Genomic DNA, 72,089 nt, shown 5'->3' with positions numbered 1-72,089 from the left:
TCTTTAAGAAAATCTATTTTAAAAAAAATCTGCAATTGTAAAATATTTTGCTACATGAAAAAGACATTAAAGTACATAAAAAGTTGCTTTAAAATGTAAAATAATTAATAGAACTCTGTAGTTTTTTTCTCCAAACTCGCCAAGTTACCACGCTTTGTTATCCAATCGATTTGCGAGCGAAGCGAACTCCGGTCGATTAGCGATATAACCTTTCTTACGAAAGCGTTTAAAGGATAATCCCGCTCTCTCGCCTTCCTCGCAGAGAAGGTAAATAAAAACACATTGTATCTAGAACCAAAGGAAAATCTCGCTTATCCATCCCCCGTAGAAGAAAAAAGAATTTAGCTCAAATATACGCAACGTAAATTATATAAATGAATTCCGCATCCTCAAGAAGAAAAAGTTTTGAATTAAAACTTCGCATTGCAAATACAGCAAGACGAAGAGAAAACCAACTAAAATACATGCAATCAATTCAACCTTAAAATAAATGCAGTAAAACATTCGTGAAAACGTTCGAAAAAAAAGAATTAAAATAAATACTATGACAGTAAGAACAACCTTTCCTAAATGTAAGGAAAATATGCTTAATTTTCTAGATTGCTTTCTCTTCCGAAATATTGATTCAAAAAAATTTGGACTGTTTTACAAAGGAAAAAACAATGCTAAGAGAAAATTAAAATAAATATAATGACATTTATGTATAAAGTATTAATAAGGACATGTTGTAGGGGAAGTTTGACAAAAAGCGGCATTAAAGAAATGTCTTTAAATAATATTAACAACACAACTATTTTCGCTTTTTATTTGTTTTAATGAGCCCTTATTATGGAGGCTTTCCAAAATAATTTAAAATTTTTTGAAGCGATATTTTTTGGTACAATGTGATCCAGGATCTTTAAAATTAAGTCTACGGAGCAGAAAAAGACTGTCGATCGTCCGTAATTTCATATACCTTTGCATTCGCACACTTTACACAACGCATTTATTTAAGATATAATTCGCTCACTTGAAGGGCGCAAATGTACTTCTTTACGCAATCACGTCGTTACATCATGTGATTTCACTGAATAATATCTATTATGGCTTAAATACGAAAAGAATAACACGAGATATTTTTATGCATTTCAAGCTTTTCAACAAAGAGGTATCAGATATATTTGAACTCGTTTTTGAAGCAAATGTATTTTAGAAAAAAATAGTACATCGAAGTACTCATTTCAAAATACTTCATTTTTTAAATTGTGGAAAACAGTCTGCTCCTCATTTCTTTTTTCGTACTTTGGCCGATCGTCCATAGCCACTTCGCGAATTGGCCGGCCAAAGCCCGAAATGAAGAAAATTTCGGGCTTTGGCCGGTAAGTTTTCAGCAATGTTGGCCAGTTCGCGAATTGGCTGGCCAATTCGCGAACTGGCCGATTTCGGACTTTGGCCGTAACATATATACAGTCCTAACTTTGTTCAGAACTTCAACATATACACTGTTAGAGAATATCAGTTGGAAAAATGAAGTAGGAAGAATGTTGTAAGGAAAGGTTGACTTACCTTTTCTTATCTCGATAGGCAGCGGTGTGATAGCTGAGTTTTCTGAACGCATGAAGAACAGTCAATAGACGAGTAGACGAACAACACGTAAAGATTTAATTAGGAATGACTAAAAATTAAAAATGTACACATATTATAAAATATATTCCATACGGCACAAAAACAGATACACACACACTATATCAAGAGAACAAAGAACAAACTATTGAAGGGGGAAGAAGGGAATTGTGGGAAGGATAAGTATGACGTCAGAGTGGCCTTGGCCTTTCGAGATTGTATCGCTATGCAGAAATGATTTACCTATTTGAATATATGATTAGAGTACAACACTCAGAGCAACAGTAAGACATCTATCTCAGTAATAACACTGAGCTACACTACCGTTGCTCTGAGGCGACGATAGAAAACTTGAAGGAAGATGAGTAGGGGTGGCAGTTTTAAGATTTGCCCCACCTAGGAAAAATCTTGAGTATCAGATAGGTCAGGTAAAATGTCAGACCAAAAGATCTTAGATGAAACAATGCAAATTATTCAGTCAGGTAGTTATGTTATTGTTATGTAGTCTCGATCTTTTACCCTAAATTTTGTTAACAGAAGAAATATGCTTCAGAATCGTGAAAAAGGATTTCGAAATTAAAAAATATAACTACAGATGCATAATTTAAAAGGCTTCCTATCTGATATTCTCAAAGTATGAATCATTGCAATCACCATTTTATACACAATTTCAACAATTTTATGATTTCACGCTGTGACGTCGCCAGTGCGAAAAGTAGTTATTTATAAACTTCCTTTCCACGCTTAAAGGCAACCGGGTAAAAATTCTGCGAAACATATCGTGCCTTTTAGCTACGCCTTAAACTTGAAGTGATTAAATTCCCACAAGTATGTTGGTATGTGCATTCCGAAACTAAAATACATATATTTTCGAGGCTGGATTACTTAAAAGTGACAAGTGAGTGTTAAGGAAACGTGTCAGTATTCCTTCACGGCTTCAGGGTAGCCATATTTGGCTCAGTTATCTTCATTTTTTCGAGTAGCTGTTTCGTACTAACATTGAGTTGAAAATAAAAACTGAAATTTCAATATTCTTTGATATAAGTAGCATATATAATTATTACAAAAACAATTATTAAAGAGTTCACAGATACTTCGAAACCGTATTACGCATGCTTATGCCAGCATGTCACTTTTCATGTTGCAGAATGAAGCGCAGTCCCGTGTCTAGATATGTATTTGTTCTGAAATTAACCACTTTGACTATTACAGGCAGAGCCGTCGAGAGGGGGGGCAAGCCTATGCATTGCACAGGGGCCCGTGAGACGATGGGGGGGGGGGGGGGCTCGCGAAGCGGGACCAAAAAAAAGTTAAAAATTAATTTTTGAGTTGGCTATTCTGAAGTTAACATGGCAAGAGTACGCTTAAGTTTCAACATTCCAAGCGAGAAATTCTACTTATCCCTTTTTCAGGACCCACTGTCGGCGCATCTCTTCAGGGTTCGACTATCTATTAGTGAGGCCCAAGGCCCACTACGCTTTGGAGGCCCCCTTCTGTATTCTATCACAACTTCCCGGGGGTCCCTAATCTGGGCAAGTCACTAATGGCATAGGAACAGGGGACCCTCGGGTGTGATGCGATGTATTCTATCACATTAAGCCAACCTAAAATAATGTTAAAATAACGTTTAACATTTATTTTAAAAAAACTTTTTATTTTTTCACAAAAATACATGATTTTTTTAATGCTATGCATAAGTTTAAAAAAAAAAATGGGGCCCCAGGCCCAGGCCTGGTTGGCATGTGTGTTAATCAGGCCCTGCATCTCTTATGTATTGGAGCTTTAATTTAAACGGGAGAGAAAAGGGGGAAAAGTCGACCTTATGTCACAATCTTTCATTAGTTTACAATAGTAGCGCACAGGGCCTGACTAAAGTCAGTTGGGGCCCCGATGCAACTCTGGGGGCCCCCTCCCCTACAGTTTCCATTTCTCTGATAGCCCCGCATCACGCATCCGTAAACTTTGTGTTTCAGTGAACGTTTTTTTTATAATTGTTGGATTTATCTTTTTTTTCCGGGGGGGGGGGAGGCTGTTCAGAATCTCAGGCACAACTCAGGCATTTCCAACTGCCGCCGCCGGGCCGCATATGGCCCGCGTGCCTTGCTTCTGTGGCTCGAGAAGCCCGTTTGGAAAACTATTTGCTGCATTTAATTTCATGTTTGTATGCAAGAAAAAGTTTTTTTTAGAAAATCCTCATCGAGTCCAAATGCTGTTCATTAATGAATACCGTAGGTTATGCTGCATTAACTTATGCTCTATATGACGCACTTTCTAAATTCAAATGTGTATCACACCTTAAGTAGTTCAGACTCTCCCATGACACAGCTTAAGCTGGACATCGTTTTTGGTGGTTGCAAGCCAACAAACTGAGTTTTTCTATTGAACATTTTATATATACTTTTGGAACAGTTTATTTATTTACATTCCATTTATTTTTCTTTTTTTAACTTTCATTACGATGCGATAATCCCCTACCCCCAACAAAAACGTATTTTCGTCCTTGTTATGGTTATGTTGCGGTCCGTCACCGAACCTTTATGGTTTGCGGCTGCAGCTGTAACCCTCAAAAAAAAAAAAAAAAAAAAAAAAAAAAACTAAGTTGGAAACCTCTTGAAAAACAAGACGTATTACTAATCAATTTTTATTCACACGAAAACATTCTGTAAAAGATTATTTTCTTTTATATCTACAGAGAATATTTCGCTATTTATGTGAAAACAAAGCATAATAGCGGAAAGTTGAATCAAAGGTTGGGGGGGGGGGGCAAAAAAAGTTGCTGAGGTGCCCATAGGGGGGGCCCAAAAGAAAGTTGCATAGGGGCCCATAAATCCTGTCGACGGCCCTGATTACAGGTAGATTATGCTCATTCCCAACGAGTGCAGTTTTGGTCAACCATTCTGTTTTCATTATTACTGTTGGCAACATCTCTTTTCTTTCTTAATTTGATGAAGCTGAATAAATTTGTAAATTGATTTTTTTTCCATCTCTCGTACTGTTTTTGAGATAACAACGCTAACTCCGAGACTTGCAGCTAGGTGGTGCTGTAAGTAACTTCATTGTGCAGCGCATGGTAATTTCAAAAAACCTAAATCCCATTTTTATGACTCTTTCTGTTCAGAAATTATTGGTTTGTCAATGGACTTTAGCAGGCACTCTCTGTAAGCAAACTAACGTATTTAAAGCATAATTAAAAAAAAAAAAAACTGGCGTACGTGTGTTTTGAGCTATATGGAACGAATTCATCAATTCTATTAGATTTATCAAAGGTATGATCTTTGGGAGGTAAATAATTCGAAGGAAATAAACTAAAATTTCCGTCTAAGTTCAGTTGTTAAGTTAAGGGACTTCACATTTATTACACCCTGAAGCACAGAACTATATTAAAAGATAGATGCTTCTTACAACCCTGAAGAACACACACACACACACACACACACACACACACACATATATATATATATATATATATATATATATATATATATATATATGTGTGTTTTTTTTTTTGCGATTTGTGGAAAAATTGAAAAATTGCTTAGTTTTAACTTTTAATCATGACGATTTAGTATAAAATCTCACACTTAATATTCAATGTAACTGATTCAGAATCTGGTGTGGTCAAACTTTTATCTATTAGGCAACGGATAAAGTACATACGACAATTATGTTTGCATTTTTAATTTTAGGATAAGTTACAAAGGAGTTACGAGCATTAAAATTTCCTTAAGTGTTTTTTGGTTCGCCGCCAAGCGAGGGCATGTCTGGCAGCCCTGTGGAAGTCTTAAACTGAGAGCTACGAGATCAACTGAAACAGATGTGGTGTAGAGATTCCTTCCTTTGATAAGATCTAAGATAACGTTCGCGATACACGCTGCAGTAATTTTTCCTCTTTAAATAAAACGCACGGAAGTTAGAATTATGTGCTCTAAAACTACTGTTGTCCAGATACTAATGGATTACCCTATTGGTTTCGCTTCCTCGGTTAAAATACTCGGAAGCATCACCGAAATCTCTCCTGAACCCCCTTTAATTACTTTCCGTCGGGGTAATGTGAGTTAAAAAAGATTTATAAAAAATACCTGGTATCATTATTCATAGTATTTAATGGTTATATATATTATGCTTAAGCAGTTTTTTATTATTCAAAAATATTTTTGAGCTATTTTCTTAATTGAAATATTTGAAAATGTATAATATTGACTCTAAACGTTCATGCGCTTCATGTTTTTCAAAAGACGATATTGAAAACTGACACTGACAGTAAAATTCATAGTTTATATGAATGATTTTCATTATAAATTGATTATTTTACTCTGCAATGGATAGCGAATTTTATGTATGTTGAAATTTTAAAGTAGATTACCATTTTTTAAATTATCATAAATACTTTTTTTCTCAAAAGTGTTTTTTGTGCTAACGCCATTAATACTTTATTAAAATTCATATACAAGGTATCATTTTCAAGACTTTTTACCGCTTTCGGCGAAAAATGGAGAGACAATTCGCATTTTGGTTGTTTTGCCAAAAAAAAAATTGTTTTTTACTACGCGCTGCTTCAATTCATACCGTCCCAAAATGAAGACCCATCAGTTCAGTTAGTTAGAGCGTCGAGCTAAAAATGTGAAGATCTTGAGTTCAAATTCCCATAAGCAGAAAAATAGCTTTTAAATAAATTCTTTAACAAAACTCAGATCCAAATTTCCTTGAATATTTAACTTAAACTCATAACTAGATTCTGAGCTGCAGTTCTATGCTTGTTCAAGAAACAATGCACTCATCTTAGCATGGTAAATCTCAGTAAAAGATTTTAAAAAATATTTTAACAAAATTGAGGCATTGATTTCAATTTAGTTTGTTGCGTCAAAGATAAGACATAATTTTGTTTATTTATTGTTCTATTTATTTTTCCACTATCAGCAAACAATAAACAAATACATCTCATTTTTGCTGTTATTCAAAAACCTACTTTGAAAACATGGTTTTTGAATTCCTACTGTCGTGCTCAGATGTTTCACACGGATCAGCTAGTATATTTTGTTAGTTGCTTATTATTATCTGGTGTTACAATTGTAAACACAGTGGAAATATTAAAGCAAAGTATTTTAATAAGATTGTGATTTGCAAATAAATTAAAGTTCATGTGATCTTAATGAATACAATTTAAACTAAGTTCCACCCAGAACTCATTGAGCCTACTTTCCTGTTTCCTAACTTCAATTTTCTAGCATCAGCTAAATATCTCCCTTAGTTAGATCATTTCAAATACACCTTTTCTAGAATTAGAATATTTAAAAAGAATTGAAATATATCTCTTACTCGTATGTATCTAAAAAGAATGCATTAATATAAAAACGATGTGAAATGCAGTGTTCTAAACTGATGGAATATTTGCATTTTGGGGAGGGTGGCCAAAAGTTGGTAGGATAACGAAGAGCGATCGAAAATGATAGTTTTTGGCTTTTTATCGTAACAATTTTGGTTTTATTTCCTAGAAGGCATCGTGAACTTAAAAATAAAAACTGATTCTTGCAATGTTTCAATCCTAATACTTATTTGTTATCAAACGTTACAAACACTCGAAAAACCCGCTTTGCTCACCAGGGGGTTAAAGCGGGTAAGCCGTTCGGGTAAAGCGGATAAGTCATTCAGGTAAAGCGAGTAAGCTTAACTAATAATGATTTGATACATTTGTCAGTGAAGTATGAAGGGAAATGATTAAATCAATCGACGACATAGGTAACTGCCATTATATATTTCTTTAAATTTAGATTTTCAATTTAAATTGGATTAATATAATTCATCACATTTGTTTATAAAACAGAGAAATAATTGATTAATAGACTAGCAAATTTCCATCATAATTTTTTTTAAAGGTTTACTTATCCTGTTTAAATAGGAAATCTATGTCACTATATTTGCCAACAAAACATAAAAAAGCGGGTATACCCGCTTTGGTCGAAAGCACGTTTTTTATTTTAATAGTTATAGCTTTAAATTATTTTTAAAAAAAACCCCACACAAACAGAATGACCATCGTAGCTTATAGGTGGATGGTGTCAGAATAACGTAATATTATTGAGAATAAAAAAAAATACTAAAATATGAAGGTTCTTCTGATTAATTGAAGACCTGTTTTTTTTTTTTTTTTTTTTTTTAAGTATGGATAGGTCATGCCGCTAAACCGCTGCTTCAATGGGACTAATTGAAACTCGGGGGTGTTCGAGTAAGCACGTCATACGTATGCACGTCGCTTGAACAACTTGCGGCGGCATACGAATGCCTTCCCGCTTTGAATCACCCTCCTTAAATTTTAACGAATTATATCTACTTTACTATATAGAACTTTAGTGGATTTGAGAGCTATATTTTAGTTCTTTCGGACTGTTAGAAGAGCCCTGGGCTTGCTAATAAACGATGGACTCCTCGAAGTTCTACACAAATTAGGAATTCTTCACAAAATTACTCTCATGCACACCTTTCTAAAGTGAACCGAGCAAATGCCGAGAAGCTTCAAGAAAAAGTCCTAATTCCAACACAATTTAGAAATATCTCGAACGAAGCTTTTTGAACTTTCTTCAAATAAACAAAATTATATCCAAACTAGGGTAACATCACCAGCGACAGACGAGGATCCAGTAACACAGTCATAAGTTTTGATTTAAATGATAAGAGTTTTAGACGGGTAAAACCGACGTTGCTGTGGCCCATGAATGCGGAGAAACCATCTAGTGTTAACAAAGTGAATTTCATGAGCCAGCTGGTATTTACAAGGCAATGGTGCAAAGTTATGAACAGCCACCATGAGGTAAGGACAGGAGAGAAAAAGTATATCCATGCACGAGCCGGGATTCAAACCCGGACCACCCCATCGCAGTCTCCTCTGACCACTAGACAAGGTGGCGGCTATCAGCACTCATGGTAATTTTTTATAAACTGTTCAAAATTAAACGAAAAACTTTACAAAGCAAAAAATGAAATATGAGGATGAGGTGTCATTGCTGAGATCCTTCAAACGAAAAAAAAGTTTGAAGCAGGTTGTTCCATCAAAGCTACGTGGGTGAGAGACAGACAACTAGACCGTCAGACACGTTTTCCAATAAAAACCTAAACAGTGGAACAGTCGTATAATAAAGTATGAAGGGGGTATCGATATAAAGTGATGCAAAGCTAGTGATTTACATTTTTGTATTCAATCAATGTTTCATTTAAATTTAACCGTAGTATAAGGGAATGTGGAGCAAAGTGAAATAGTTTAGATAACTTATCTTTTTCAAAAGGGACAAATTGAAATTTCGTTTCTAAAATTACAGTATATAAGGAAAGAGAAATGCAATTTTTTAATGAACTTGCAAACAAGCATTTCTTTTTATTTTTGGCAGTAAATTTGTGTTTTCAAAAAAATGGAAGTTTTTTACTTTTTTTTAGGGGGCAAAATTAAAATTAGAATACTTTTCTAATCAGGTATCTTATGTTTGAGTATCCTTATATATTATTTCTGTAGCCTGTTTTTGGTTTCTACGCGAGAATTTCCTAAATTCTTGATCGATTTCTTTGATTTACACCTTACTTTAAAGCTAATCGTGCAGGATACTAACGAAAAATAGACCCACGGTATAAAAACTTTTTTCTGTCAAAAAAACCTGTTTTAAAGAACCAGAAAGAAGTTTTCTGTTAAATTTATAACTTTAACTTGCACTGTGACCGACAGAGCTGAATAGCTTGATCGGCAGAGCGTTCGACTGGAAGGCAGGTGAATAAGTGTTCGGGCCCATGTCCGGACAATCTGCATCAAAAGATCAGAGAAGTATCGTGCATTACATGAACACTTAATAACGATGAATAACAAATATGAAGGAATAGATGAGATGGAAACGCTCCTTGCTGTTATGAAAACTTGATGCAACATGGAGCTAAATCGATTCTTAACTGTATGACTTTTTTTTTCCTTTAAAGCTTTGGCTCCGGTAAGAAAATTAAAGCATAATGTAAGCGAAAATATAAGTATCAGGTTTAAGATTCAGACAGAAAAAAATAATAAATCGTACATTGAAATATAGATTCTTCAATGAGTTTTTGAATCTTTGTACAAATAAAAAAATTACTACCTCAATTTAAAGGGTAAAATATATATTTTTTCTTCTTTTTGCAAAAAAAAAAAAAAAAAAAACAAATAGCCTATCACATTTTTACTACATTCGAAAAGCTACGCTGAAAAAAGAACTTAGTTTAAATTATTTTGTATTTTAACTGTGCAGTTAAATGATGAACACGTGCTGCCATCCAAGCCATAACGGTTTAAGCAGCCTCCGATAACAAATTGTAAAAATTTTCAAAAATAAAAACACTTCTCTTCAATATCTTATCTTATATATTATTTCTGTGGATTATTTTTCTGTCAGTATACGAGATCTTTCTTATTTCTTGAATAAATTTCCCCATTTCAAATAAATTAATATTTGAATAAATTATTTTAAAACTTACCAAGCCTGCTAATGAAGAAAAATAGACTTACGGTTTAAAAATCAAGCTTTCGGAAACGCCCCTTGCTGTTGCAAAATCTTGATGCAGTCAGTAGTTCTTATGCAAATTTTTTTTTAAAGCTAAGTTTTAAAACAATTTTCCAATTTTTTGCGTCGCTTTCGGCAAGAAAAAAAAATTACAATTAACTTGTGGTTTTTTTCTTTCTTTCTTTCTTTTTGCTTTCAATAAAGCTTAAAAGCACTGTACTTAGTTGTTCGGTTAAATTGATAAATTTTTTCGGTAGAGCGTTCGGCTATAAACTATCTGAACTTCGGGCAAGCTCGGACTGTCGACATAATAGCAAATTTACATTAATATTACGCATTACACGTACTCAAAACATACAACAGATAACACACGTAATGAAATAAATACTGTGGGAATTCTACTTGGTGTTTCGACTCCTTTATGCAGGCTACAGTTATCATTCAGATAAGTTGACTGTTAATCGAAGGGTGTTCTTCCCCCTTTTTTTTAAAGCTTTGACTCCGTCTAGACCACTAATTATAATGTAAGCATAAAAAAGTATTAGATTTACCTCAAGGGAATCCTTTTTGTGCAGAAAAACATTTTCATTGTATGCTGAAATGTAGATTTTTCATATAGCAGTGTTCGACATTTGTACAAATGAAAAAATACTACGCCAAATTGAAATTACGAGTTTCACCCAGTAAACTTTAATTATTAATTCGAATATGATATAAAACATTAAAATTATTATCAACTTCATTAGTAAGAAATCATTTTCTACTCCTATGATTTCGGCTGAAAAAAAAAAAAAAAAACATTTTGTCCACGTTCGAAAAATTACACTTAAAAAGCGGACTCAGTTCAACTGGTTTTGGGTTTGAATTTCAAGTGTTCGATTAAAAGAAAATCATGTGCGGGCATTTAAGCCGTAACAGTTAAAGCAGCCTGCTATGGGAAATTATTCAATATTCAAAAATAAAAACGCTTATTTTCAATCTAATTTATTACTTTTCTAGAATGTTTGTTTCAATGGCTACGTGAGATCTTCCTCATTATTTAATTAAATTCCGTGTTTTACAAATAATTTTAAATTGTATCATGCTGGCTAATGACGAAACATAAAAGCATGATCTTATTTTTTTTCGCCAAAATGCATTTTTGCTGTTTTTTATTACGCATCCTTCAATGAATAGCGTTCGAAAAGGTAGGCGCAATTGCTAGGTTTTTTTTGGAGTGTAGTGCTGTTAATCAGAATGACGCCAGTTCGAATCCGTGCCAATAAATATCTCTTTAATGTTTCTTTTTTTCCCGTCAGATGCTCACATGGGCAGGTCTGTATTTGCCACAACCTGTTTTTTCACATGCACAATTCCCGCTTTTTCACGAGTCACTTAGCCATACTTTTAATGGCATTTATGTTTGCATTGAAAATACGTACAGCCAAAAGGTGAGCGATGATCAAATTATCACATCGTTGTATTTAACGAGGTTTTGTTACTGATGTCTTTAAATTACATGCCTTGTCTTGTGCGCTTACTTTGCTCCGTTTACTTTTTTCGGTTCTTCTCCATAATGTTCTTTCTTTGACATTTTTAAGGAGCGAAATGCCTTATGAAACGATTCGAAGCACAGTGCGGAGTTCCGCACGGGTCGACTAGTCAAAAATATTTTTTTCAAGTGAATAAGTTACACCATTTCACTTTTCCAGCTATTTTACTTTGCCTCACATTCACCTACTATCGATCATAAAATGCCGATAAAACGCAATATCCAAAACTATAGAAAAAGTCACAGTCCTATCAGTAATGTGATAATGCAAATTGTACTAATATAGAAATTTGAGTCCACAGATCAATTTCATTAAAAATGTTAATCATTCCTTTCGATGACTGGTTTAGGTTATAGTGTTAGCCCCGCTTTGTTATACTTGTATTTTGAGACTAAAAAAATGTTTCAGCAATTTCAAACAACCAGTAAAAAAAGGAATCCATTTGCTCTATCGAAAACTACTTTTTTTTTTCAATATTCAAATTACTTGACTGGACATTTTTGACAGAATAAATAAACTTATGCAATGGATTTCAAAACGTAATGCTGCTAGAAGATTTAAAAGCAGCAACAAACATAAAACTTTTCAGTTCGCATGAAATTCCTCAAATAATTAAACAGAACAGAGAAGAAAAAAAAATCGAAAGGACTCCTTGGGAAGAATTAAGTTCGCTAAATAGGGAGGGCTCTTTACAAAATTAAATCCAAATTAACAGAGAAAATGAATTTTTCCTAAAGATGCAATTAACAGTCGCAATCAAAATCATATAACTCGGCCACTTAGACATAAAAGCGCAAATATCCCCTTCCCTCTTAAAGTAAAAGAAAAAGGCACTCGGATAAACACCATTCCCGTTTCTTAACTGAGCTTGATTAGATAAAACCGATAAAACAGAAAAACAGCCCGAAATCCCTTTCCATGCTTTAAAGGCCCTTTTAAGAGATGTATCATTACCGTAAGAACCTTCGCTTCGTAAAAATTTACGCCTCCAGAGCGTAATAGGTTTCAATTGAAGGGCAGGCACAAAGTAGCCACTAGGGTTTCCCAATCCGATCGTTTCGGCCTTCTCTTTTTTATCTTAGCCCCTTCAATTTGTTCACCCCCCTTCTTTTGGCAAAGGACAAGCACATTGCGAGTATTACGGTCTTATTTACGGCAATTAGGTTAAGGCCTGCAAACAAGGGACGCAATGCATTGAGGGTGTATAGCTCTCTCTCTTTATATAAGCCCCCCTAGGCGAGTGATCCCCGCCCTATACAGGGGCTTATCGACCTAAAAGGGGCGGAAGTTGGTTAAAGGGCAAATTGAAGCAAGTGTTTGCGGCGTGGGGGGACTGAAGTTGCCGCAGGTGGCCGGCATTTCCGAATGGGCTACGACTTGGCTCACTGTTATAGGCCATTGAGAGGGGTGGCTCAGTGGGGAAAAAACGGCCATCGGAGAATGAAGCGGAACTTTTTCCTGTCGGCCGGGGCTCAAATATCTGGCATGGGACGCTGGAAATTTGTTGTCACACTGTATCCAGAAATTGGGATGCTCGGAAAAAAAGGTAAAGATAAAATTTCCCCAGATGAAAACTATCGTACGAATAGAGAGCGAGTGGTATTGTGCAACCCTGAATTGCACAACTTTATATATATATATATATATATATATATATATATATATATATATATATATATATATATATATATATATATATATGCATATGTATATATATATATATATATATATATATATATATATATATATATATATATATATATATATATATATATATATATATATATATATATATATATATATATATATATATATATATATATATATATATATATATATATATATATATATATATATATATATATATATATATATATATATATATATATATATATATATATATATATATATATATATATATATATATATATATATATATATATATATATATATACAAGAAGAGATTAGAATGTAATGCTTCCATTGTTCTAAGTTTTACTTCTTTTATGCAACATAGATTCTCAATGCACGATATTATAGAGGTAACCTTACCCTAATCGTACGTACGATTTTTTTCTGATTAGTTGGTTAGAATCACGGATCTGAAGCATAAAGAAAGAGTTATCTCTGAAAAGTCTCCCGAAAGAAGGTTGTACAGGCAAGGACAGTCATAATCTCTTGAAGAATGTTTATAACGATGCTGTAATGGACATCATCAATGTGCGGAGTTGAATTAAGAAGTTTGGAAACAGAGAAAAATAAATATCAAACTAACCGAGAAACTGCCGTCCATCAACATTAGTCACAGATGCAAATCGAGAACCTGATGAGGAATTGATTCCGGGAGACAGACGCATTACAGTTCGGAATGTTGCTGATGCATTCAACATCTCATATGGAGTTTTCCCAAAGAATAATTGCTGATTTGAGATATCATAAAGTTTGCTAAGTCGGGTGGGTCCCAAGCACTTTTTTGCTGATAATCGGAAGAGGCAAGTGGACGTTTGTCAAGAGCTCCTGGACACGTTTGATTGTGTTTCGGAGAAACAGGACTCCTTCAAAAAGATAATCACTGGAGATGAGACCTGAAAACTTTTCACCTGTTTGAACCTATGAAAGACAAACCACGAGGTCAAAAATTTGATGAGTTATACGACGTTAAAAAAACTTTAAAATTTTGTTTCAACAAGCAAAACCCTCAAATCTTCGAAATGGATTCGATGTCTGAGTTTAATGATGGCACAAATGTGTAAAAGTTCATGGTGACTATGTTTAGCGGTAGTTTTGAGTTGTGGAAAGTTCAGGCTACAATATTTAATAACTTCTTTTGTTATAAGTTAATTAGTAGAACTTTTATGATACAAGAGGCATTACTTATTACTCTTTGATTCCCATTTATATATGAATGTGTGTGCGTGTGCGTGTGTGTGTAACGTTAGGGTAAATGCGATAAATTACACTGCAGGGCAAAAAACAAAAGAAAATCAAACTGCTTCCAATTATTTGATAGTTATGATGTAAAAATGATCTCTTGAATCCAAATATGACCACTCTTTTTTCCTCTCACCTCCCACTTTTTTGAATTTTCTCTCCACCCTATTTTTTCGGCGTTTGACCGTTTCATAGCCATTCTTTTTATTTGGAGGAGAAGGGAACATTATAAACATTATTTTGATGGGCTAAAGATTGGAGAAGTTCAAGAGCAAAAACATTTGTTGCAAGTTGGGAGACTCGGTGGTATTCCCCTTTAAAATATTTAAGAAAAAAAAAAAAACGCTATTTTTTCTAGGGGGTTGCTTTACATTTTTCACTTATTTTTCTGTGTAAAACCAGAGTTTCGAATTCGCTCCTATGAGCCCCATGTCCGAAAAAATCTTTCCATTGTAAAAAAGAAAAAACAATTAAAAAATCTTGGAAATACATGTTGCTAACGAATCGCACAGCAGATCTTCTGTGAAGAATCTTCTCGTATTATTTATATTTATTCAAGTGACATTCACAGATGTAAATAAGGTTAAAAGTGAAATACAGTAGGATTTAACATAGCTTCAGCGTATGGTTATGTTTGTGGGGATGCATAACCCCCATTGTTTATCACTGTATCGAGAAGTGATAAGTTCATAGTTTTACCAGAAATCATTTCACAGTTAGGGAAGAAAAATTATTTTGCTAGACGATGCTACAGATCTATCAATAATATCACTTCATGAATGTTGCTACCAAATCTGAAAACTTTTAAATTTCTGGAAAAATTAAAAAAATTTCAAACTTCAGTTGAAATTATATTTATTAAGCATTGCATGCAATTTAAATTGAATCAAACCTGTGTAGACTGAAAGCACATCGAATTAAGAGTTGTAAGAAATAATTAGTTGTAAGAAATATTAGGGAATAGGGATCGTTTTGGACAATAAAAGGAAAGCACGGGTATTCACTTCTAAATTGCTTCAAAAGCAGTAACAAGTATTGCTTTCGCATGAAATTTATTTACTCTTCCGTCATTGAGCATCCATGCTTTGTTATATCATTTATAACTCTTAATCAGGGAATCCTCTCCCTCCACTCCCCCTCCTCCACTACCCGTTTGTTACACTTATAAACCTCATAACAATTTCATATCCTTTTGAATTTTCTTAGAGCTGAATATCAATTCATGGAGCAAAACAAGCCGTTGTTGCTTGAAATAAACTCTTCAGATAATATTTTGCAACAAACGAGCATATACGCATATACTACGAATTCCAAATTTGTCTTGTTCGGTAGTCAGAAATGATTTCTAAATTTATATTTTTTGGGAGTAAATTTACTTTTCCTATCCACCAACCAGGATGTAATACCCTAAGAACTCTGAAATGTATTTCTCGTTTGAAAATTCCTTTAAGAAATATGATGGTGTCCCCCTCCCCCCAAAAAATAGTCATCTTTGAGATGCAACTATTCAAGTTGATTTTTGTTGATCTCAACAGTACCTGATGCACTTGTAATCACGTTCGCATGAATTGAAACATATATGGCAATGTGAAAATTACTCTCATCGGTGGAACTCTACACATATTTAAGATTGTTTGAACATTTTAACATAATTATTAACATTTTAAAGCATGATGTTAACCAAGCTGATTCAACTTCATCTTCCTCTGGCTTTTTTTTCTGATTCGAGCATGATTTCAAAAAAAAAAAAAAAAAAAAAATCCAAGTAGCGATCCAGAGAAATATTTTGTTCATCTTTTATTCAAAAAGGACACATGCTCCTTTCATAGCCCTGTGGTTACTGAAGTTGTATCAAACAGTCTTTGTCACCAGTTTATAGTCAGGCTCTGATAAGTTGTTTAAAGGTCTGCTGTAGCTTAAGGAAAAAAAAGACTTGAGTTGCGATAAGGATATTGGCATTTTGCCGTTCTAAGAATTTCTCCACCTTTAACACAAACATAAATGAGCTCGTCTAAAGTCAAGCAAGTTACCAGAGCCACACTGTACCAGGATTCTAATTATTTCGTAAACTGCTGAAGCTGTTGTATCTTCCGTTTCTGATTGTATTTTTGGTACATATTTCTATAAATTAGTGTCCGAACAAACAAAACTTTTGCCTGAAATTCCATCAATTTTTCCATGCGTAACGATATTTTTTTTTATTTTTTCCTGCAAACCAAAGCTTTGAAAAAATAATGCTGTTGGGGAATACTACATGCTGTAATATACTATCAAAACATAACAGTTAATCCCGTATTTAATGAATAGTTACTTGAATAAAATGAAAAACTTAGCGTTACGGACGGGACATTTTTTCAAGAATCGCATAATAGATAAAACACAATACAAATATACAGAACGAACAATCTACAAATTCCTATCTGACCGTGAAAAATACGTTCATAAAAGAATGCCCCCTGAAACCCAGGCGCATAAATTCAAAGAACTTGTCTAGGGGAGTGATCCGAGAGCTTTCCCAAGAGGAGGTAAGCATCGGAGTCGGTTTTAAGGCCATTTATAAGCATCGGCGCTCGTATTAGGAGGGCCACAGCTGTCCGACCGCCGATTAGAAGTGCTTGGTTGACCGTTCATGTCCAATTTTATCTCGAGGGAATCAAGCATCTAATAGGCGCCACGCGCAGCCTACCTCCTCCCGTCTGATACTTTCCCAAACACTTTTTTTTTTCTCTTTGGTATCAAGAGGTAATTGTCCCGCGTTCGGTTTTTGGCTTCAAATTGTTAGTTTGGTGCCTTTTAAATGACCGGGATCTTGAAAGATTAAGTTTTGTCTGGCATTTCACTCTGTTTTTCTTTAGAGCGTTAGAAAAGTCGCTGTGAGTTTAAACGTATGTGTGTGGCATAGTTTATTCATAAGTTCAAACTTTAAGTATACGTACTAGTATAAATGAACCGGTTGGAATACACATTGAAAAATTTGTTTCGACACTTGTAGTATGGCTCCCGAAGCGTTAGCCTGTAAAACGAGTTTTATTCCGCAAAGACCGTTATCGAGAAAAAAAACAACATACAGGACTTTCAGCTGATTCACGGAATGATTTTGGGTAAAGCTGGTGGAAAGTAGCTTTGAGGGGAAAATACAATTAACTTAAAGAAACATGACCTCAAGAACTTTCAATAACTCATATTCTCGGCAATAATTACTCATCTGTTAGTATTTTTCGTTTTTTAACTTGCATCTGCAGGTTATTTATTTCTAAAAGGAACGTGATGTTTTAATAAATTTTCAGTGGGGGGGGGGGGGTATATTTTTATTAACGCAAAAAAAGTTAAATTTCAATAAAGTGTTTCGACTTTTAAAGTGCATTTGCAGTGATTGCAATAAAACTAATGAGCAGTTGAATTAACCTAGCAACTTTCCTGCATTTTACTGACAAAATATTGCTTCCGTATTGATAGGAATGACTTTGTGTTTACACTAGAAATGTTTTGCTTACATCACAAGATGATCTGAAAAAACGAACTCTGTCAGTTTTTTTTCCTCCGAATTGACAAGTACGTAAGATTTTTCTTCGGACTTCTTTACAAAAATACCTCTTTCTGAACGCCAGCAGTGAAGTTTCTACGCTAAATTCGAAGAAATGTTTCTATATACTACCAGAGTTCAGATTCTATACATAAACTCAAACTCTCTAACTCCTGTACATGCGTATTGAAATGTATTTTTTGCCATTTGTCTTCAAAATATTTAAAATTTTGGTCATGCGAGTTGTGCGATCTCTCTCTGTCTCTCTCTACCATATTTTAACGTCTAAAAATATAGACAGAAAAAAAGAATTGTTCATACAATTCCAACTGGAAGTAGAAAAATTGACTAACCGTTTGAATTTGGAAGATCGGAAATCAATTTACAAATTATTTAAAGTACCCTTCACTGTTATGACACTACAGTTGGAGCCCTTGTATTTTTGTCCATAACGCTAAATTGAAAAAAAAATATATCGTGCTCCAAAATAATTTCCACCACGTCATCGAAAAAAAAGTTTATTATAAATTCGTCCTTTCTTTTCGTTTATATTTGCATGATAAATGTAATGCGAAAAGTATGAAGAAAATTTGATTCATTATGTTACCTTAGTTAGCACAAAATAGTTTTTTGAGAATTTCTTGAGGCGAAAAATTGACTTCAAGACAAAAAAACTTCCTCCTTAAACTCTTAACTATTAAATTCAGAAATTTCAGAAATGCGTTTCTTTTTTCAAGGTTTTTGCTTGAAAGTTAATTTGATGGAGATAGGCCTTGAAACCAAGTAATGATCACCCTTTCCGCCTCGAGGCAACAAATAGTTTACTTTTGACTTGTGGCAACAGCGTAAAAATAGAATAAGATTTTGTTTATTAAGATGAAGGTGATATGATAAGAATTCGGTAATTTTTTATTAGTAGAAGTTGAGTAAGATAGCTGTAAATATTGTAAATAGTCTAAAATAAATGTGTTTTTGAATTCAAGATTTTTCTTTGAAGAACGTCATGAACTTTAATATTACTGCGTAGACGATTTGACTCACAAAGTTAAGAATGTGTTACGAGTAGGTAACCTAATTTTTGTGGAAATAAAATTATAAATTACGACAGTGGAAAAATAATATTGGATGCTTAACTCTTAGTAAAAATTAAGGAATATATTCTGACCGGAAATCAGTTAGACAGTTGGGAGTTCACCTTAAGGTAAATAACATAGTATCTTTCAATGGACTCCATTATTTTGAACCCCTTCATAAAAAAAAAAGAAAAAACATGAATCGAGCCTTACGGAAATTGACAAAGCTCTGCTAACAAAAAAAAAGTAATCCGGTATAGGTCGGGTGAGGGCTGCCCTGCAGGCAGATTATGAAAACAATGACAGTAGAGAATATGTTTCACCTCTTCTTATTGGACCGGGGGAGAGGGAGGTAGAAGAGAGTAAGAAAAGAGTTAAAGAAGACTCCATTGTAACACTGAAATGTTAGAGAAGAGGGGAACAAAATGTTTTTAATGCTGGTGGTGTTCAAACTCAATGAAAATATAATAATATTTGAAACGACAGATTGTGGAAGTAGTAGACAATGCTTCTAATTTCGAAACGCGTGTGATTGGTAACAGACAAACGCTCACAAATTAAGTTTTATGAAAACTGGTTCAGAAAATTGCTAGTTTCTGTGATAAAATTTCATAAGGTAATTCCAGAATATAGTTTGTTTTTGTAACTTATGTCAGTAATAAATAAGTAAGTAAACAAAATTTGAAAATATTGGCACTTCATCAAAAAATTAAATGTTTCATCAGCTAATGCAAAGAAAATGCTACCATCGTTTCGAGACCCTTTATTTTTTTAACAAAAATATTCTCAAAAGAATATATCACACTCATTGTCAAATAATTACTTTCTGAAATAGATCTTAAATTTTTACACAAGCAGTTACCAATAAATAAATAAGTAAACAAATTAAAACAAATCAAATAAAAAATATATTGGCACTTCATCAAAAACTAATATGTATTATCAGCTAATGGAAATAAATTACTTGTATCGGTTCGGTACACTTTTTTCCTTTTATAAATATACACTCAAGAACATTGAAAATAGTGCCCCAAGAAAGAAGACAGGTACAATCGCGAAATTTAACACATAAGAGTGATCTGATATGCAAATAATCCAAGTTTGGTGTCAATGCGCATGACCGCTTACTCTACAGTATCGGTGAAATCGGGAAAACGGTGCTATATAAACCAGTGCAAAATTTAAGATTTATAAATGTTATGATTACTTCCGGATTGTCGAAGAACCTTAATGAGTGAAGGACGCTCCAGGTAGACGAGTTAGAAAGCGTTTCTCACAGTTAAGCTAGTTTGAGAGAGGTTTGATATTCGACATGAAAATTGCAGGCAGGTCGACGAGCGGTGTTGCTGCCCAGGTGAATCGTTCGGAGCGTTCCGTTAGAAACTGTTGGACGCAGTAGACACGAGATGGTACCCACCTGCCAAAAAACGGGTCTGGAGCGACCAGGAAGAACACGAGGAGAGAGAATGGACGAATCGTGCGGCAAGCGCTCGTGTATCTCACAGTGACTCGTTTTACCATACAAGCAGACGTAGAGGTAGTAGTTGTTCCCCGAACCATTTCTAAACAGCTTGCGAAAGTAAATACGCAGTCCAAGCACCCTTTTCGTGTACTCCCTTTAGCACCGAAACATGGCAACTCCGTCTGCAATGGTGCAAAGCCAGAGCGATGTGGGATGTCACTGATTTGCAAAAGGTGGTGCTCAGTGATGAAACCCGATTCGGTTTGGGGTCAGATGGTATCCGCACACAAATGTGGAGGCGCCCTGGAGAAAGGCACCACTCCATCCATTCTATCGCACGACACACTGCCCACACAGCGGTCATAATGGTCTGGGAGGTTATAGTCTATGATAGCCGGTCCACTCCAGTAGTGGTACGTGGAACCTTAACGAGCCAGCGTCATGTTAATGACACTCTGCAACGAGATCTAGGACCTTTCCTAAATGGCCTTCCAGGAGCAATTTTTCAGCAAGATAATGATCGCCCGCATACAGCTAGAGTTGCTCAATACTTCTTACGTCCTTTTGAGACTCTTCCATGGCCAGCAAGCTCCCCCCCCCCCGACTTGTACCCTATAGAGCATGTATGGGATCAGCTGAAACGCCAGATGTCTCCGTACCACTCTGTGCAAGATTTAGAAGTGGCAGTTCAAAATTTGGGGGTCCATCTGCCTCAGGACAATATCAGACGTTTAATCAGCTCAATGCCGGACAGTATTGCGGCATGTATTGCAGCAAAAGGGGTTCCAACGCTCTATTAAAGTAGTATTGTATTTATCTCATTTCTTAGCCTATATTTGTTTAACATTGTCTAGATTTTAAGATCAAAAAGTATATCTTATCTGTATTATTATGTACATTAAATCTCACTTCAATCCAATGCTTCCTCCTTGGGGCGCTATTTTCAATGTTCCTGAGTGTATTCTCAAAATAATTTATCACACTTATTGTCAGATTTAAGTGCTTAACTGAAATAGATCTCAGATTTTAATTTGTCCCTATAAAAGCTCTTAGAGATCTAAAACCGTAGTGGTTTTTTTTATTCAGTTTCAAACTTTTAACTGCACGCACTTCAAATTAACCACCTGGAATACACATTGAAAACTTGTTTTGATTCTAGTGCGGCACCCGAAATGCTAGCCTGTAAAACAACTTTTATTCCCCATAGATCGTTATCGTGAAGGAAACAACATACAGGACTTTAGTGGATTCTCGGTGTGATTTTGGGCAGCATTGATAGAACGTAACTTTGTGGGGAAAATATAAGTAGCGCAAAGAAATACAGTAAAACCTGTAAAGTTGACCACCCTTGTAAGCTGACCACCTGTCTAAGTTGGCCGTTTTTTTCAGGCACGGAATTAACCCTTATCATATGTCAACCTCTGTAAGTTGACCACTAAAGTAGTGCACCGCAGGTGGTCAACATATACAGGTTTTACTGTATGACGTATAAATTTCAAAATAACTCATCTTCTTGGCAATAAGCATCTTAAAGTAAAAAAAAAAAACTATTTATTTTTTAGTATAAATGTTTTAAAAAATAAAATTCCCCTAAATGTAAGTATATTTAAAGTTGGAATTTTTAGTGTGTATAATGAATTTGAAAGTAAAATATTTTCCTAAATATCCGGACTTGACAGTGAAAATATTGTTAAATATAAACAAACTTAAAATTGAAATTATCTTTGAATGTTGCAAATGCATCATGTGAACATGCCTTAAAGGGTTTATTCTCAGGCAAACCACAAATAGCAGTTTAAAAAATATTTACTGTGTCGACGAATTCGGAAAAAAAAATCGATAGCAAAAATTAATTTCAGGAAAAATGCCTTTCTTTACCCGTCATTTTTTTTCTCAAGCATGAAAAAGCAAATATTTCTCATAGAAATATTCTTTAATTCACATTTACTTTTAATAACGCAAAAGTTATTTTTATCGTCAATACGATTCTATTATTTTGACTCTGGATTTAAGTGATTATTGATAAAGTCATTTCGAGAATTTTTTTAATGTCGAACTAAAATGACCCTTTATTAATATGTTCAAAGAGAAATCCTATAGAAGAAATTACGACATGTGTAGCTTGAATTCATCATTTATTTTGATATTTCACTTCCTTGATAATAAGCAGAACAACAAAACCATCAAAATTTTGTGTTTTCTTTAAACTTTCATTTCCTCAAACTGTCTTCAGAGTTAAATCATAAGCTGGAGTCTTTAAATAAACAGAGACAGAATTCATCGAAATTCAATGGTAAAACTCATCACAAAAGCGTCCAAAAAAAAAAAAAAAAAAACGGAAATGGCATGGAAAAACATGGCTTTTATTCGATTTATTAGAGCGTAATTGGCTATATTATGAATCAGAGAAAAGGCTTTCGGCGCAAATTCATCGTCCATTCCGCGCGGTACAATTGAAAAATAAATAGTAGGAGGAAGGCGCATCTTCCCCTAAAAAGGCAGTAAGCCGCTAAGTGTGCAAAAGACTTTAAGTAATTGATGCCGCTTCGGTTGCTATCGGAAAGAAACAGCAGGCTCTAGGCTTGCATCTGAAAGGAGGCGGCCATTGTACTAACTCGGTGGCGAATAGGGCAATGAAACTGAGGCGATCGAATTCTCCCCTACTCTGAAGTGTTCTCCCCCTACAGCTCGGAAGTCTTACTTAGTGATAGCACCACCAAAATGAATCAATTCCCTTCCATACGGCGAAGCTGCCTCTTCAACAAAGAGGGGACAATTAAGTCAGCCATCTGCGAGCATAAATGGACCACTGTTTGGTTAGAAGAGATAAGTCCTGAGTCCCCTTCGCATCCCTTGCCTTGTATATAGCCACGCATCCCCTCTCGACGATTCTCTTCTAAGTCCGAGAACTGTTCCGGCTAAAGACGCTTTATGTTCTAAGCTAAACTGTAGGGGACATTTTTGTCCAATCTCAAGAGATGTTTACATAAACTGAACCAGTGTTTCTCGTAGTCTTCCAAACCCTTACTGTCCCTTTTCAGGAGTTAAATCAGTGCTGGTTTTTGAAAATAAATTTCTGTACTTTCACTTTTTGAAGTTATTTTAATTTTACCTTCGTTTACAATAATTCAGGTTTCCTCCTCAATTTTGAGATCTTTGTATTTAGAAACTTTTCGTCACCACAATTTTTTTTTTTTTTTTTTAAGAATTGAGCTTTTTGACGCAACGTTTTAAGAATTAAATTTATTTATAGTCACTTTGAAAAATTCTACATTATCCCATCACTTTTCAGAACATAAATTTCTTTACCCTTCAAATCTGAATAACATTGCGGAAAATCACAGCTTTGTCCTCCCGTTCTAAAAATTTCCACATCTACAGATTTTTTTTAAAAAATTATTCAGCTTCTGTTGGTTATTTAGATTTTGTCGTTGCATTTCTAAGTGATAAAACCTGATTATCATCACTTACTAGGCTGAACCCCGTCAAAGCAAACCATCACATTATAGAACGAGTTTGTTTTCATCAAAGACCCTTTCTGACAACTTTTTATGAATTTCAAAATATTAGAAACTATAAAAACAAACCCTGCTGAGCGGTTGAAATAATCCAAATACTTATTTACAAAGAAAAGAACACTAATATAATATTTTCTAATATGCAAAGCTATATATTTCGTTCTCAGATCTAATTTTGTCATGGTAGCATTTTTGTGTTGAAGTTTTTCAACGGACATTTTTAGAATTTATAAGAGCTAAATGAACCCCAGTACTGCAATTCAATTCAAAAATATGTCACAGACCTCTTTCAAAAGATAACTTCAGGGTTATTTCGTTTCTTTAGGAGCTCAAGTTGCAATTCTATCATTTTAGAAATCAAATATTGCCAAAAGAAAAAAAATAATTAATGTGTTGATTTGGTTTTCATTTTTTCTAGTAGGGAAACTACAGTATTATGTGCTGCTGATTAGACGATCAATATTTTACAAAATAAATCTTCATAGTGCTTAGCTGCCCTCTTCTCTCTCTCTTCCTGTCTCTCTCTCAACTTTGCACAAAACTAAGGAGGGAGAGAGATAAATAAACGCGTATGTCAAAACAAAAACTAAAAAATAAATTTGAAAATGCAAAAAATAAGTGCTCCAGTTTTGAACCAATCTCAAATCAAACAATAAAGATAATTTAATACACTGTTTACAGTGGCATTATTTGTGAACATAAACCTCAAAAATGTCTGATTTTCCGAGACACTCTTGTCAGTCAACTTATAATTTATGAAGAAACTATTGCTTCTTACTTGCCAAGTACACATACATTGCATTTTTTAAAAGAAATTAATTTTCATAGTCCATTTCCTGGCTTCTCACGCTCCAATCTTCTTTGCGTTATCGTCTTTTATTATTTTTTGCCACACGACATCAAGGTGTGATGTTTTTCTCTGGTAAATCTCCAAGTTAGAACTTCACACACCTACATAATAATGACAAGTGTTAACTTGCAAAAAAAGGTCGGTTTTTTAATCAAAGAATCGTGTTATTTATTTTGAATCAATAAAAAAAAATTCTGTAAAATTCTATCGAACATTCAAACTATTTTGTAATTATTTAACATATCAATCATTTATTTTATTTATATATTTTTTACCTATGCATTGTTACCTTTATTTATTTATAAATTTACGCGGGTAGATAGGAAAGAGAACAGGCAGCAAAGAATTAGCTTCACTAAAATAGTGTTTTCATTTATTTATTTATTTATTTTTTGATGACGCAATATTAACTTTTAAGCGTACATCTTCTTTTGTATTGCAAATCTAACTCAATGTGAACCAAACTTACTTTCACAAACTTTGAGAAAAAAGATTTTGCTAATAGTATTGTGGCACAATTCGATCATTCAGAACTGGTATGTTGGGGAGCAAGAACAGATTTCATGCATTTAATTTTTCGAGTAACAAAATGACTTTCAGCCAGACACTTATACGGCTCGGATTATTTACACTTTCGTTTCCAAAACGGTCACGTGATGAATTTTGGATCACATTGTTAACTATTTCTTCCACGCGGCTGGTCAAAAACGACAGGGAAAGAAGTTTGATTTGTACCCAATGGGTGGGCAAAGATGCTATTTTTCACAATTTCTTGCAATTTTTAATTTATTCTAAAACAAGGCGATTTCTGGAAAATCAAATAATTTTCCGTTATTTTCCGAGAATTATGGATTAATTCAATTTTAATTATCTCTATTTTCACGCAAGTAAAAGTTATAGCTAGATGAATTCAATGATTTTCACAGAAAGAAAACACATAACAGAATGTCTCATTTCTTTCTTTCTAATTTCCCTTTACTGTTGGAAGGAGAGAAAAAATATATGATCAAAATGCTACTACTAAGTATCAATGGGGCTTTCAGTCGTAGACTTCAAACTTTTGGGAAACTAACTACTGCTACAATACTACTTATCCAGAGTTTTACACTGAATATTCCGTTTTTAGCTTTTCAGAGTGTTCCAGTTGTACCTATTTGTCATCTGATTACAGCTATGTGCACTAAAGTAAAGAAAAACATCGTGGTACCTAAATTTATTAAGTTAATTCAAGCTTAAAAAATAAATAACGAAATATGAGATATCAAAGTGGTCAAATTGGATGCGTTTATTAGTAAGTCTATTGCTAATTTCCAACTGAGGTAAAAGGAGGACAGATTGTGCCGTCGCGTCGGAGAGACTGCGCACAAAAAAAGTAGTGTCGGGGGGGGGGGGGGGGAGGGGGAGAATAGAATGAGCGTGCAGAGACTTTATGTAATTTCACAAAAACAGCACTCGAGTGTGTACGAAAAACTGCATGTTGTTTCTTCTGAGAAATTGCTATAAATATCGCTATCTATTTTACGGGGGTAAAATAATAATATAATAATTTTAATAACTAATTTGTTTCGTTTAAGAATCTCTCCTATCCATGTACGCAATCTCCCCGAAGAGAGATTGTGCAAAAGTGTCTTCTTGGTTTTATCGATATTTTTGCATTAAATTAAATCGTAACAGCAAAATAACAATGAAAATGTATAAAGAGAAATGTTGTTACACTTTATCATGAATAGTTTAGCAAAAAATGATAGCTAAACTTGTTTTTATTGATATTTTGAATTGAGTGCAATCTCTTCTAGCTTTGCTTTAATTCTTCAATTTCCTCACGATTCTTTCTGACAATCCACCAATATGTTAGATCTAAATTTTAGTAAAAATTTAGCTTGAGAAAATTTTCCGCGCAGACTGTATTTACAGCATAACACATTATCTAAACTAAAAAACGTACTTTAAAGAGCTTTGGCAGGTATAAAAGAAACTTTTTGAAAATGAAAATATGATTTTTGCAAGAAATTTTTGTCTTTTCTAATTATATAGCGGATGACTGGGATCTGGTGCTAAACATTGTAACAAAAAGTCTACCACAGCATCCGCAATTGGAATAGTTGTTTTATTCGGTAAATAGTGATTCATTTGGTGATGAATCTATGATAAAAAATCGTTAGTAGGGTCCGTGATGTAATTTGTAATTAATATTTGTTAAGTAGTTTTTATTGTACTGATGGGCCTTTTTACCGTCACGTGTGAGGTAATCAGACTCTGTGATTTCACCAACATTTTGTTATAAATCTTAATATTTTATTTAAACTGGAGTAAATACATTTTATAATATTTACATTTGACACAAAGATACTCCTGACACAGTTTTATTTTTATTAAATAATTTTGTTACTTAAAATTTAATTAATTTGCATGCGTCACGTGCTAGACATCCAAAGTGAACCTCTTGTAATATGCTTTAATTAATATTTTTGCTCTATTTATATAGCAATGACGAAACAAACTGTAGGAATTGAAAGATAAAGTTCAAAAGCAAAGGAAACATAGCTCATTTGTTGAGAAATACTAATTTAAAACATTGAAAAAACAATATGTATAGGACCATTACACCACAAGATAACCACTTTGTCTCGCACGTGACGGTTCATTAAAAAGTAATGATTATTAATTATAATAATTATTACTTTTTAATAAACCGTCTTATTATACGGTTAATGACGAAAAATCCCGCATAAGTTTGTAACTTGCTAAGCAAAAAAAATTTTTTCATAACAATTTTGAATTATTATTTTCAACGAAATATATGAGGTGTCACGTGCGGGACAAAAAAGTCACTTTCCATGGCATGACCCTTATACTAAAACAGAAAGAGCTGTAAATAAAGTTTCATGAATCTGTAAGGAAAAATTCCCACACGCATTTCATCTCTTTCAATAACAGTTGAATTCCCTCTAGAACAGTGTCGAAAGCGTTCGCCAATCAAACTAACAAACAGTTAGCACACGCGTAGTAATAATACAAATCACTAACTGCTCGGACATTAATTTTTTGATTGTACCTATTGAAAGTTTTAATGAAGCACCTAAGAGTATATAATCCTGTTGAGACAACTTTTTTAAAAAATGTAACAGTTGATGATCAAATCGAATCTTTCATAAAAAACGAGAGAATGTTTGTATCCCTGTCGTGCTGTCGCCTCGAGAACGACCAAGAGTTAAAGGTCGAGACAGGCAAAAAAAAAAAAAAAAAAAAAAAAAAAAAATCCAAAATTTTTCCTAATAACCCCTTTTATTAGGCTTCATTTCTGTGAAGCATTATGCAGCGGAGATATTAATTAAGAAAAACAAAAAATATTTCGTATTAGAAAAATTTCCTGAAACTAACAATTTTTTTTTAATCAAGCATCACAAATTCAATTCATAAAAATTGATTTAAAAAAAAAACGAAAATTTTCCCCCGTTTCTGTTAATCAGTACTATCGTCCCCCTTTCCCCAACAGAGAAATACAATATTTCTTTTTCTTTTCTTTTTCCTTTATTTATTTATATGCAATGTACTTGTTTTATATATATATATATATATATATATATATATATATATATATATATATATATATATATATATATATATATATATATATATGATAAAGATTTAACTTTAAACGCTTAGATGCAGTAATTATGAATGGATTTTTTTTTTTTCAGTCATGCCTAATGTAAGAATGTATTCATATGGCAGAAGGGAATTATTTGAAATTATTCAATTTTTTTTTTTCATTTTTTTTTTTGCTTAAAAGTGATTTTGCGTATAAAATATAACTATTTTCGGTAGTTCGTTTTTTTAAATATAAATTGCAACTGTGCACATTTCGTGCAGCATTGATGAATAAGTTTTTGATGTATTATGTAGTGTGGTAAAAATTTTTAAGTGTTCCTCTTTATTACGATTCTTTTGTATGTTTGAAGTGAAAGAAGTCTCAAAAGATATTCTGAAATTTACGTAAAACTGTAATTCTAGCAATATGGAGTGTTTAAATATGAAGAACAGAAATTCGAAGTAAAAAAAAAAATAATGTTTCAAAAAAAAAAAAAAAAAAAAAAACTTTAGAAATTATTTTGCCCTCCTGTAGTTTTTCGTCCTCTGTTATTTACTTTAGAACTTTCCATCTTGATAGTGACCATAAATGGCGACTACACACTCTGCCCGTACGAATTTCACAGGTCTTTAGTTCCGGTACTCCAGATGGAAGAAGGTGTTGGTCCGGGAGGCAAGGGGAGGATTTTCCCAATCCCGGATTAGTCAGAATTATTCTGCCGGAGAGGCGTCTATTGTGGGGAGACCTTTTACTGCATAATAGGAGCGTAACGCTGGAGCGCCTAAAACAGATTAGTGGCTATGGCCTGCGCCGATTATACCCGCAAAAGAATGCGACTATTTTCTCACCAGGCGGCCAGGACGATTTCCGGAGAAGTGTCCTGCGCTGATTGCGAGGAAATTAAAGGCGGTTGGCAGTTACCTCCTGTTAACCCCTCTTTTATCAACTCAATCCTAATAGAATTATCTCCCCCAAATTCGCCAAGCCGTGAATCGGGCTCGTTGACTGTGATTTGGCGTTAGCAAGAGGGGCCCTTCATCGAGGTCAATGAGGCTACAAACATTGCTTTCAAGAATGCCCTCACCCCTCCCCTCTCGATTCTGATTGCCTTTAGAACACACACTCTTCACTTACAAAATTCATGGGTTCGCAAATTACGTGACTGAAAGGAAACGATTTGCCCCAAATTAAATGATGAGGTCTACATGCCTCGTCCGTAAACAACGTTCGTTTCTTATTGATGATGAGATGCAGTTATAAGAGTCGTAAATATTGTATCAACAGCGGAAGAGTTATGTCAAAGAGAGTTTAATATTGTTGATGCCAATGCATAGAGGATTTTAATAGCACAAATCAGAAATGAATTTTACAAATTCAGAATCATTTAACAAACGATCGAAATTATGCTTTATCGTTTCTTAATTGAAGATGAATTTAAAATATATATATATATATATATATATATATATATATATATATATTATATATATATATATATATATATATATATATATATATATATATATATATATATATATATATATATTATATATATATATATATATATATATATATATATATATATATATATATATATATATATATATATATATATATATATATATATATATATATATATATATATATATCAGTTTCAAAATATAACCCTTTTAAGACAATTATGGGACTATTAGGCCCACTAGGTTAAAACTAATATTATAAATTAATGAATACAAATAATTTAGTTATTATATTTTTTTCATGTTGCTGAGACATCATAATCTTAATATTAGCAAGAAAATTTTTTTTTCAATATAGGTTTTTTTTTTGAAAACACCGCAAACCTCAATTTCCCACTTCAGCACTTCAGAGCTACCTGTCCTATTTTTATTTACTTACAAGTTTTTTTTTTTTTTCAAGCTTTCTAAATCTTTTGATGATTGACTTGCATTTAAGTAATAATAAACGGAAATCTGTGATTTAGTAACGGTTCAATTGTAAAAGTTTATTCTATTAATTTTAACTTTAAGGTTCGTGAACATTATTAAATCAATTAAATGTAACTCTTCACTAATAGTCCAACAAAGAAATGGTAGCTCGTGCGACTAATCTCGGTGCCTTATACAGGGTTAAAAATAGGGTCCGTCAAATCTTGGTGACAAAAAGTTAAAGGATGGTGATTTCAGAACAGAAAACTTCCGGAAGAAATTTTACCCTGAGTTTTCCTATAAGCTCTGAGAAATAACATGTCTCTCGTCTAAAATTTTTCCATGGTACTAAGATTTCACAATTTTCTTCTGTCTCTGCCTGTGAACTTAACAAATGCAGCTGATTCTTTCAGTGGTTCTGGTTAAGAAAACTGATTTTGGTTCAAAACCAACGCAGCAACTCTTAGACAACTAGTTCAGACTTTCTCCGTAGATGTCGGATGCATGAATATTAAAAAGCAAAAAAAAAAAAAAAAAAAAAACATTGCTCTATATTCGGAGGGTACCATCATACTGAGTGACTTTATCATGCTGTTATGATGGATATATCAATGAGTGAGGAAGAATCTTCGAGGAATCATTCTGGTCGAGAAAAAATTTTTTATTTTTTTGAATCCCGAGAACAATATTGTCGCTTTCATTGCGGTCCCACTACAGGTCTTTGCATTACTCTTGGACTCATAACACATTATTAAACCAACAATAACTGACCCAAGGATAATATTGGGTAAATGAACTCAACTTGAGCTAGACAAAACATTTTTCTTCAAAGTACGATAAATAGCTTTTTAACTCCATTGAAATTTAGTGTCGCGACAGGTTGTCAAGTGATAATCAAATAAAAAGCCTGCTATATGATGGCGATTAGGAGAGCATCTTGTCATAGGATTCCGAGGAAATCTAGTGAAACCATTCGCCAGCCACGATGAGTTTTACATAAAGGATGAAGTTCTATACAGTTGAAGCAGTATGAAATGTCGTTCCATGTTTGTATACCTAAGATTACAAAGTTCCATTTTACTTGATGATCAGTCTGATTTCAGCTATTTCTGAAACATAAATGTTACTGAAATATGTAAGCAGCGTATACCAAACCACATGCCAATTTAACTATGTCTTCTCCGCATTTAACTGTATGTGTTAAGTAAAGAGGAGTCTATCAATTACTATTCTACCTGCTTTTGGAATTTTATTAGCCGATAGTGTAAATATCTTAACATTAAGCTGTGCCAAAAGTTCGTAAACACTTGCTAAAAATGGAATTTTTAGCACTTTGGAAAAAATTTTGCTGTTTTTTTTCATTACTTGGCAAGTAAAATTTCAATTTTTTACATTTTTTAAGAACTTTTGTTACAACCCTAGTATTTACAATTTGCTAAATATTGATTTTGTACTTAATAAATGAAGTGAATGTTTCTGAAAAAGTATCATATAGTAACTACTAAATATTTCTTTTTTCTCTTATAAGAAAGCGATTTCACACAGAAATATATTGCTGACAAAACGAAATTACGATGTCCAGATCTACTTCAGAGAGCCTGTGTCAAAATTCGGTGTCAGCATTTATGAAAAATTTTTCTTTTTACCTTTAAGAGAATATTTCTTACGAAAATAATCTCTTTTTATTCGACAAAAGCCTTTTGTCTAATGTTTTTCTTCCATAAATTCACTTATTTTGCATTGAAAGGGGTTCCTTAAAACCCCAAAAGACGTGTATGCTTCAATTTTATGCTATTATACGTTGTTATTTTTTATTTTTAATTAAAAAGTGTATTTCTAGTAATAAACTATTTCAACATAATGTTTATTTTATTATTTTGTTTCATGTGTAAACTAGCATATTTTATAATTCAGTTTACATATGATTTCATAATAGATTCATCCACGAAAGTTTTTTTTTATCTCATAGGTATAATAAACTTTCCTTATAAACTATTTCTTGTTATAGCAGAAAGAATGAGCAACTATTTTTAACGCCTGAAATATATCATGGCTATCTTATTAAAAAGAAAAAGTATAAAACATTTTGCTGAACTTTAAGAAAGATAGTATTAGCTATGACAATATTAATGCATGTGTTGCCTAATAACTCCATCAATTACACTACAGTTCAGTGACGCTCAGCTTGTTCATTAAAAGTACGGTAGTAAAAAGTTGGTAATTTTCGCTTCTTTTTGATTCATAGAAAAAAAAGTCAGGCTTCACAAAACCAAAAAGAAAGAAGCCTTAAAAATAACAACATTAAAAACGTTAATAAAACATCATGATTAAATTTAAGCATAACTTTAGGTACTAGATATTTAACACGATATATCTAAAACACATGTATCTTAACGCCCAAAACATAATCTTCTTGATTAATTAACAGCTCTGTTGCGAAAAAAAAACACATTTATCTCTCTCTTCATATCGATTTAGCGTCTTTTTTTAAAGAAAAAAAATATTTTGAAAAACCTTCCGATATTCCGATTGAGGTTTCATTTGTAGAAAAAAAGTAAAATATTTACACTTACATCCGACATTCAAGCGTTTACAAACAAGGAAGTGATGAAATAGCTAAATATCAACATATTTTGTCACACTTAAAAAAAAAAGTGATTATACGGATGCGAAGGATTAATGATCATTAAAATTCTCCATATCAAACGATCCGTGAAAACCTGAAGTGTCAATTGCGCCTCTAAATATGGTACAGCCTCTTCGTTTTTTGTCTTCATCGAAAATAACCAAAATACCCGTGGTTTTAGCAATAATAAGCAATCAATAAAACTACGCTCTTTCTAGAACTTTTTCATCACTGAAGTATATAATTAAGAGCTGTCTCACCCCAATCGGAGGAGGAGGAAATGGAGTTTTTAAATTCCCTCCCCTCAAAAGCCTTTTTGACACTTTTTCTAGCCAATGCTCCGATAACAGTGATTGATCAAGTGTCAACTAAAACGATAAATTAAGAGCATATTCAGTCTCAATTTTTAGAACGAGGCATTTGTTTTCCTGCGAGCATAAACAAATCAATTACCAGATGCTTGAAAATGAGAATCTTTCACCGCGTGGTCCATAATTAAAGCGTATCCTACTCGGAAAAGGAATGATTCTGATGAAGTTGTTTCCTGGATTTTTTTTGAGAGGATGCGAGCAACTATTTCCGATTACAACCTTCCTAATTATTCTGTTCATTTGGGCGGAACTCATCTTTTTTTTACATATTCGTTAGAATATTAAAAATGATCACATGCATTTTTTGGGTTGCTTTGTTTAGTTTTGCTTTTAGTGTGTTTTTGCGTTGTCTTTCATAACGTAATGTTCACTTGATTACATAACTCCAGCTTCGCGTGTAATTATCATCATTTCATCAGCGAAGAGCTTACAGTCCCCATTTTTTTCTCCTACTGTATTACCAATTTAAAATGCTGTTAAACTCGCCGGCTTATTATAAATAAAGGGAAATGCTGGGTAATTTATTTTTACGGGAAAAACTGGTATATTCAAGCTGGTAAATGGACACTTTTGAGGTTATATGTGGGAGATTAAAAGATTCTAGAATTTTTTAATCAAACAAGTCTTGCTATTTCTTCTTTCATTTGCAACAATGCAAACTCACAGTTTCTTTATTTAGTACGAAGGATCTTTGAAATTTTTAGTTACACATATTTTCAAACCAAAAGTTGTTCTTTTTCAGTAGGGTAGACTGAGACGTTAGACCACTTTTTCTTCAAAGTTTTTTTTTAATTAAAAGTAAACGTTCAAAAATCTCTTAGTTGATACTGTGTCCCTTCGAGGAAAAATATTAACTGTAAATTTGAAAAAAAAAAAAAAATCAAGTATTAAATAATAGGCTCTGATTGATACAGATTCGGTGGGGAAAATGTGCCATTGTTACAAGGAAAGTTAGCGCACGTCACTTAGTTCATGTTAAAAAATGTAAAAGTTTAAGAAATATGCTGGACCTATTGCTAAATATTATTTTTTCTTCGTACAAAGTGGAAATATAATGGAACCCAAAGTGGTCCTTCTGACCCTCAGAGCTCTATTTAGACCAACACGTGTTTCATGTCAATGAAACAAAAAATTGGGAGTGCATGAGATTTAACTAAGAGTCCACGGCACTTAATATCATTTAAGAAGGTTTTACCAAAATTTTACCAATGTGCGTTACATAACATTCATTTATTTAATGCGTAAGCAAGTTAACCAATTGTATATTAATCAAATTATTTCATGAACTAGTGCACCTATTCTTTGTTCTTGCTACTCGTTAAATCCTGTGTATTTTATATAAATAGCAAAGGCCCTCCTCTGCCATGAAATGATGAAAATTAAAGATAGATTTCACATGATAGAAGAAATTCGTGAAAAATAATATTTGCAATTATGACTTGACATTTTGCTTTCACCTGACGTAGAACAGTTTGGATGAAACTATACGCTCCATTTCACAGTTTTAAAATTGAAATACACTACCTTACACGGGATCTTTTGAAACATCTTAGAAAGGTGTCTACAAAAATCAGAAAAAGAGGGAAGTGGTCCACGGGACAAAAAGTTGAATAGCATCTGATATAGCTTAAACAAAATCCTTTCGTATACTATTCCTTAATGAAATCATATTATAAAAATGCAAAATTATGTGAATTAAAACGTAAAGAGTCTATTGTCTCAATAGCAATCTAATTTAAATCAAGAAAGGAAGTGACTGTTTCTCGATATTTTTCATAATAACAATGATCATTTTCCCACAAAAACGGAATTCGTGTGCTTAACTTTTAAAATTGACCTTATGTGTGTTACGCCAACCATCCTCAGTAGGGTGGTTCAAAAAAACTTTTTTCAGCTAGAGTCCAAGACGCTCCCTACTTTTTTAGGACTTATTAATAGTATTATACTGTAATAGTTTTAGCTTTTTACTCAAATTTTAGAGAGGGTGATCAATGACCCCTTAATTTAGCATTAGTCGTAGCATAAAAAATGCCACAAATTTAGAAACATTTAATTTCCCCAGTTTTTTTTTTAAATAATTATTTCATTGCAATGTATATGCATATTACTAGTGTATATGATAATGTGTAGCATTGTTTTTTCAGCTAAATGTATTTTGTTAACCCCCCTCCACATACTTATGAAGTTTGGGGGAGGGGTTTGAGCACCCTCTTTCAGTTGAAATAAGAAGATAAAATTCTTCCAGTATATAACTATCCACAAGTCTAAAAATATTCAGCAGTGTCCTGTTATCTAGGAGAAACTTTTTTTTTACATTTTTTTTTGAGTCACCCTAATCCCCAGTCTACCTAACTAGGTAATAAGCTTGCTTTTACATTTAGTGTCACCTACAGATAAAAAGAGGTCTGGGTTCTTAGAAACAGGTGTTTTAATTTTATACTACCATTGCCGAAAACACTAATTGACACGCCGTCAACAATAAAACTATATGATTAATATTGGTAACTTTTTTAATGACGCAACTTACCTAGCCCTGATGGCTGGCTAGCTTGTCTACCTTACTAGATATATGATTCATTTTACTCAGTTCCATTGATACGTGCCGAAAAAGGGAGATCTTGAGTTTTAGAACACGTATTTTAATTTTCTATTACCATTACTGGAAATACTGCCAGACTCACCTTAAACAGGAAAAGAGGCTGCATACAAAAAAAAAAAAAGCATTTTTTTATTATCCGAATAAATTCCTCGTTAGAAAGAATAGCTGCTTTTGAATTACGAGCGCTAATTAAATATACTATTATTTTACTTAGAACTTAGAATTACCAGAAAGCAGGACTGGTGGATCAGAATCAAACAGTACAGGGCCAGTTTCTGGTTGTGTTTTTCAAAATGAGACTATGAAATGGGTATTTTAGAGATGAATCCAGAATTATTTTGTAGGGCGCAGCACCTTGGACATTTAAACGCTTTTTGAATTTAAAAAAATCTCTTCATACCTCTTTTCATTTGACGTTTCCGGTATGACTGCCGCTCTTCACCGTGATACGTAAAATTCACTTTAATTCCTCAAATATGTTCATTTTCTTAAATAAAACTCTCTTTTGAACTATTCTGAGACTCATTTTTATTTAGAAAGAAAGCTAATAATTTCTTTCATGAAGGGTCTATTTTTCAATCGGCAATTCCTCTCTGTGGGATTTAAACACCCCACAATCCCTTAGATTTAAATATGTTTTTGTATTTATTGAGCTAAACTATAGAAAATAAGTAAACTTTTGCAAACGGGATGACTCTGAAGTGGAAGAAAAAGCAGGTACGGTTTAAAATCTCCGCATTTTTCTAAAGAGAATGGTATAATACAGTTCTACGTTGAACTGAAAAATAGGAGATTTTATTCTGTTGGCTTTCTGAAATTTAGAAAAGTGACACTATAATTAATCGAGGAAAGCATTATTTTACATCACTACAAACACAACGTGTTGTTATAAAATTTTGATCAGACATTTTGGAACATTATCAAAACTTTTGATGCATAAGGAATTTATTTGACTTTTGGTTGTTGAAATTTCATGCAAGATAAGGGAAACTCGAATTAATATATTTAAATGCTGGCAATAATTTCGTGACGAATTGTGAAAGCCAATACGACTGCGATTCAATGATTCTTTTTTTTTTGAGTTTAAGTAGCTTTCTAACAAATCCGGGACCAAAGGATTAAACCCCTTCCATAGAGGAAAAATTAATTTAACAAAGTGAAAAAAATATGCATTTGACTTAAATAAACTTTGATGTTAAAGTGATAGATAGATAGATTTACATCGAAATTTTTCTGTAATTTACGATTATCCTCTTTTACCGACTGAATGTTTTGCGGAACAGTAGTGAAAAACTGCTAAATAGTCCAACAATACAAAGCATTAACTGCATAAATGTTACTTCTTATAAGGAGGTCTGATGAATTTGGTGTTTCATGACTTGAGAAGAACTGTTGCTGATGGTATTTGTGTATGGAAACTCTACATCTGCAGTAAAACTCTTTCCTGCTTTGTTCATTAAGCATTACTTCAAAAACAGACACGATACGTTATAGAACACTGCGGTCATTAGCACGGCTATAATTTACTTTCTGTAGCTTTGAATATTCCCGGGGTTTTTTTTCAATGAAAAAAACGGGGTTTTTTCTTCAATAAAAAAAACGGGGTTTTTTCTGCACGAAATTTCTAAGTCAGGAATTTTAAAAATTCCTATTTCTTGGAAATTTTGAAAAATTTTATGCTTTTATATTTTCATTATTTTGTCGACTTTTAAAAAATATATAAACCACACAGAAAAGTCATCACATCCTTGTGTATTTGAATGAAAATCTTTGTATTGATAATAACATTTTTCGACTAAAGGTCCACGTGTGCATTGATTTCAGAAGCTTTGGTAGGAAGAAGGATGAACATCTCGTCGTATTATTATTTTGGAAAGAATTATTTTAATTGAATTTTAAATCTTTATTTACTGCACTTAAATCATACAAATAATGTACATAAAACTGTGCAGTCTTATACGCACGCAACTCATATTAATTATTTTTAACTGTTGGTAAAATTTAGTAACTTCGTATAAAACCAGACAATTTCTAGCATAAAAACTCTTTTTGTATCGGCTATTAAGCTCGAAATTCATTCTTCTCAACTGGAAAAGAATTTTCTGCCATTGAGTACAGCAGTCGCGCTCAGAATTATGTAAATATTTTTTTTTCCTTTGATAATTTCAAATGATCACAAAATTCTCGTTTTACCCCCTAAAAGTTTTTTTCTCATTTCGATGTTCCTGGGAATTTCCCCTCATTTAATAATCCCGGGATTTGGCAACCATGCTTTTCTCATGTGTGGGGGGGGGGGGGCATAACAGTTCTTGGATGCAAAAAATATATAGGATTGGTAATATGACATTAAACAGGGGGTTCGGGGGAGATTTTAAGTACACTGATACGCATTCCTGACTATATGGATAAGGATGAAAAAACATTCGAACCCTTATCTTTAAAAAATCCTGGGCATCAGACAGCTTTCCAATTCATATTTTCTTTTCTGCCTCTTAATCTGAAAAATGTATGCATTATCCGAACATTTGTATACTTAATTCACCGTTAATTGAAATCATTAGAACGTTAATGGGTCATTCTTCAAAAAGTGTAACTTTTCTGTCACACGCCTTTTACAGTTAAAACTTTAAGGAACAATTCATTTAGCAATGCTTTTTAATTTCATCAAAATGATATCTCTTTAGACCTGCCAACAATGCCTGAAAAATATTTGCGTTCAAAAGTTACATTTTCTGGAGAATGACCCTAATACGAAGATGTAAATACATTACTTTGTGAAGTTTGTATGGATGATTGTAATCGTTTAAGGTAGGGTGACAAATGTATTTTTTGTAACGATAAAAGTGCATGAATTAATAAAGTTTAAAACAAAAAATGCATCTTTCTGTAAAAACGACACCATTTCGCTGTATCTGGCTCATTCCGTGAGCTATTATACCGTTCGCAGTTCCATTCAGTGACGTCACTTTGTCGACAGATTACTTCGTCGACAGGTACATTTCATTTCTTATTGTTTTTTTCAGTGGATACGCTTGGTTGATATTTGTGACAAGTATGGATTGATAGACAAGGCTGATGGATTATTATATTATCTCCATAGGAGGTAACATTTCGTCTGCATTTTCTTCTTTACTTTGTTGCTTTTTTTCACTAAAACTTTTTAATAGTGTTGAAAGGAATAAAGACAATTCCCCCAATGTCTGGCACATTCAGTTTTTGTGGGTCAAATTCCTTTTAGTTTCCTTTAAATGGTTCACAGTTATCGCAAAAAAATACTATCTTTCTCTACAGTTTTAATGAGCATGATTTACGGCTCGTGTGATCAGATAATAAAGAAAAAGAAATAACTTAATATGTACAACTTGATGAATTTAGATACATACGTAATTATTTTTTGGACTTGCGGAAATTGTGCTGTGAGGAAAGTAAAGAAAATTTAAGGAAGAGTGAAAATCAACTCGATACAAAAGTTAAAGCATATTTTCGATCATTTGTTTTGACGACATAGTTAAGAAATTAAGAAATATTTATTTACGTTATTACTTTATAACAAAGTAAGATTTGAAGAATAATTTAAAGTTTTCATGAATGTTTTTGAACAATTGAGCTATTGATATGAGTGGACGCCTCAAGACAAATACAAAGTTTCATAGCCGCCCCTTATTTTAAATTTAACGTAATTTTGAAATAGCAATGCTTTTTTTTAATGAAAATCTGGTGTTTTGATTTCTACGTGCAGTGAAAAATTGAAAAAATCTCTTAAAGAAAACAAACTCAACGTCGTTACCAAAAAAAAAAAAAAAAAACTCATCAACCAATAAAATCGTTTTGGTTTTTTATTTTAGATGATCCCGTGATGAGGTTTGAGGGACACCGTAATGAAACTTTTCTTTGAGACGTCCGTGAGTCGCTGTCAATGATTTAGTTCTTTACAAAAATTGAAAATTTCACCTAAAAATCTTAAAATGTTATTTTATTATGTAGTAATTATAGAAATAAAATATATACTTTGTGCGAGTTTTCAAAAATATCGAAAATAGGCTTTTTTAATATCAAGTTAACTCCCCCCCCCCCTCCCTTTAAAAAAAGTAAATGATATTTGAAAGGAACTTTCTAGCTTCGAATTTGACTTCAGCACACGAGAAATACATTAAAAACTTTCAAACTTCAGATGGAACGGTTTTATCGTCGGCTAGTGCCTGGTTTTTTAGCTATCCTACTATACTTTGAGTCACATTAAGTGAGAGATGTAAAATAATTTGCTTTAATGAAAGTAGTACACCCTTACTGCAGAAAAATAAAATTTCCCAATGTATAGGGTAGATCGGGGCACGTTTACACATGGGGCGCGTTTACGCAGTGCCTTTTTTTCAAAACGAATTATAACTGGACTGATATGACTGTTGGCTCTCCAGTGAACAGTCATAACAGATTGATGCTACTCCCTAGCGAATATTCTCACAAATTTTTGAGCCTTAGTCGAACTTCGGTTTAGCATGCAGGAAGAATCATCTGTTTTATCCCAAGTTGAGTAAATTTTGTGTTGAACGTTTTGAAGCTTATTGTGAATAAATGATATTTAGTTTAAAAAAAATAAATTTATAAAAATTTGTAGATTTATATCATTTTCTGAGAATTATATTTGTATGAACTGAAATGTTATTAAATTTTTTTGCACGTTAAAAATAAATCCAAGCTTTGCGACGCACAATGGTGCCAGAGTGGAAAAAATTCGATTTTCGAAAGCGCTTATTTCGATTATCTGGTGTATGATTCTTACAGTATATAAGATACAGGATATAGGAACGGCATGATTTTTTCCTGTGTATTGAGGGTATTCCCATTAATTTAGGCTCAAAGTCAGAATTATGTAAGTTTGACCAAATTCCACCCTACTCAAGATAGGTGATAAAAAAGTGTAAAAGAGTTAGAAAAAAATAATCAATTTTCTCCCCTGTTCTACGATGGCCAATTAAACCTCTCAGCAGTCAAACAGTGCAAAAAAATATTACAGCGCTTTACAACGTTATAAGTTACGAATTTTAAATTAGAATTGAGAACAGCTAAGATAACAAAAAAAGCTCCGGCTTCCTCCGCGATGGGGAAGGTTATTTATCAAACTAGGGGTGCTTAAGTAAACATTAGAACACAAATCACCTGCCTTTATCTGCCTATCCGATCATAACACAGAAAAGAAAGGAAAGAGTTAGAGTACGTATTTGTTTGTTGCACTATTTTGTTAATAGAATTGGCTCAGACAAAACATTTCCCCACGTCAAAACCTTTTTTATTTGAGTTCAGTCTAGTTGCTAACATTGTCTAGTCATGAGCTCTATCAAAATTCAATACCCTGATTTGTGTGAGCGCTTGTGGAGTGGTACAAATTTCGACGTATTCCTTCGACAAAATCACCCTGAACTTGACGAAGGAACCATTTCATTAATGCTGACAGCTCTTAGCAAGAGTTTCTTGCCTCATTTTAATATAAAAAAAAAGATAAAGTAAATCGAGACCGGGAGAGGTTCAAAAAATTGTTCAGCGAGTGGATGGAAAATGAATACGTTTTCAACATACCGGAGTAGGAATCTACGGGATGTGTTGGGAGACCAAGTAAAGACTTTGATGATTCTGGTGAACGAAGCAAAAAGAATAAAATACGTAAACTTCAAGCATCGAACCAACAAAGCTTGATTAACGCAGCTGCGACACATGAAAAGCACGATAAACCCAAAGCTTTGTCAGCCGATCAAGCATTAGTAATACACTGCTCAAAAAAATTAGGGGAGCACAGGGTTTTAACGAAATTGAGAAAAATGTTATTCCGAAAGTTAATTTTCAATAAAGCCTCCATGTTTTCAGGAAACATGAGAATAAAACGTAAATTTCGGAAGAAAATCAACGTTTCTGTCGTTAAAAAGCAGAAGAAGGATACTAAGTGCAAAAATCGTGATTTAACAGAAGCTCATTTTTTCACTGTCTGAGCGGTAAAATTCAACCGTTCATTATTTTTTTTGATTCGAAAATGCCACGACACCGTAATTTACCGGATTCCATGGCTTGACATTTTATCGGGGGACTGGAATCTTGGCAAACACAAAGAACTGTAGCAGACTATGATGGGGAGTTATGATTTCATGTTCGTTTCACTGTTCTAGAGGAGTCGATTTCCAGTCAAATGTTTTCTGCTTCTTTTCCGCTGTATTGCATCTTAATACACGTGTATACTCCATGTTATGCCTTTGCAAGGTTACCTCACAACGGTTTCTTCAATTTTGTGTGATTGCTTCATTGCTCCCCTAATTGTTTTGAGCAGTGTATTTCTCCCGGCCAATCTGACAAAATATCATTACGAGGTGATTCGACAAACACTAAAAGACCTTGGATGCCATGTTTTTCCAAGTTATAAAAAATTAATCATCTCAAAGTAGCAATGCTACCCTGATAATATGTTAATTAGTGAAACATCTGCAGCTGTCCCATTGCAGAATTTGCTTGACCATACAGCTAAACGAATTCTGGAAACAAACCCCTAGAAGAACTAGAAAAATTAAATGAACATGAATTAATATTGACAACGAAATGGTGATTCGACGGTGCCTCAGGTCAAAGTGAATTTGCCCAAAAATATTCGATCAGCAATAACGAAATAAGTGACTAGAATTTATTCATGACGTCCATAGTTCCTCTGAAGCTCACAATTCCAATTGATGTTGATCAAAATGGATCGATTTGGGAAAACGGCCGATCTTCTTCAACAAGACATTGCAGGCCCTTGAGATACAGCTTCCAGAAAGAGACACTTGATTTGGCACGAGATGAAAAAAAAAAAGAGTTGAAGAAGAAATAGAGAAGTTGGAAATTACCCAAGTTGTGATCGGCATTAATGTCATCCGTATTCGACACACGTTGGTGATGACAATGTTGGACGGCAAGGTAGCTCAAGCCATCACAAATACAAAGTCTGCAAATGCCTGCTACATATGCAATGCTTTACCTTCGGAAATAAACGACTTAGCAAAAATCCAAAAGAAACCTCTTAATGTGAATGCTTTCGAATTCGGTACATCTCCATTACACGCCAGAATCAAGTGTATGGAATACATCCTTCACATTGCATACAACAAAAAATTCGAAAAATGGAGGATTACAAAAGACACAAGAGACATGCACGGAAACGAAAAGAAACGTATTCAACAAGAGTTTCTTGAGAAAGTCGGCATCAAAGTGGACTTTGTTAAGCAGGGTTGCGAATCTTCAAATAATGGCAACACAGCCAGACGTTTTTTCAATGATTGCAAGGTCACAAGTGCAACAACGGGAGTCGACGAAATTCTAATCCACCGGATCGCCACCATTCTGGAAGTCATAAACAGCAATGCAATGATTGACCCAGAGAAATTCCGACTATTCTCAAAAGAAACAGCAGAGCTGGCCATTGAGAAGTATTCATGGTACTACATGCCATCCACAGTACATAAGATTTTGTTACACGGTGTAGAAATAGTACAGAAGTCAATTCTCCCAGTCGGAATATTGTCGGAAGAGGCACAAGAAAGTAGGAATAAAGATTACAAGGCATTCAGGATCACCAACTCGCGGAAAATGTCTCGTATATCCACCAACGAAGACGTATTCCACAAGCTACTGGAGACTTCGGATCCTTTTATTACGAACATGAGACCCGAACCAAAGAAAAAGCATCTGGAAATCAGTGAGGCAGCTAAGGAACTGTTAATCTAATTTCCTTGAATTTGAATTGGTATGTATTCCTTCAATTTAAACAACTATTGACTAACGGGACCGACGGGGCAAGTTTACGCGTTGAAAGTCGGAGCACCTTTACGCACGTTCTTACGGTGTCTTACTTCCAAACGTGTTCTGACGTTTTTTTCACTCCGAACTGTCTCAAACCTTTTTCGTATTTCAGGCTCTTTAGTTTTGAAAATCACCATTTATTTTTAATTGAGTTACAGATTCGTATCTTATAGGTTACAATCATGTAGTGCTGTCTTCATGCCCATTCAGCTTTTACTTTATACACTATTCAGCTTGTAATAAATTTGCTTTATTTTAGCGATGGTAAGACATTATGTTCAAAATACTAACAGAACCACGTTAGGTGTCAAAATAAATACGCGTAAACGTGCCCCGTAACCGGGGCACGTTTTCGCAACCGACTTGGACTCAGACGCAAAATCGGGGTTTCACTACCTATAAGCAATAACTTAAAGAAACCTTTTCAAGAATGCAATGAGCTGTGTACAGTGTTTCCAAAATATTTTTTTTTGCAAGCTAAAGAGCAGGAAACTTATTTTATAACCTTGCCAGGTGAGAAGTACTGGTCGTTTTTTTTTTTTTTTTTTTTTGTAACCTAAATTCGTTAAAAAATTTGAAGGGGAGCAAAGTTATCCGGAATGGTTAAAAGCTACACTTAACGACTACATTCGTTTTTACAAATCTTGAGCTAAATCGAAGATAAAGTCTGAAGTACCATTGAATTACTTGATTAAAATTTCGTCCCAGTACTAAAAGTCATGAGTATCTGTTATCAATCTAAGAATATTTAGTCCAAACATTTTTATTAAAATAATATTTCATATAAATATTTTAACATCAGTTGGAAATCAACAGTTGAAGTTCTGCAATTTCATGTAGTCCGTTTTGCTGAAACTTGCTCCAAATTAGATTAATATATTTTAATATTTGAAACAATGAAATTCGAGTCTTAAATTCATAAGCCCTAAATGTCATGTGGAAGTATTGAATGATAGTTTTTGACTAAATTATATTCATTCGCTTGTCCTATTTATTAAAAGATATGCATTAAAAAACTACCAGTGCAAAACAATATTACAATTCAGAATAATACATCAAAAATATTAATGGATTTAAGTCATTAATTTAAATTGGAAAACGTTGTATTTTATTCAAAAAATGAATTAAAAAAAAGTTTTATGTGACAACGAGGGAGTCACTGCAGTGTGAGCACATGACGCCACGAAGAACAATTTCCAGAAATTTCTTGAAAAACTGATTTTGGATCTTTGAACTTCAGAAAAAAAAAGATATTTTGAGAAATAAGGTGAAAAACTTAGTATTACAAGAAAAGTTTTCGTTAAATTGAAAATACTCTTCGCTATTTGGTGTTCATTCAAAAGCTTATCCAAGATTACAGAATTTACTCGTGCTTCCACGGAAAATTTTGTAAAAAAGATTTTGTAAAATGTGCAAACTTAGGGTTAGTTAGAGGATCCAAATACTTTTTCCAAATATTAAGAATCAATTTTTCTTCAGAAATTGTAGCGTGAGTGTGCTGATACAAATCGCTGGATCAGATATACCCGACCATTTAAATTGAAGCGATTAAAATTATTCCCCACACAAAAAATGTTAAAGATTTTTCACTTTCGCATCCAAATATGTTTGCGAAAATGTCTGGTAAAGTTTTAATAGTTGTAATTTGATTTATTGAAACGAAACCATAGGAATTAATATTCAATGTTTAATAACTGCTGACGTCTTCTTTTCAAATGGTAAGTTTTCGAGTAATCTAACAATGTTTGAGCCAACTGTTATTTATTTCTAGGAAATAATTTATTCTGAATAACTCAATCAGTTATACAAACTCCACTGCGAACAAATTTACTCAGATTGGAAGAATTCGATGTAATTACAGGTGCATTAAACAAATCCAATAACTTAATTTAATCACAATGTCTTGGGAAATCTAGGATATCTTTTCTGATTCAAATCACACATAATCAAGCTTTTCGATTCAATGATGAGGATTGGAAATTCCTTTACAAATCATCTAAGATAATCAATGCGTTCATCATTTAGTAGCAAAGTTAATTTAGTAAGACAGTAAAGAATTTAACATTTATGAATGAGCTCAATTTTTTATTAGAAATGCAGGTAAGAAATTGGTGTAACTTTATGGTACTTTATTTTCAGAATGTTTATCACAGTATGATGCAAAATCTGATACAAAGCAATTTTTGTTCAATTGAAAATTAATTTATTAAAACATCAAATGACATTCGAACGATCACAATAAAAAAATTCCGAAACGTTACTATGTCCGTGTAACGTTTCGGGATTTCAATGGTTTTTATCCACTTCCTGAGAAAATCAAGTATCATTGTCAAAAAGTTTCCTGAATTGTCCTATGTTACTATGTCCGTGTAACGTTTCGGGATTTCAATGGTTTTTATCCACTTCCTGAGAAAATCAAGTATCATTGTCAAAAAGTTTCCTGAATTGTCCTATGTTACTATGTCCGTGTAACGTTTCGGGATTTCGATGGTTTTTATCCACTTCTTGAGAAAATCAAGTATCATTGTCAAAAAGTTTCTTGAATTGCTACGAGTTGCACAAATGCAGACTTCTCACTGTTGAAAAACATTTTTATATCCCAGTTTAAAGATTAACTCAGCTTATTTATTAAGTGTATCCTATTCAGTTCAATTATGGCCCGTCAAGACTAATTAAGTTCCAAAGGGAGTGAATAGTTCTCTGGAATCCGTAGATTTGCAAAAATTGCAGGCGAGTAACATTCTTGATACTTACTTGCAATTCAGTCTTAGCTATGGCCATGCTAGCACTACTGCTTTTGGAACTGTCTTGGCTAATCAGGATGGTGCCAAGTTGTTATGTAAAACCTACCTGAGTTTACTCTGAGTTCTAGAGACACGACTGACTTTAAACGGGAATATTTCTAAATTCTTTAGAAGGCTTCCAGGATAATTTCAGGAAGGTTGCTGAATTTTAAAGGAAAACATTTCTATTTTTTGCTAGATATGTAACTGGCAGAAACTGGAAACATCAGTCAGGGGTGCCCCTCTAATGCCAAAGGGCGCACCCCCTCCCCTAAATATCGCGAAGACCCCCCCCCCCCAATGCAAGAAAATGACCCCTAAAAATGACAAAAATACCCCTCAAAACACCCCCTGAAAATTTCAATGGCACAGTCTGCGCCATGACCCCCCTCCCCCTAAGTGGGCACCCCTGCATCAGTTGCCCATTACTTTCCAGGAACGTTTCTGAGTTGTTTTTACAGTGTTCTTTCATATCTTTATACACTAAGTTCTGAAAACGTCAGGCATATCAAAGTTAAACATTGCAACTGAAAAATACTTTGAATTGAATCAAGAGAAAAAGGATTAGAACCGTTTTATTTAAAAAATAAATTTTTTTGAAAAATCTTTCAAAACTAATGTGGGTGTGAATATTATCGGTTCAGGAGCTGTTTTGTTTCTTTCTGTGCTTGGAAAATCTATTTTAAGCATGCTAGTTCACTTTCTTGTACAGCAAATGCTTCTGAAAATTAGGCTTAAGAAATGTTTCTTCATGGTATTTCAAATGTTTGTTTCTAATTGTTATTGTTCAACAGCTCTGACGATGTCGATGACTTTCGTAGAAAGCAAGAGAAGATAGTTCGGGAGGACCAAGACAATACTGGCGAACTTGGTCCTTATGACAGGACAGTCAAAGATGTGATCTCGGAAAAATTGACAATCAGGACACCGAGAAGAGTCGCTAATGTAATTTTGCTATCCATCGGAGAATATTTTTACTCCATTTAGGTACAGTCGAACTAGCTTATAACGAGCCCTGATTTAACGAGAACTTGATTCTAACGAGCAAATCAGAAATATTTGGTTGGTACAATATTATGTCTATGGGAGCAAAACTCACTTTTAACGAGCAAACCCTGCCTAAAAAGAGCAATATTTTTGTAGCTCATAAATTTGTATTGACTTCCAGCAAACTAATGAGTTCTTAGATCTTTTAAATAAAGATTGACGGCATTTTTTTTTTAAATTTATCGTTGGAGAAGCATTGAAAAATTGCATATTTGTAAACGACAATGTTATCACTTCCGGGATACTTATTTTCGATTATATTGTATCTCAAAATACAAGCTAATTCAAATGAATATATACTTAAAACTTTGACGATATGTTGAAAATAAACAAATTCGGAGCTCGCCGAAGTCTTTTTAGTAAGATTTTTGGTAAATTTACTATATTACTATTTTAGAAACAGATCAAAACTAGTAAAATATTGCCATTATCGTTAATATTGTCACGATGATTCAAATAATCACAGAGGACGTTTAACTAAAGTAGATATTTTATTAGCTTGCCGCAACTCGCAGCATGGAAGAACTAGAGAACAGCCCACAACTCGTGAGGTTCCCGCTTTTATATGAACGTAGAACATTCTAGACCATTCCGTTAGAAAGTGAAAGAAACTTACAGAACATTTTGAACACAGTGTAAATAAAAGCAATTTAAAAGTCCAAACACTGGATTATCACAGCCGGGACCAGATCCTGGCTCCTACCTGTTCGAAGCCCCGCGCGCTGCCAACTGAGCCACACTGATTAACGTTTGCGCGGCAATATTTTGGTATATTTCGCATAGCTAACAGTGTAGAAACGAAGTTTCATAAAAATCGGTGATAATATTTTCTGCTATTATTTTTGAAGTGAACAAATTTAACATAAATGATTAGTACAATGAATTAATAAAACGCAATTATGAAACTTTTTCAGAAATAATCATTTAAACGTGTTTGGACTCCTTAACGTCTTCTGAAGCTTTAAAAATAAATGAACGTATTTGTTTTTAAGTACATGTTAAAATTTGTAGTCGACTAAAATACATCATTTAAAAGTTATAGCAATGTTAATGATATATTGGAAGACTGAAACACTTTGTTGTTTAAATCGAATTTTAAGAACATAATTAAAAGAAGTCTTACTTATTCTTAAGCACACCTATTGACTTGTGTTAGTTACGATATTTATGTGATTCTGTGAACAAAAAAGGAAATATTTTTGTACAATATTTATATTTAAGCATTTTAATTGATGTATATTTGACTAAACTGAAATTTTTTTGTACGTTGAAATCCACATCTCGTTTTGAATCAAATATACAATGCGAATTGCAATTTTCATTAAAAATTTCAGTCAAATAAGTTTGTATATTTCAATATTTACAGTACAGAAATCTCAAATAATTTGAATTTGCAAACCCGTCACTACAATAATGATTATACTAAGAATTGTGATTTAAAAAAAAAACATACTAATTTATTTGAAATTTGATGCTTTAAAAAAAACTGCTTCATTACCTTTAAAAAAATTTTTTTTTTGATATTAGGACTACATAATATCGCTTAATATTGTTGAAGTCATAAATACACTATTTTCTTCTGATTCCAACCTTGAAGCTAAATATTCATTAATAAACGAGGTCTGAAAGTTAAAGAATAACGAGGTGATTTTTATTTTTTCATTATTTTTTTTAATTTATTTTTTTTAATTATTTTTTTTTTTGTTGGTAAGAATTGCTAACCTAATTGAAAACACCCCGTAATAAAAAAAATATATTTAAATTTTTATTCTGTAAAAATAAAAGTGCTTGATTACCTTAAAAAAATATTATTGATGTTATGAAAACATAATATCGCTTGATATTGTTGAAATCTTAAATATATTATTTTCGTCTGATTATAACCTTGAAACTAAACATTCGTTTATAAACGAGGTTTCAAAATTAAAAAAAAAAAAAAAGAGTTGATTTTTTTTTTTTTTTTTTTTTTTTGCAAAGAATTGCTAACCTTGTTGAAAGTTTGTATTAATGAAAAAATGCTCTTTTCTCCATATTTCTTTGTGACGCAAAATTTTTGCCGTCGCAAGAAATGTTCCACACTCAGATCTGTTGTCATTTATTCATTAATATCCCGAGCAGTAAATCAACACGCAAGAAGTCAAATAGCCGAAATCGAGTCCGATTATTACAGTTTATAAATTTTGAAAACCTTTATTAATAATTACGCTTACATAAAATTTTAATGGAAAAATACTTTCATTTAAATTATTGATGCAGCAAAAACAAATATGCTTGATTCTATGTCAAAACTATCATTTTCGAAATACTCTTCCATAAACGAGCTCTCAAAATTAAAGATCGAAACTATATTTTTGGTCAGAAGGATTGCTAACACCTCATTGAAAATGCCCCGTAATGAGAAAATGCTCCTTTCTCCACATTTATTTAAGACACAAATTTTCACCGTCGCAAGAAATATTCCAATCTCAAATCTGTTGTCAATTTGCATTAATACCCCGGGAAGGAAATCGCCAGGCGAGAAGCCAAATGGCCAAAATCGAGTCCGATTATTGCAGTTTATAAGTGGGTAAGCTCCGCAATTGCGAGCGTCTCCTCAGCTAAATCAAGAAGGCAGCCTTAATTTCCTTAATCGAGAGACTCGTTTCCAGGGAGCCCGCTCCGCATTAAAGGTTTGTTTTGCCTAGAGTCTCTAGTATTAAGTCCAAAACCGGAATGAATTCCCCTCCGTTGATGTTACGGAGAAAGAAAATGGAAGCCAGCGATCAAAGTTTCATGAACGTTGATGGAACGAACCCGTAATAAGGACGTTCCAAAATTCTGATCCATGATTATTGTTTCATCGCCGGCGCCGTCCTCAAATCCTGGAAACAAAATAGGGGCTTCCTTGAATAATTGATGCCCTTGATTCCGGAAGGGGCTTCCGAGATTGCAACGGCCGCCATGATAAACGCTGCGGCGTTGACGTGTTATTACGTCGACCCCGAGATGCCTATATAGCGGTTTGAATATTTCATGACGCTTCCGCGGTAGGATTCGCAATAAAATTGCCAGCCTTTGGCAAGCAGGGTGAAATTGCCTGCTCTACGAGTAATTGAGAAATACGGCCCTAGACACCAAAGGTGAAGACTCCAGCCTGCTTGAGCAACACTTCATCATGGACGGTAATTCTCTGCGCGCTCGCACTTAAGTCCTTTATGATGGCTTGCTGCCTTTCTAAAGTAGAATAGATGACATTTCCTATGCTCTGACTTAAAAGGATGCGAACGCCTCGTAATAAAAGAGTGTCGCCATTCCTCGAAGGAGTCGCCACACTTACCGAGTAAAAAAAAGACTTTATTTTCACACTCCAAGACCCCGGACATTCCGAATGTGCTGGGGCTTATTTCTATTTACTTCTCGATTATTTAAGGATGCTTTATTGCGCATTATTGCACAAAGATAGCTTACGAAAGACACAATCAACCATCTAAGTGGAGATATTAAACTGAAAAATAAATCCTTTACTGCAAATGGACCGTTAAGGATAATTTCTCTTTAATAATAAATTGGGTTTTTGAAGGATACGGTTTCTTTCTGCCACTAAAGAGAGTAAACAGTTGCACAGTCGTTCTTAGTATTTCCCACGATCATGATTTTTTGGATCACAGTTTAGGTTAGAGGATAACTATTAAAACACTATAAGCAAAAAAATCAGTCAAAAGACCATCCTCCAATTGTATTCAATTAAGGAATAATCTCTTCTGTATATGTAGAAGAATGGGGGGGGGGGGACACTTGTGAACATGTTATGTTTTGCAAGGATAATTTAAAGAAACGAGCTGATGTGTGCCTCACATGACTTCCTTTTACTCCAGTTTAATGTCATTTTCCCATTATTGGCTATTTTAATGTATTCAATAGTTTACTCTATAAATATCACCAACAGTGGCCAAATTGAAATAAAATTAAAAAAAAAAAAAAAAAAAACACCAAATTTGTCGTCAAATTGACGACAAAAATTGGCGATCAAAAGACTGGCGATATATCGCCACGTGTCCGTCAAATTGAAACACCACTTGAGTTTACATCGAAATTAACAATGATTTCCCCCCAAAAAGGAACAAAAGACTCCCTTAGAAACACCCGCATGCAACCAAAAGGTCAGGTGCACAACCAGACCCCACTAGGAGTTTACGTACCAAATTTCAACTTTCTAGAACATATTGTTCTTGAATTATGCGACATACATACGCACATACACACATACATACGTACATGCAGACATCACGAGAAAACTCGGGAATCGTCAAAATGGATGTTTCGCGTCTATACGTTCTTAGGCACTTTTCCACGTGTGGTCGAGTCGAAAAAAAAACTTAACATTCAATCGGGGGTGAGAAAAATGGAAATCAAGGTCGATTTTTGAGTGAAAATTTTTTCGCGAATACAATACTTCCTTTTTTGTAAAAGGAAGTAAAAATCTTTAAAAAGTCACAATTAATGGTATTACCAGTCCTCCTTCTCCGCCAGACTTTAAGAGCAATGGGCCAGTTAATGTTTGTGTGGTGACAACTGACAACTTCTTTGGATTAGCAGGTGTTGTATGTAATTTTATCACTGCCCCCCTCACTTGAAAATATAATAATTAAATCTAATCTAATAAGCTAAAATTAATTATTGGAAATCATTATATGGACATTCAAGTAAATTTATGACAGTATTTATTTTTTTTTAAATTAAATTAGGAATCATTTATTTTTGCAAGTTATTTCTGAAGTAGGTGATAGAACACTTGTTAAATCAAGTACATTCCTTAAAATGTGGAAAGCTTCCTGAAAATCGGGGTTCCAAGAAGAGCAACAGAGTTTTTTATAATTTTTCCTGTTTTAAATTAATGCTGCTTTTTTATTTATTTTTTTACAATGCATGATTTATTTTAACTGATGTTCTTTCAAGACATTTTTCAGAGATCGTTCCTTTTTTTTCTAATTGATCTTGTAAATACCAAAATATTGGAACTCACGTGAAATTGTCAGTAGGAAAACCCTTTTTTGATGTAGAAAAAATAATTCAGTGTGCGGCATAAAAAGTGAGAAAGGAGTAAAAAATTACATTATGCGCAAAATAATAGAGAATGGAGAAAAAATATCTATCGAGGATAATACATAGCTGCAAATTAATTGATTTGAACCGTTTTTTAGGGGCAGTAGATTTGCCAAGGATTTACAAATCTTTTAGCTTGAGGAAAAAAACAAGAAGTTCCATCTAAAATTAAACGAGCCTACTAGCATTATTTCAATACTGCCTCAATTAACAAAGGTTACATATTCTTTGAAATAAACATTTTTCTCATTTCAAAATTATTTATAAAAACGATGCATGCCTCTGTCATGTGTTTAAAAAAAAAACTATTTGATGAATAATATTTAAATGAGACTTCTATTTCGCAAAGGATTAAGCATTAGTTTCAGCAAAGTGCAACTTTTAATGAGTTTTGTAGCAGAAATATTTCAAGTTCAGTACTTTTGGCTAAAATTTACGAGAGAAAAATTGAAGAAGAGCATTGCAAAAATATTTCTCCCAACGTAGCCATCATTTAAATCTGAAGGACCAAAGTATAAATGAAGAAACAAATTAAAAGTTAAAACTTTTCATTCAATGGAAAGGTAGTTAAAAAATTACTTTATCATGTGCAGGGGATGAAAAGAAAAACGAAATAATTAAAAACGAAAGACGCCGTAAAACGGGGTTACTTTGGTGAACATGCGGGATTACATTGTTACATTAAATTTTCCAAATTTGAGTCATTTGAGCGGGCTTCGTTTTAGTGCGATCGAGATGGCTGTTTTATGAGGTATTCTAGGTACGAGGAAAGTGGTAATAGTTTGCTGCAATCTATTGAACTCATTCAATGGCGCAACTTGTTGTGAGTTCCAAAAATTTCTGTTAACTAATTCTACTAACGTTATCTGCCTGTTATAATCTCATTTGACCTCAGTTCAGCAGTATTGACCAAGCAAGGCCGTGGTGGCCTGATCGGTAAGTCGTCGGACTTACCGGTCCTGGACCGGAGGGTCCTGGGTTCGATCCTCGCTGGTCGAAGATCCACCGTCTTCATTAATGGTGACTGGGGGACGTTAAATATGCTCGTGGTCACAATATCCTCCAAGTGAAACGATAACTCTGGGGGTGCTGGACTAGGGATTGCTCGGTTTCTGGTCTGTTTCAAAAAAATCAGAGCTGTCTTCAGGTGCCCATCCAACTGGTTAAACCACAAATAGTGGTAGGTACGGGAACTTTGAAGTGAAAAGTATTGATCAAGCACCGAAAAAGGTAAGTTTTTTTTTTTTTTTTTGCATAATCTAGATTGTTTTCCCATTTTTAAATTTATGTAATATAATTATTTTTACTGTGGCAGATGAAACCGTTAATGATGAAAGTATACATTGGTTATTTTGTCACAATTAATTAATTAAATGCTAAACGGGTAACTATGGAGCAAAATGTGTTAGCGAACTCATTTGCTGGTTTAAAAACTTTTTTTGTGAGTCGGGATGCCTCAAAAATGTCTTGTAGTTCCTACTTTTCAAGTGAAACACGATTGAACATAATCTTTCTTATCATGTTTCATTCTTTCTCACCTCTCCCACAATGTAAAAAAAAATTTTTTAAAAAAATCAGTTAACATTATCAAAACAATAAAAACAAAGTCACTATTTATTTTGTTACAATATGATGTAGTTATTCAGCGGATCTTTAATACAGCACAACTCAAAACAATTATGAAAACGGCCTGTTGCAAAGCTACCCCAAATCAGAAAGAAAAACCAACGCAAACAAAATAATTATATTAATTTTCCTATTCCACAAAGATCAAAAAAGAAAAAAAAAAAACAATACAAGGATTTAAAGCTGAGATGTATAGCTTTGCACTGTAAAAACGATTCATAAACGTTCCCGGAAAATAATTGTCAGTTAATGTGCCTAACTTCCATCAGTATCATATCTTGCACCAACCAGGAACGTTTTGCGCTAAAATTCAGTAAACCTCCTGAAATTATACTGGAAGCCCCCTGAAAAATTCCGAAATCTTCCCGTTTAAAGTCAGTCGTGTATCTGGAACTTTTGGAGTAAACATAGGTACGCATAGTATGTTAGGTAATGCTTGGCACTTTCCTGATTTACCAAGAAAAATCCAATAGCAGTAATGCAAACATGGCCAAAGCTAAGACAGAATTGCGAACAAGTATCAAGAATTTCAATACTTTCAACTCTTACAAAGCTACGCTACGCAGTCCATAGACTTATTTACTCCCTTTGGGACCTTAATCAGACTGGACGGGCCGCATTCGGACCGAAGCCGATAGACTACACAAATACACTCAGTTCATCTTTAAACTGGCATCAAAAAATATTTTTCGCAACAGTGAGAAGTCTGAATTCGTACGACTTGTAGCAATTCAGGAAACTTTTTAACAATGGTACTTGATTTTTCCAGGAAGTGTATAAAAACCATTAAATTTCCGAAACGTTACACGGAAATACTTAGCAATATTTCGGATTTTTTTTACAGTGAGGTTCATGAAAAGTAATCCAACTATTAAGCAGACTAGTGCAGTACAAAATTTTGAAAATCTTTCCAAACTAATCTTGTTTTACGGAACATCAAAATAAATAACTATTCATAAAAATATTAATCGTTCTGAGCTTTTTTTTTTTTTTTTTTGTTTGTTAAAAAAGAAAACCCTTTGTTTTGTTTTGCTTTTAAACTTTTACCGTAGCCAAAAGTAAAATAAATAATTAAAATTTGCGTGAAAGTATGTAAAAAATAAAAATAAAAAGAATTTCTATATTATTAATTTTCATGAAAAATAAAGTCGTTTGTCACTTTTAATTTTGGATAAAAATTAAAGCACTTTTAATTTCCTTTTTCTCTTGTCAAAAATGAAAAAAATGATTCGGAAACTTCTGTATGAAAATTAAAAAACATACCAAAAATCATTTGCATACACATAAAACATGATTCGACAAAGTCTAGGCACCAGGTTGCCCGGGAGTGTAAAAAAAGGTATTTTGGCGACAAGTTCCTTCAAAACAAGAATCTTTCAGAAGCCATGTTACACTGAATTTCACAAGGTACGAACTAAGAAAAAAATTGTCTATCGCCTAACATTTTTTTCTCACACCTAAGATCTTACTTTTTTCGGTCCCTGCATTAAGATAATATTCGCTTTGAAATCACTTTACTTCGGTTCAATCAAGTTATCTCTAACTTACGTCAATGTTACGTCTGCGGAAAATGGTACAGTCAAACTTGCTTATAACGAGCGTGAAGAGACTGCGATATTTGTTCGTTGTAACCGAGTGCTCGTAAAAAACAGGGTTTGTGAAAAAATCATGAAAAATCATACACATTTGCTTATTTTATTATCTCTGGTGAATTTCTTTGAACTGTCTGATTGTATCCACACTTGACTTCGAAAAAAGATTCAAGTTTTTTTTTTTTTTTTGTAAATCAAAAGATAGTTTCAATTTTTTCACATTTGTCGTTATCGTCGTCGCTTTCATTACGTCTTTCATCTGCATTTGCTTGAATTTATTCTACAATATCTGCGGAAGAATACATCAGAAGTGATAACATATTGGCGTCAATAAATATTTATTATTCAAATGCTTCTCTACTCCACAAATAATTTGAAAAAAAAAAAAAAAGACCGTCATTACTTGTTCTCAGGATGTGTGACTCATCACTAATTTTTGTTTGGCTTCGGAAAGTTAAAGGAATTTTTCCAAGAAAGGATAAACTGAGCTGAAAGTCAATAGAATTTTATGAATGACAAAAATATTGCTCGCTTTAAGCTGGGTTTGCTCGTTAAAAGCAAGTTATGTTCTTCTAGACTTAACATTGTACCAACCAAATCTTTATACAATTTGCTTTCTAAGTCCGGGTTCTCGTTAAATCAGGGCTCTTTATAAGCGAGTTCGACTGCATTTCTAATCATCGGCTTATATAATCATGGCTACGCCCATGAATGTCCGAGCATGTGAAAGAATATAGGTGTTTCGTCCATTAATAGTATCTTATGTAAAGAGTATAAAGTAAACTACAGGCAAAATGTCTAAAATAAAACAAATTTTAAATTTTTCAGAACAACATACTTAAACATACTTAACAAATTGAAAGTTACTGTTATCATATAACTAAGAAAAACAAAACAAAAAATTCATTCTAGAAACGTATGCACTTCACTTCGGCGTCTTATAAAATGTAAGCAAAAGAAGCCTAATTTAAAGTCGCAATGATTCATTTCTTTCACATTTTTAAGCTGGCTTTCCGCAGAAACATCTTTGGGTGACGTGAAAAGTGAAAGTCATTTTCAGACTGAGCGATGAAAAAAGTAAAATAATAAACTAGTAAAAGAACCAACTAAAGAAATTGGGGAAAAACAAGGGTCAGTAATAATTAGTCATACTAATAGCAATATAATAGGTTACTGTATGAGTAGGAAAACTCTGTCAATTAATGGCATCGAATCTAACGTTCGATAGGGTAGAATAAAGAAACAACCTGCAAGTGAGAGTCGAAATGTGATGAGCCTGAACCCTTTATTAAACAATGAATAATATTGTGCTTGGAGTGCACAGATCGGAGTAGATAACTAGACTAAAGAAGTTTAGAGATTGCTTTGACTATATGAAACGCTAACAAAAGTTGAAAAGTTTAAAAAACAAAATCGTGTCAAAAGCAAAGCATAAGCATATCACAAAATCATAAATAATACTTTAATCTTTAAACTTATTTTGTTAATTTAATGTTACTTTAAAATTTATTGTGTCCTTCTTATAATGATTTGCATTAATTTAATTCATTCTTTGTCATGCACCTTATAATGCATACATTTCAAAGGGAAACCATTTACGACAAGATCAAATTTCTACTCGGTAACAGGAGATTTTGTAGTTAGTGAACGCATTCATGTAGTCTTTCAACATGCGTGTTGCAATATTAACTCCTGTAAGTATGTCAAAATATCATAAGCACAATGTCTTTAAATTCGGCTCATGCGGGGGTTTGAGAATTCTTTTCAAGTTTGTATTGGTTACAAACAACCCGCTTACAAACTCTCGTCCATATTGCAGGCTGTGCGACTAAAGGCGGAAAATACTAGATCGAATTTTACAATATAAGAGAAAGAAATTGTTCAGCGGCGAACTTTGCACTTCTGCTTCACCAAATGAGCCATTGAGCCAATCGTGTCAAATCATGCGAAGCCTTTCTTTCTTTACACACAGATTGAGATCTCTGCTATTTCACTAAAGACGCTTATACCTCTATTAATCCACAACGATTGTCAGTTTTTATTCCAAGGACAATACACATGAATGATTTACAAATACATAAGAAGGTAATGTAGAACACACAGGGCTACAAACGGGAATAGAACCCGCGCCTCTCTGCTTACAAAGCAGTTTGAGAAACCAAGCGACCACCGAGGCCTCATGCGAAGTCTATTCCTATTCCTATTCCTATTCAGAGTCACAACTGACTACAACTGTATTTATGTCGAGGACTGCATACTAAGTGTCTTGCCTCCATTATTTTATATACCGATAGATGGCAGCACCATCACCGGATCAAACAGTTAATGAGAATTTAGAACTAGTCCAGGAGCTAATAGCTACCTGGTGCTAGCACCCCCAGAGGTATCGTTTCACTTGGAGGACCACGAGCATATTTAACGTCGCCCAGTCCCCTTTAATGACGACGGTGGGTCTTCGACCATCGAGGTTCGAACTCAGGACCCTCTGGCCCCGAATCCGACACCATACCGATCGGGCTACCACGGCCCCTCATGCGAAGCCAATCGTCAAAAACAAACAAACTTTTTTTTTTCTTTTCGATTCACTTCACTTCATAAGAGAAAGATGCTTTTAAATTGATTGCAGACGATAAATCAGAAATCAGTTTGAAAAAAATAAAAGTGGAATAATCCACTGAAGGAAACATAGTGAGACATACATATAAGCAAATAGTTTTCTAATTTAGAAAAGCTAACTAACTTCGCACACGACAGACGATATGGAACTTGCGCTTCCCTCCATAAACGACACAGGAAAGATTTGCATCACAAAGTGAAATTAGATCCAGACCGAGAGCGGGAGTCGAACCCATCATGTCATTACTGAACGCAGGCAGCTGCCGCAACAGCTGCTTTTGACCTCTCTGTCACTGAGGCTCCAAAATACTGAGTTAAAATTTAAAAATTAAAATAAACATTCAGTAAATAGTTGATGGTAAAATTAACTTCCCTCCTAGTTGGTGTTGGGGAGGGTTTTTTGCGTTGTTCCTCATTGTGTATCTGCTCACTCAACGATAGTCTCTCTTTCCATTTCTGTGCCTAGTTGCTTGGGAGCAATGTCCGAATTAATAGAGATAAAGCCACTTTGTTAAAATGCAGCAGATATCTCAAAGCAATTGAAGAAGAAGAAGAAGAAGAATTAACTAAAACATTCCTTCAAAATGTGAAACTGTATTTTGTAACTAAACAATTGTATGGCTCCTCACATTTGAATTTCTTGACATAAATTAAGATCAATAAAGGAGGATTTTGAAAACTAGAAAAAATGAAATACAATTTTTTTTTTTTTTTTGATTCTTATGCTCATGAAAAATAAACTGGTCAATTTTTAACATATTAAATTTTAATTTTAAATCATCTTTTTGCTTGTGTAGTTATTATTACTATAACCACGACCTCTTTTACAGCGCTCATGTAACAGTCTGAGCTAGCGCCTTCTGCTGCTCGGCCATGGTGATTATTTGTCTAATTATTTCTTATTAGAAGGCAAGGCGCCTTGTTCGCAGTCCTTCATTGTTGATTCGAGTGGGGCCAGTTTGTCTTTGTGATAGTTGATAGTATTTCTTATTCTTCTTTTCAGAGCTTATTGGTCAGGTTTTATTTGATGAGAACTACAATCTCAACAGGTGCTTTGCCTTTCTTACCTATATTATAGTTTTATTCCATATAGTACTGAACATAATAGAACTGACAGCACAAAGAAGGGAACTACATCCGGAGCAGGAGCGGGATTCGAACCCACCGCCTCAAGTGTGTCACCTAATCGCTCTGACCACTCGGCAACTGAGGTCCCTAGTGTAGCTATTTTGACAGATTTAGGATGTTCTTGTGATACATCCCTTCAATTCTAAAAGGGTTTAGTTTACGACATGAAGCTCGTAATGCATTCAAGTTGCTTCAGGGAGCGGGAAGTCAGAACGCCATGTTCCGATAGCTGCCTACGTGGGGCAATGGGGTGTTGGGTTTGATTCCCGCTAACAATGTAAATTCCTTTTTTGTACATCACTTTCTTTCATATACCTTCTCAATGTGTTCTGTATTCAAGGGGGTGCACAGAAATTTAGGGGCCCGTCACAAATGACATTTCCGGCCCCCCTCCATATTGTTTACCCCTACATTTCATGCCTAGTTTAAGAAAAGTTGGCTCGGGCCTGGATCAACAGGTGTCCCTCCTCCCCCCCCCCCCCTATACACGCCCCTGATCATGAGTACTTATTTCGTGAAAGAAAAGGAAGTTAAAATGATAAAACTTTAAATTATAAAACCAATATTCAATATTGATTAAATCAAGAATTAGCCTTCTACAGCAAACAATTAAATTACAAAAGCCACGTATGAAATTCCTCAGATGAAGTTTAACTCGTCTTCTTCTGCAGGCTTTATTTGTCCAACCTTGGCATGATTTACACTGAATCCAATCCTCTTTGTCCTTTGAATTTTCACACAGGTCATTACTAAAGATTCAAGTGTCATTTCTTTCATAAACCTCATAAGATTATGTCACCGTTTCTTCAATATTCCTTTTCGTAGCTTTTCGTTCTTCAACAGAGTAGCAGCATAATTAATTAAATATTTGCATCAATTAATTCTATTGAGCTTCGGAAAAATGTTTTCTTCCTGCATTCTGTAAAAATACAGATAAACAGTATGCATCCATGTTAAAATACGTAAGAACCTCTTTAAAAAATCGCGGTAATTTCTGAAAACATCAGAGCCAGACTAGCGTAAGTCTAAAAATTGCGATTTTCCGTTTATTAGTGCATTGTGTATAGAACTTTATTCCGCATTGAACCATATGGACATAATTCTTAAAAAAAATCCTTTGTAACAGTGTTAAAATGACGCACGCCCCATCCTTTGCATGCGCCAGACAAACGTTTTCTCTTTCTCCTGTAAAGTAGCGATTATGTGACTTACGTTGTTCTGGCTCTGAGGTACACATATGTAGTTTGATAAAAAAAAACTGCTTCTTCTTCCACACTCTGTGCTATTTCCGTAAAAATGCGTAGCTTTTTCTTTTAAGTTACGTGAGTATCCAATTAAAAGCTTGCAAAAATAATTACTTTCTATATTAAATAATTTATTAATATTTATTACGGTGACATAATCCTGTTTGCATTCCCTCACCGGAAATTTTCATCAGTATACTTCAACATATTGCTAATTATTTTAGAGTGAATAAATATTATAAATTAAGTTATCTTTAACATTATTTTTATAATTAATTTAAAGCGACGTAAGCAAAAATTAAAATTATGAAAAGATATTAACAGCTAACAGCAGCATAATTTTGCAAAGATGGAAAAAGAATGTTTGTTTATTTCATTTGCCACTTAAACTGTAAGATTTACTGGTTGGTAGACGTGTAAATAAAGACTGCGAAATGAAAAAAAAATAATAATAATAAATTAGTAGTTTAATGTGGAGTAAACTGAAATGGCGAAATATTTGCTCTGCTTTTAGCGCCACCTATCAGGCAATATTTTACTAATGTAGTAACACATACAGTCGATTCTAGTAAGGTAAAATTTACCAATGAAAACGAAAAAGTATGATGATGCAAACAATTTTCAAAGATTAATATAAATACTGTAATACTTAGTAGTATGTCAAAAATTACTTCTTTTACTGTAAGATGATAAGGTTCTTGTTACTAACATTTTAACTATTAATTGAGGCCTACTAGCATTTTTTGGAGTATTTATTTGTTTAACATTAAACTTATATGTACAGGGTGTTTCAAAATGAATAGCGGGGTTTTAACATGTTATAATATTTATTACACCAAACTTACAGCCACAAGTGATATATCAAATGAAAGAGAAACTCAAGCATTTTTTTACATAATCGCCTAGAAGTGTTCAGTGTGAGCACCATTCGTCACTCGGCACACTTCAAGACGATATGCGAGTTATTCCCATACTTTGATGAGTATCTTATTAATAATTGCTGCAACAGCTGTTTCAATCCTGTTTCTTAATTCGGGAAGGTCGGCTGGCAGTAGAGGCACATACACACGGTCCTTAATAAACCCCCAAAGATAGAAATCACACGGCGTTAGGTCGGGTGACCGTGGAGGCCATGGGAAACAAGCTCTGTTATTAGGCCCCTTACGGCCAATCCAGCGGTCGGGTACAGTTAGGTTCGTACCTCATTATGCCAGTGAGGCGGCGCACCATCTTGCTGAAAGATGAAGTTTTCTGGTTCATCTTGTGTCAGTTGAGAGAAGAGCCATAACTGTAAAGTATCACGCTTTCTAGCGGATTGCAGCAGAAACATTCCACGCGCATGCGCACTGATGCCAACAAACAAAACTGTTTGATTTCCTCTTTCATTTGATATATCACTTGTGGCTGTAAGTTTGGTGTAATAAATATTATAACATGTTAAAACTCCGCTATTCATTTTGAAACACCCTGTATTTTAAATGCTTTGTGCAAGTAGTCAAGTGCATGTGGGGCAATGTAAAATGGTTCATTTCGTTTACATAATTAATCCTTCATTAAATCACTTACATATTCATTGCTTAAATAATTCATTTACATTCTTTCATTTAATGATTCCCATTTATTCATTCATTCACTTGTTTTCCTATTCATTCGCTATTTTATTCACTCATTTATTTTTCCTTTTATATGATTTAATTAATTAATTCATTTATTCGTTCATTTGTTCATTTTCTTTTCATTTATTCATCCATTCTTTTAATTTATCATTCATCTCATCAAAAAAAAAATAAATAAATAATAATAATAATAAACGAATAGAAAATATTAAATCAGAAAATTATTTTATTTTTCATTTTGCCCTAGGATTTTTTTTTTTTTTTTTTTGTTACAAATTTGGAGCAAAAAAAAACAAAAAAAAACAATGTTTTTATGAAATGCATTGTTATTTTCTTTGTATTCTGTAATTTTCAAAACAAATTTCTCACTTGTTCATTTTCTAAAAAAGTAACTTATCCTAACTATTTCTCTTGCCGGACATTCCCCCACTTTTTAATACCTATCGTTCGATTTCTGGCTCGTTGGAAACGGATTATTCTTAGTAAAAAGTCTTACATTGAATTCGTTTCTTACTGTCTCAATTTGCACCAGGTAGTGCAACAACCAACCCCTGGCGAAAAGTTACACAGCTCTTTCTCCGAATTGCATTTGCACATTTCTTTTCTAATTGACTGGTGCCTTATGGGCCCTTTCACAGTATTTCGAACAAATGTAGAGTCCCTAACATGACACTTTTTTTTGCCATAACTATTTACAGTTTGATTTGCAAATTATTTTAATTTGAGTTAGCGAATTGGCAGGACAAACTCAAAAAAACAAAAAAAATGATGTGCTAATCAAACAGTAAATTAAAAAAATATGGGAAAAAAGTTATGTTACGGACTCTACATAATTGTTCAAAGTACCGTGAAATGATCCTAAATATTATTTTTAAACTAAATATCAGAATATTTTTTTAATGGAACAAACCTATATTTATTTAAATCAATCAATCGTATGAAAAGTTGGGACAATTTGCTAAAATGAAATGTCGTCATAATTATTTCCAAGGATACGAATTATTATGCCGTCATATTTCTTTGCTTGAATTATATTTTCCCCTCAAAGCTGCATTCCGCCAATGTTGCCCAAAATCGTCCCAAGAATAAGCTGAGAGCCCTGTATGCTGTTTTTTCGGCAATAAGGCTCTATTGGGAATAAAACTTGTTTTACAGTTTGACATTTCGTTAGCCATACTAAAAACCTAATATTATAATATCTTAGGCCACATACTAGTTTGAAAACAAGCAAACCTAATATTATAATATCTTAGGCCACATACTAGTTTGAAAACAAGTTCTGAATGTGTATCCCCAATTGTTAATTAAAAGTTCTTGTAGTTAAAGCTTAAAACTATGAGTAAAGTATCTGCTAGGGTCTTCGATCTCCAAGAGCTTTTATGGCGTGTCATTCATGACAAATTAGTAATCTAAGGTCGATTTCAGAAAACACTTATTTGACAGTAAGTGTGATAAATTATTTTGAGGCTATATTTATGAATGGAAATAGCATATCGAAACGATAAAAGTAATTTCGATCCATTAGCTTATTAAACATATTAATTTTTGTTTGTGCCACTAATGTTCTTTAATTTGCTTACATATTTATATACTTATATATAAGCAATTGCGTCGATCTAAAAATATTGAGTGTACTATTTGACATCCATAGCTTTTTGACTGATTTTTCGGTCAAAATACACTTTTTAATTTTTCCACAGAATTCAGCTTCTGGCATTTTTCTTTCCAAATATATTTCCATTTTATTTCAGCAGCAATTATAAGTCTAACAAACTTAAAGAAAAACGTGAAATTCAAAATTTAGGAGGAAGTTTGTTCTATATTATTTTTTTCAGCGGGAAATTTCCAACGAATGGTTTATTTAGAGTTAACTGAGGTTAACATTTGTTGTTAGGATGTAGGATGTAACCATTGCGTTGAAATGTTTTTTTTAAAAATTCAACAAATGTTGCACATACATTAATCATGCATGTGTAAGTTGTAAAAAAGTGTATTTAAGAATTTATGATATCCTGACACGAACATGGAGTCTATATCGATTTATATATAACAAGTTATGTATAACACGAGTGATATAAGGATTGAAATTTTTAAAAAAGTACTGAAATTAAGAGGATTGAAGTAAAATATAAAGGTGGGAGCACACTTCCTCTAATTATTAAATTTTCCGCACACACTGCCCACATACATACATTCTTCTTGAAACTTTTCTTTCTTTCTCCCCCCCCCCCTTCCTTATAATGTCGTTTATTTTTTCGAGCTTCGATTTATTTAATAATGCTTTTTAAACATTTTATAAGAATTGAAAACTTCAACCAAAGGCATTTTTTAGAGCTTGATTTCAATACATGTGTTTGTTTTTCGCGGGAAACACCATGCCCCCCCCCCCCCCCCCCCCCGCCCTCTTCACATTTAACCACAGAACAAGAAACACCAACAAATCTGTGAAACTAAATTAGTTTCCAAGTCCTAACAGAGAGGAAGCTGCTGAAAGCAAGTGCTTCCATCTGTTGGCGTAATTTAGAAATACTATAATATTTGAAGGTAAGTTCGATGAATTTCCAGATGTGTTATCAACATTTTTAATAAGAAACTCCCTCATTGGCACTTTTTTCTTTTACTAACTGAATTAAACATATTACTCTTCAGTTTACATTTATTATTGCTTAAAAAATAATATTCTTGTGGCCTCAGCTTGAAAAAACTGCAGACAGTCTAATCTGTAATTTCATCTCAAATAGGATGTATTTTCCAAATTGTTAAAAAAAAGTTTCATTGACTATTAGTTACTTGTATTTAAATTTGCATAATTTTCTGATTAACTGTAGCGAACATGCTATGGTTTTTCCTTTTTTCCTTATAATTTTGACCACCACTGTAGTTCCAAAACCCCATTTAAAATAAAGAGAAATTTCGAAACAGCATCAGCAGTATATTTTTGAAAAAAAGAAAAGAAAAACGTAAGAAATGAATAAACAGCACCAAAAAATTCCCTTTTGAATAAAAACAATATTCCCCAAAACTCCCCATCGGAATACGGAAGCCAGTTCCTCAAAATCCACATCAGCTTAGACTGTTCTACAATTACGTTAAAACAATAAATTTCATGTACTTATTAGATTGAATCAGGACGGACGAGAGGCCATGTCAGACTGGTCAGAAACTAGGAAACCGTCTCAGAATTGGAGTAGTATGAATTTTGTAACTTTTGTACCAAACCCAACAAACCTACTCAAAACTCATGTTTAATTATTTTGCAAGCTGAATATTTTTACTCTCTTATCTTTCAATATAGAAATATATAAATCTATACTAATAATACAAATCTGAAAAGTTTGTTTGTTTGTTTGAACGCGCAAATCTCAGGAACTACAGGTTCGAATTGAAAATTATTTTTGTGTTGAATAGTCCATTTATTGAGGAAGGCTATAGGCTATTTTTTAAATTAAAAATCAGATTGATTGAAATATTTGGAATTGCAAATTAAATGTTAAATTAATTGTTTAGTTCTATGAATTCCTAATACTAGATGGTGGGGCAAGTTAACTCATCGAAGATTTTTCTAATGGGTATTGTTTTCCTTATTTCTTCAACGTTTGTTTTTGTTCTTAAGGTTGAAGATAATCACTTATATATAAGTAAATAATTTGATTTGTAGTATTCTTCAATTGTGATTGTTCTTTCTAACGCTTTTACTATAGTATTATTTATTTAGTGAAACATTTTAAATTGCAGGAAAAAGAAACCGCTTCACTCGATAATGGGCGGGGTTACGGTAGCGTGGTTTCTTGGCGCGTTAAGCGATGAACTGTGCAGGTGAAGGGTTATTTTGAGTTTTATAGCTAATATGTGTCGCTTTATGTGTTTTGGTGAAAAGTTTTAAATTCCAAAGAGACTTTGGTAGGGTTTTTTTTTTTTTTGTTGTTGAAAAGATGTGTACGCACTTCAGTTGAAGAAAAATGATCAATTCCCATCAGAAGGGGGGGGGGGTGTATTTTTTTTATTCAACGAACTTCTTTTAAATTCTTAGCACGAGCATCGCCGTGCGGGTGCTGCTAGTTTAAGATAATATTGTCTAAAGGAAAGTAAAGAAGAAGCAACATAACATTGTAAAAGGCAGCATCATTCACGAATGCAAAAGGGAAATCAAAAGAAAAGGTTGGACGACTTTTTGTTGTCTCCTGCTACTTTATCAGGCATTTTGCACTACTTTTTCTCCTGAAAGTCTCGCAAACAATTATCAAAGAAAACTCCAATGGGAAAAAATATAACACTCCTACTCAAAATTCATTTTTAGTTATTTTGAAAGCTGATTATTTTTCCTCTCTTACCTTTCAATCTAAAAACATTTAAATTTAAGATAATATTGTGAACAGAAAAATAAAGAAGATGCAACATTGCAAAAAGCAGCATCATTTACGAATTCAATTCAAATGATGGGATGCTTCCACAGGTCTTTCATTTTTCTAAGTAGGGTCAGTTGGGGAAATGGAAACAGAATTTCAATGTTTCACTCTTTCCATTTCTCTTGGATGAATTACTACATAACATTTTGTACATTATTTAAAACACTACACTCTTTAAGAGTAACTGAGTACGAGAAATTTGACTATATGACTATGTGATAACCAATTAAATCATGTTTCCTTTTATCCCAAAGATTAGGAGCAAATATAAATACTTTATTTATTTCTGAATTAGGTTGATGAAAGTAGCACTGTACGCAGTTAGTTTAAAAGCATAAGAAGTTCTACACCATTAATACTTAATCCGGGGCTCATGGTTCGCATATGACCCGCTTAATCCTCAAAATGTAATTTGAAATCTTTAAAAAAGAAAAGACACGCAAAAAAATTGTTTATGCGCTGAATTTATATAAGATACACACAAAAAGGTCAATTAGATCAAAATTTAATCTTCCAAAGAATGAAAAACTTGGTTGTTTCCATTTATCCCAGAATACAGTATTTATGTGGCAAAAAGATACTCCTAAATTGTAAATTGTACATCAAAATAGCTGGAATGGTTAAATTATTGAATAAATATTTTTAGTAGCCTTCCATCATATGACAAGTGAAACTAGTTGAAATCAATCACTATGGATTTATAGACTTGTTGGAGGGGGAAATGTCAAGATCACTAAAATTAAAAAGAATAACATTTTCAGAGTGCATCTTCAAACAGTGATGACGACTACACAGTTGTTAAGAATCATGAGGAGTCTCAGAGTCTCTTCTTATGTAGCCTAGTCTTCACTCCCTAACAGTTTAGTTTCAAAAATTACCACCACGACTATGATAAAAGGGTAATTACCACGAGTGTGGTATTAGGATTTTTTTATATTTACCCAATGTTCCATTTACCATAACTCATTCTACATGATTAAATATAATCATTGCTCACACTATATTCACAAAACTACTTCAAAACGTTTCATGGACGAAATGGAAATATTTAAATGTTATTTATTATGATTTGTATTTGAAAGGTCTCAAAAAAAATATTTCTAATCTTTCTTAGCTATAATTTTGCGATTTTAAATCCCTTGGAATACTTTTTGTTTTTCTTTCCGTGTTTGTGCATTAATTTTTAAAAAATTGCTTCCCGCATTATCAAGAAAAACGTATTTTTAGTTTCTTTTTATCTTGACACCGTCAGAGGGCGCCAGCACTGTTTAGCATACGTACTAAGTATAGTACCTAGAATAAGCATTTCTTTCTAGGACCTATATTATTAAGCAATGGACTAAAATCTGCGTAATAAAAGTTGCAGAATGGAAGAAAAATGAATTAAAAAACATGAAATAATTTTCTTCAATTCAAATCACTTCTTGTGTTATTAATGAATATATAGAGTTCTTTTAGATAATGCATTTTTAAAAATGATTATACAATTCATATGTCATTTATAAATAGCACTAACCTGCGAATTTAAACTTTTTGTTTGTTTTCAGAAGAATAGAAAGTGCTGTTATATAATGTCGATGTGCTGTATCCGAATTCGCAATCTGTATGTCACGTCAGTTTTTCTTTCAAAATCTTTTCTTATGTTTTGTATAATTACACGAGTTTCATCACAAACCTGTTCATACCTTCCCCCTTTTATTTTTGAAGAAAAAAATATTAAATGCTCATAACTTGCTAAATTAAATTATATAATTAGTTTTTGGACACATGGAAATCACTCTGTGACGAAAATAAAATTTGTTCAAGGGGGGGGGGGGGGGTAAAGTTAATTCGATGCAAAAGAAAAAGCGTGTTTTTCGATAGTTTGTTTTGACGAGAAAGTAAATAAGTATTTAAATCTATAACTACTTCCTAATAAACTAACATTAGAAAATGATTCGTGAAATTTTTATTAATTTTGTCGAAGAGATGATCTATTGACAGTGATTCTCCGTGGTTGTCTTTAAAAAAATTTTAAAAAAAGAAAGAAAAAAAACATTGCAGTGCCTTTAGAAATAATCACTGGATCCCAAAATGAAAAAACCAAATTGATTTTATTAGTTAATAAGTTTCTGAAGATAACAACGTCAATTATTATTATTATTATTATTATTATTATTATTATTATTATTATTATTATTATTATTATTTGATTTTAACGTAATTTTAAAATAACAACATTTTCAGTTTTTTGATCAGAAACCAGTGTTGACTTCTAACTGCTGGAAAAAATTAATTAAAGAAAAGAAACTCGACGTTAGTACCTGCAGAAAACTATTTAACCAGTAAAATCTTTTTTATGTTTTGATTTCAAATCGCTCAGAATTGATTTGTGAGGGGCACTACAATGAAACTTTTTTTCTTCTTTGAGAAGTCCGTGGGGGAGTCGCTGTCAATAGCTCATTTCTTAATGAAAATTAATGAAATTTTTGCAGAATATTCTTCAGATGCTACTTTATTATGCAGTTACTATAGGAATAAATATAGATTAACTGTGTCATCAAAAAATATCGAAAATATAATTTTTTTATTTAACTAATTTTACTCCCCCCGTATTAACGGTACATGGCAGGAACTTTCTGGCTTCGAATTTGATTTAATACGCTAAAAATACTCCAAAAATCATTCAAACTTCAGAAGCAACAACTTCGTCGCAGGATAAGGGGGTTATTAGGAAGAATAAATAAATTCACATGTCTTAGTTAAGCAGCAGACAAGATGATTTTTTTTTTTTTTTTAAGAAAAAGGAAAAGAACAAAGACTTGAAAGCCCCTCTAATATCTTTGAATCTTGTTCATTCGCTTTTTTTTTTTTTTTTTTCACATTTCTTTGTATTTTCACCGTTTTATAGCGTTTGCAGATGTATATATATTAACAGGCATTTAAAAGAACTGAAATTATATGTATTGATTGTCTTATTCTGATCACATTTTCAACAAGAAATGAATATGATCAACAATTCAACCAGTGATCAGTAATCCGCCGGATGGTAAAACCTAGGGCACACCGCTAATAGGTTTGATGATGTGGTGAAAAGTGATCGGTAATCGCTCCATCTATAAGGGGCAACATTTGATGCACCACACTGTAATTAAGTTTAATATTTACAATAAATGTGGAAACACTGATCAAATACTAATCTGCCGTGGCAGGTAAAGGGCAGTAACTGCATTTTTTTTTTTTTTGTCATCGATTGGCTTTATTGTACAAACTTCCTCACTTGGTTTCCACTGAGAAGAAAAGCGCAAAAAATACGTCTAATTCCAACATTTCCTTAATAGTATTGAATCCAAAACGCGTTTTTTCAAATATCTCGAAAAAAAATTCTGCAGATACTGCCGTTTACTTGCCCACCGAAGAAATACTCTTTTTAGAAAGACTTAAAAAAGTAACACAAAAAATGATTTTGAGGAGAAGGAGCGGACTCTTTCTGAATATATACAAATTCATGAACCCATCTTTGAATTAACAAGTTTAGGAAGAAGCTTGAAAAACGCACTATTTAATAAACTGAACAGCATATCACAGAATAGTCATACTGAAAAAAAGTGTTCTAGGTGTCCAGGCAATATTTCATGGGTTATTTAAATTTTATTTTCTTAAATTTAATAGTAAGCAGTTATTTTTATATTAGTGAGAGTTTAATATTCAAATTATAAAACTAGTTTGTGGAATAGGTATGCCAAAAAATAATGAAAATTATTACTGCACTGTTGATATCAATTTGTGATAGTCAAAATAGTTCTGAATATCAATGCTCAATGAAACAATGAGTTTATTACATGAATGTGATTAACTTATAATGCCCACAAAAACTTAATTTACATAATGAAACTTCCCATCCCCCATCCCCCACCCTCCCTCCATTTTGTAAAATTCAGCTCATGTGTGGTTCGAGTACCTTTTAATATTGACACGGTGCTGTCGAAAAATAAGATTGCACCTATAAAAGCTACCAAACCAGATTTTTTTTTAAAGACCTCTCTATTCCTGCAACATAGGCTTAATCAGATAGTGTATGAGGTGGGGCCGACCGGATAAGCATAAAAAAACAGCCGATTATTTGAAACTAAATATTTAAAAAGGATTATGACCACGATGATAAATTTTTGAACTGTAATCTTTGTTTTATCAATGCAATGCACTCGTTTGCAATATAGAGGCAATTCTTCATGGTAGTGAAGAATTAAATTAAGAGCTCTTACTGCCGATGTCTTTAAAATATCCAAAGAATACTTTTCGTGATTTCTTCCTGTCTTTTTTATTAACTCTCCAACCATGATCTCACAAACATACAACATTATGCAGCTATCCTATTTTTTTTTTTTTTTTTTTTAATTGAATTTTCCAAATATATGGCTGTTTTCATATTTAGGTTATAGATGGCAGCACCATGAAAAGAATAAGTGCAACCTTTCCACAATACTTACGAATTCCTAATTTGGAAAGAAAAGTACGTAAATCTGTGTAGGAGCGGTTCCAGGGCCCAGGCAACGGCCAAGGGTCCCACGGCTTCAAGGACCCTGAGTTGGCTCATTTTTTTCCGACGTGCTTTTGTGAGAAATATTTCCTCTTTTTATACTGCACGGCCAAAAAAAGCTCTTGTAAAATGATCTCCTGAATCCAAATATGACCACCGTTTTCTCCCATCACTCAACACATTTTGGGGATAGAGCCCCCAATTATTTTCAGTCTTCGATAGTTTCATCGTCATTGTTTTTAATTGGAGGGGTAAGGAGCCGTATATTAACCGTTAACGTTCTTCTGAGGGGCTGTAGAGGGGAAAAGTTCAAAAGCATAAGCATTTGTAGCAAGTTGGGAGACTTATGGATGTATTCCCTCCCCCCTACAATATAAAAATAATCATCAAAAAACAATATGGATTTGTTTTTCAATTCTTTCACTTATTTTTCGGTGTAAAACCGGAGTACCGGTCTCAGTTTTATGAGCCCCATTTTCGAAATATTTTTCCATGTGATAT

Source organism: Uloborus diversus, chromosome 3 (assembly GCF_026930045.1).
Source record: "Uloborus diversus isolate 005 chromosome 3, Udiv.v.3.1, whole genome shotgun sequence".
Taxonomy (NCBI): Eukaryota; Metazoa; Arthropoda; class Arachnida; order Araneae; family Uloboridae; genus Uloborus; species Uloborus diversus.
This window is presented reverse-complemented; position numbering follows the sequence as displayed.